Source organism: Daucus carota, chromosome 2 (genome assembly GCF_001625215.2).
Source record: "Daucus carota subsp. sativus chromosome 2, DH1 v3.0, whole genome shotgun sequence".
Taxonomy (NCBI): Eukaryota; Viridiplantae; Streptophyta; class Magnoliopsida; order Apiales; family Apiaceae; genus Daucus; species Daucus carota.
The window spans coordinates 35,149,417-35,218,796 of record NC_030382.2 but is presented as its reverse complement, the minus strand read 5'-3'; the positions used below and the strand labels follow the sequence as shown (position 1 = coordinate 35,218,796).

Genomic DNA, 69,380 nt, shown 5'->3' with positions numbered 1-69,380 from the left:
CGATTCTGTGGTATCTGCTAAAAACATCCATAAGGTTTAAGGTTATAACTTGTAGTAATTTGAAAATCTGAGTTTTTCTTTTACTGTAACTTGTGTTAATCTTCACACAAATCTATTTTAATTATTTCCCATTTATATTGCTGGTGAGGTGATTTCAGAAGAAGGGTTCATGGTCGGATGAAGAAGAGAGGGTGTTTGTCGAAGCTCATAAGATACATGGGAACAAATGGACAGAAATTGCAAAAAGACTTCCAGGACGGAGTGCAAACTCCGTTAAAAATCACTGGAATGTTGCGAAGAAAAAGGTCGAGAGGAAGGAAAAGGGTAAAGCCACCATGCTGGAAGACTACTTCAAGAGCACAATACTGAAAGGAACTGATCCTTAAAATTCCACCACAACTTCAACTACATTTACTTATGCCTTACAAGACAGTCAGGTATTCATGATATCCAAGGTTCCAGATGTAGGTTCTGAGTATATGTTAGTTAAACTATTGACTACCTTTTGAACTCCTTTCTTCTTTGCTGGTATGCTGGGACATAATATATGTCAATATTTTCTTTGTTTATGTAATTATAGCAATAATTTAGGGCATGATAGCTAGGTAATTAACCACATATATTCATATATACTAACAATCAACATAATTTATAATATCCGTAGGTGAAAAGATTTTCACAGTGAAAGGAGAAAATATATTTGAGTATGAAGAAGGTGCTTGAATCAATTTTTTATGTCTTGGCTCAATTATTTTACAAACTTAAAAATTTCATCCCAGCTCCACCCTTTTTTGGATATGAAGGTTTTAGTATAATAACTTTTAATTACCAAACTTCACATTATCTCATGAAACTAAAATTTTAGGCGAAATTATTTCATATTTTCTCCTTGTTTAACTTTTTCTTAAAAAACTCGAAAACATTTAACATAAGATTCATAAATCATTCATCTTTATAAATCTTTTGCTCCTAAACAAAAATACATAGTATAAATTTTGGTGGTAAGATAGAAAAATCAATTTATCAATCCCATTACTTTCTAAAACCTCTTAACTTGAATTTTCCCCGACCGTCATCAGATTGAAGAAATATACCTTTAAGAGGTTTTTCTTTTAAATGAATCATAACATATAAATTTATCAAATTATGGACATTTTCATTTGATATGATTATTTTATAATTTATTATTTGAAATATTTGTTGAAGTTTAATGTTTTAAGCTCATCATTCACCTATTAATTTCGGACAATTATATTTTTTATGTTTAATACGCAACTCAAATATTCTATATAAAAGTAGGAGAACTTTTGTTCTATCTTTATTTACTAATATTTGAACAATTTTGGTAATTTTTCTATCATAGTACGAGTTCTAAGCAATGAATATATGCTTAATTCTCCTACACACTCACTTAGTGTTGATAAAATGGTCAAACGAAGAGTTTTATCTTTTTACAAAAGTTATAGCTTATTTTCATAATTATTTATCTGTTCGAAGAGGATGGTTTTTTTATATTACATTTTTGGTCATTTTTCTTCCATGATCGGGGTCGTAATCAATGAATTTATGTTTAATTTTCCTCACACACTAACTTAGTAGTTAGTGTCAAAAAGCAACTAGTTTTTGTATTTTCATAAAAGGTATATATAGTTTTTTTTTCTATGTGTCCAAAGAAGATAATTTTTCTTTTATATATGCAATTTTAGTGGCTTTTCTACCATTACACCGATTATAAGCCATCAATATACATCACAAGTAAACTAACTTCCACTTGTTTATCTTGGTTCATGAATTAAAGCTATGCTTTTGTAACTTTTTTCTCTCCTTTCTTGTACTCAACTTCATAGAAAGTTAAATAAAACAAGTGACAATTATTTAAATCATTGTACATTAAGAGCTACATGTCAAATAAATTAGAGGGTGTCTTCAATGGAGGTGCTAGTTACCCATCACAAGATGTGAAGGTAAGGTGCTTTATTTCACGGCCGTCTCCACACAACTTCAAGTATTAAAGTGTTGGAATGGCCTTGAATGAGGCTGACTTTGTTATTAGGGCATAAAGGAAATGCACGTATATTCTACACTCGTACAAGATGTTAAATAAGTCATGCCCTAGTACAATAAATCAACAAGAAGGAGGTTAAACTTGTGATGAATTTTTAATTATTATATAGAGCAATGAGGAGCTTCTTCTTCAAATGACAAATTAGAAGTTTTCATACTTTTAAAGACACATTTTAGATTTGGTCATGCACATACACAACGGTATGATTCATTTAACATATAAAGCAAAAATTAGAAAGAATATTTACCTTACTAATTTTTTAATACTTCATAATAATTTGAGTTTCACATGCTTGCGTGAAAACATCATTCATATGACATCGTACCCCATACCTAATGGACATGAAATAAAGGAAAAATATGATGTAAAGGTGTTGTTTTCAACCTAAATTAATAATAACCCCAACATAGCGGATCTAATAATTTTCTCGTGTGATATGTGACTAGTTGAGTTGCCTCAAACATATATGTGTCAAACATATATGTCTCATTGGACTTTTGAAGAGATATGTAATTTGGTCTAAATTTGACTTCAATGTGCTTTTATGGTTTGAGATTTAGTCGATTAGCTATGCATAACTTATAGGTATTGATCATAGAAATATTTATTATTTTCAATAGGACATAAAGCAAACTTAGTTATAAATATTCAATAGATAGATGAACATCATATAATCATTTCATAGTAATGGATGTTGATTAAATAGAAGATTAATTTATTATATATATTGATACTTTAAGTTGGTGTAATACTTCGTCGTTGTCTTGTCACACTATAGATTAAGAAATATAGGTGTCCTTGAGTTATAGCCTCTTTGATGTGAAAAGTTATACATTTCCATCCTAAAACACGTGAATATTTTTTATATCAAAATTCGAAAATTCTTAAATTTTGAACAAAATAAAATTTTTGATTAATAATAATATACAAAAGGCAGCTTGGAGCTACCTAGCTAGTTTTTCTTCTGTGATCCAACTGTACGGATGTTCACACATTAGTCATATAAAAAAATAATCAAAATTTTTTAAATTTATCTTGGATGAATTTATAAGTAAAATAAGTCATGAAAATTTAAATTTTTAGCAATAATGAATTTTGAAAAATGATTTAAAAAATTATCATGTGTTAACTTACGAATTCCGCGGTAGGTTATTGGACACAGAAAGTTTGAAAAAATGAAATTACTACCAAAATATTTTAAAAGTTGAATTTACCGCCCTACTAACTGAATTACGGCGGATTTTACTTTCCGTCATAAGTTCAATTTTAGTTCCAAGAATTTATTATTAAAATAATATACTACGACAAAATTATTTACTATCGTCAATACTTAGGGTGGATTTTTTTTTAAAGTAATTTACACTTTGCACCCCAGAAGTTTAGGCGCTTTTTCGATTTGGTCTCAAATAATTATTTTTTTCAATACGCACCCGATGTTTAAAAAGCGGTTCGATATGCATCATTTGACCATCTTCTGTCAAGTTGACCGTTAAAGTTACACTTTGCACGTCGTAAGTTTAATTTTTTTTCATGAATATTCTGTAAAACGGGTAACAATCTAGGTGGAATCAAAGCAAAAGAAGAAAAACTTTTTGACATATTGACAAGCCAGCAGCACTTCTTGCCACCAGCAGTAGTTTTTGTAAGTTCAAGAATTGGTGCGGATCTCCTTTCTGAAGCAATAACAGCCACTACTGGAGTGAAAGCTTTATCAATACATGGAGAGAAGCCGAAGAAGGATAGAAGACAAATTGTAAAGTCATTTCTGATGGGTGAGGTACCTGTGCTTGTGGCCACCAGCATTAATTTGGGTCGAGGAGGGAATCTCTTCGGTGTAAGACAGGTTGCATGTTTGATATGCCAAATTCCATTAAGGAGTATATTCACCAGATTGGAAGGGCGTCACGGATGGGGGAGGAGGGTACACATCAATAGTTTTCATAAATGAGGACAAAAAGAAATTTCCTGAGTTGGTTGAATTCTTAAAATCTTCCGGGGCTCCTATCCCAAGAGAGATAGCTAATTCTCGGTACATGGTGAGATCTTTTTCATCTAATTCGGGAAACAAGAAGAGGAAGCATGGTCTCTGAGGTTTACAACATCTGATTGTTGTATACATTAAAGATGTCATAGAAAGGAATATATAGTATCTGATGCAAGTTTTAGCTTGGTAACTTTAGCTTTATGTTTCAATCTTGCATTGGGTAATGGAAACGTTACGGATCGCTGACTATTTTTTTCATTTCAAATTTTAACTTCGAATATGTCTTTTAGGTCTTCAGGAAATGCAAATATTTGTCGGTCCTGCTGTCATGGAGGCAGTCAGGTAGTTAAAAATATTATATAGTAGCTCTTTTTTTCCTTCATATTTCAGATATTTGGCTTAGGGAGATTCTGTAATTGTATTAATTTGTATGTGACTTTCTCCTACCATTTAATTTCCAGGAATATGCCTTTATTAGAGCTACAACGCAATAGCAGGATATTATCATTTTTGGTAAAATAGAAATAGGATTACTAGTTCTGCCACCTTCATGAAAAAAAATTAAACTTGTGGGGCGTAGAGTGTAAACCCTACATCTGTTAATTTTAACGATCAACTTGACGGCAGATGGTCAAAGGGGTGCATATCGAATTGCTTTTTAAACATTCGGGTGCGTATTGAAAAAAATTGTTTGAGACCAAATCGAAAAAGCGCCTAAATTTATCGGGTGAAAAGTGTAAATTACTCCTTTTTTAATTTCCGTCATAAGTTCGATCGTAAGTTTGGCAAAATTAAACATACTATATATCAGTGTTTTGAAAAGCGCATTAAGCGGGCGATTAAGCGCCCGCTTAAGCAGAAGCGGGATAGAAACGCTTCGATTAAAGCTAAATCGGGTTATTAAACGTTTTGGGAGATTAAGCGGGTCAAAATCCGCTTTAGCGGGATTTTGACCGATTAACCGTCTAAGTTGAACACATGACTGTATTTGTAAGGAAAGCGAGGAAAGTGCGATTGAATATGCTGGAGTCGATGTTGAAGCCGGAGATCAGGTAAGAGGACGGGGAGGGAGAGGCGGAGGGGAGAGGGAAGGGCTGAAATTTGGATTCGATGAAGACGGCGGAAGAAGAGAGAGATGGGGTGGAGAGAGAGAAAGTGAAAGGCAGGGGAGGAGGAGGAGAGAGATGAGAGAATATTTGTATTTTCAAGACTGACTTTTTGAGTTGCAGCTCAGATGGGAGAGGCGTGTGTTTCTCTGTCTCGCTCGAATTTTCGAATTATTATTATTATTTATTAATTTTTGTTATAAGGATGTGCAGTGTTAATATATGCATGTAAGTTCGATTATAACATATGAATGTATTTTTTATATAAAAATTTAATATTTATATAAATATAAATATATTATATATTTTATTATTTATTTATTTATAATCCGATTAATGGTCCGCTTTAAAAACCGCTTAAGCGGCCGCTTTAACGCTTAAGCGCTAGAAGGTAATCTCACCGCTTAGGTCCGATTTGCGCTTTTCACAACACTGCCATATATATAATGTAACTTATGATGGAATACATATTCTGTCATAACAAGTTAAAAATGGTTGGATGAGCAAAAAATCAATGGCTAGTAATTTAGGTTCTAAGTAGAGTTGCACCCAAGAAGTTGCGTACCCATCTCATACACCATCTTCACCATATAACCATACAATAATTAGATTAACCAAAAGCTCTACATAATCTCTTTTTGTCCAAATTCTTGATTTCACAAACACACGCCCGTATATATAAACACATTAAAAGTTTTCTCTCGTCACTTTAATTCATATCTTACCCATGGAAAAACAAGGTGATGGAGGTGGATTTTTTCTTGACGGAGTTAATTCTCCGAAAAATCATTATCAACCTACTTTGTCCCCATCCTTCAGAAGATCAGATCTGGGAAATACCCCCTTTTCCGACTTTCCTTCTGAGCATCAAACTCCAATTGATTACACTGACTTTAACTTGGAGGACTTTGCTAATTGGCTCAATGACAGGGGTCCTCGTGACATTTATGAAAATACAAATAATGTTTTGATTGTTGTAAGTGAAAATCAGAACATGACAAATATTCAAATCTTAAATGATTGTTAACGGAATGAAGAAATCAAGGAGTCTGCAATATGCAAAGTATAGTCGTGATAGAGCACATTGCAGTTATAGATGGAGTCACCATCTATGCCCTAATGTCAATGTTTCTCATCTATATATTATATAGAAACATATATCTTAGTTCATTTACGTTGTTTAATTTGTATATTAATGGGATTTTAATTTTAATCAGTGTATGCTGTGTTTTCTCTCCTACTATATTTTTTGTTTCTGTATGTTTTCCCCATTTAGTAAGTAGACCGATGTAGGGTTTATGCATGTTCACCCATTTAAATACAGCATACAAATCATTCTGATGAAATATACATATTAATATCATGCTCCTAGTTGCTTCTTTGCTCAGTGCTTGTTCAATTCTGTGATACCTGCTAAAAACATCCATACGGTCATAACTTGTTGTAACTTGTGCTTAATCCTCACACAAATCTATTTTAATTATTTCCCATCTATTAATATTGCTGGTGAGGTGATTTTAGAAGCATATTATACTTGAGACATGCTAGTTCATCCATCCATATCGTATCATAGAGGAGGGACCAATATCAATTCTTTTAGTGCTCAGAGTTCAATTTTGTGAGTACACTATGTTCTTTCTTTTAATTGTTTATTTAATTGTATATTGTTTAGTGTGAGTAAGATTTTCTCAAAAACATTTCTCCCAAATTTCTTTATTTAATTAGATGATTGTTTTGAAAAGAAAATATTATTTTACTTGCTGAGAATAAAATATTATTTTGTATAGAGTGCCGAGCAGCACCAAGCACCAAGATATATATATATATATATATATATATATATATATATATATATATATATACACTATAGTATAATTACTTAAATTTAATAGAGTATCAACATTGACATTTTTTTTATTGTCTTTGTATGTGTAGATGTGATCTTTTAGAATGCTGGAAATTGATCTCCTACCCAATTATATGGCCCTTATTCATCCCATTATATGGATTTGAGTACAAATGATAATAGTGATCCCTCAAATTGTAAATATTTAATCAAATATTTAATATAACTTATTTTGTAACATGTTTACATATAGAATTAATTTTATTGGGATATGAAGGAAAAAGCTAAAGAGCTAGAAAGATGCGTGGTACTGCTTAATCATGGAAGATATATTAAATAATATATAATCCGACACACACACCCACATATATATATTAATATTTGAGGACACAATACATTTTTGAAATCCTAAAAAGAACAATTTTTCTATATCCTTAACAAACAAAATATAATAGAAAAATTATATATAAATTTTGTATTGAGGAGAGCTAGTTGAAGGTGGAAAGATTATCTAATAACTAGTGATGGGTTATTCACACTGACCAACATATTCAAAAGAAACCATGACATTTGGTTAAAGTCGATTTAGATTCATTGAAATGATTTTTCGACATGAACATAAATAAAAATGAATTCACAATAAAATTAAAAACAGACACATAATTATAAATTGATTATATAAAATTAAAAAAATCTTTTGTAACTATATTTTGGACAACACCATGTTATATATTAGTTTACAATACATATTTATATGATGAATAAAGCGAAAAATTTTCTGACACGATTCTCGCATGATTAGCGGGCCATATTTCTTTGTAAATTCTAAGCACACATATATAACTATATAATAGTAATTTATTAGTCATATATGTTTTCCTAATATTTAAAAATTTATTTAATTAAAATTTATATACATAGTCAAAAGGTTCAGGACTATTAGAAAATAATATCAAGTGTTTAAATATGAAATAATATCAAGTGTTTAAATATGAATAATGACAGACATTACTAAAGGATCTATATCTATTTAAAAAAAATAAAAGAAAAACTCATTCAACAAGTTGGTGGCTAATCAGGTTTTCATTCATCAGAAGTATTACACTGACGTAAGATATCATCTTATCTTAAGACATGAGGAGCATTACACGAGAAAAGATTAGATCTTAAGATATGGATTGTTAGATGAAAAAAAAATCAATGGCTAGTAATTTATTAGGTTCAACTTTACAAGTAGCGTTACACTCGAGGAGCTACCCATCTCATATCCATCTCCTTCATTTCATATACACTCTCATATCCATCTCCTTCATTTCATATACACACCCCCCATATACACACACATTAACAAGTTTTCTCTCTTATTACTTTGATTCAAATCTTGCCCATGGAAAAACAAGGTGCTGGAGGTGAAGTCCTTCCTGGCGGAGTTAATTCTCCAAAAAATCATTATCAATCTTCTTTGTCCCCTAACCATAAATCAGAAGATCAGATCAGGGAAATACCCTTTTCTGAGTTTCCTTCTGAGCATCAACCTCCAATTGATGATTACACTGACTTTGAATTGGAAGATTTTTCTAGTTGGCTCAATGATACGGGTCCTGGTGACAATTATGAAATTACAAATAATGTTTTGATTGCTGGAAGTGAAAATCAGAACATGACAAATATTCCAATCTTAGGTGATGGTGAACAAAATGAAGAAATTAATGAGTCTGCACAAGGGAAAGTGATGAATGAGGCTCCAAGTCGTAAAAGACGATACTGGACTACTGAAGAGGACAGGTAGTACTCCTCTTTCTCTCTTAATTTAGCTATACTTTAATAGGCACTAATTGTAGTTCCGAAGCGTGAAATATTCTTTTATATATGTTCTAGTTCCGAAGAATAATTGTAGATTTTTGTAATGTTGAAGGATGTTGCTGAGCTTAGTGAGTAAACATGGAGCAGGGAAATGGTCTCAGATTTCCCAGGAGATGGATGGTCGTGATAGCGTCCAGTGTAGTTATAGATGGAGTCACCATCTATGCCCTAATGTCAAGGTTGCTCATCTATATATGGTGCAATGTTTATATGGAAACATATATCTTAATGTCTAGGCAATGTCTGCTATGCTTTCCCCATCTAGTAAATGAACGGATGTAGGGTTTATGAATGTTCATCTATTTATTTTAAACACAATCAGCACAAATTATTCTGATATGCATATTAATTTCAAGCTCCTAGTTGCTTCTTTGCTCAGTGCAATTGTTCGATTCTGTTGTACCTTCTAGAAATATCCATAAAGTCATAACTTGTACTCCCTCTGTCCCATTCAATTGTATACGTTTGTTTTTCACGGCTCGGCACCATTTTAAGGCTCTTATAAAATATAATTCTTTAAATTATTTTTAACATTTTCTTTTTCTCTATAAAAATATAAATTGTTGCAGAACTATACATTATTAAAGCATTAAAATCCGTGCCGCGCGTCCCCTTCCCCCAATGTATATTATTGGCTGGGCCGGAGGGAGTAGCAATTTGAAAATCTGAGTTCCTTTTTTTACTATGACTTGTGCTTAATCTTCACACAAATCTATTTTAATTATTTCCTCTTTATATTGCTGGTGAGGTGATTTCAGAAGAAGGATTCATGGACGGATGAAGAAGAGAGGGTGTTTGTTGAAGCTCATAAAATACATGGGAACAAATGGGTAGAAATTGCAAAAAGACTTCCAGGACGGAGTGCAAACTCCGTCAAAAATCACTGGAATGCAGCAAAGCGAAAGCTCCAGAAGAAGGAAAAGGGTGGAATGCTGGAAAACTACGTCAACAGCACAATACTGAAAGGAACTGATACTTAAAATTCCGCCACAACTTCAACTACATTTACTTGTTCCGCCTTACATATAAGTCAGTCAGGTATCAATCATGATATCCAGGGTTTCCAGATGTAGGTTCTGAGTAATGTTAGTTAAACTATTTACTACTTTTTGAACTCCATTGTTCTTTGCTGGTATGCTGGGACATAATATATGTCATTAAATATTTTCTGTCTTTGTTTTTGTAATTGTAGCAATAATTTAGGACATGAATAGGCAACCACATAATTCATATATAACAATTAACATAATCTTTGACATCCTGATGAGGTGAAAAGATTTTTGTGGTGAATTAAAGGGAAATTTTTTTCTAGTATAAAGAAGGTGCTTGAACCATAAAAATTGGGTATGTCTTGGCCCAGATATATTAAAAATTTTAAAAATTCATCCCAGCTCCATTTGTTAGGAGATGACGTGTGTGTATTGTATATAATAATTTTGTGTACCAAACTTCACATTATCCCTCAAACTAAGATTTTAGGGGAAATTAATTCATATTTCTTCCATTTTTTAATAGTTCTCTTAAATACTAGGAAATAGTTAATATAAGATACATAAATCATTCATTTTTGAGTAAGTTACACTTTGCGCCACATAAGTTTAAGTGCTTTTTCAATTTGGTCTCAATATGAATTTCTTGTCAATACGCACTCTAATGTTTAAAAAGCGGTTTGACATGCACCCCTTTGACCAAATTGAATAAGGGGTCATTTGATAAATCTGAACAATTAATATATGAATGAATAATATATCTGACCGGTCTGATCAACGAATAAAAAATCTGAATGTTGAACGAATAATATTATTTGATAATTTTTAAAATATCTGAATGACGAATTTTTCATGAAAATACAAATAAGTTAAAAAAAAAATCTTTTGATTAAATTTATATTTAAGAGCTATAGAAGTCTTATAAGTGTTTAATATAATATATATTTAAAATTCTTAAATATGATATAATGGTTGATTTCAAGGTAGTATATACATGTATGAATAGTTTATACAGTATTTGGAATGTACGAGTCAGAATTTAACATTCAGTCAGCTGCAATAACTGCATACCAAACAAGTTAAATGTGAAGTTTCGGTTTGCTAGACCTTCTTCAGCTCTATTCAAAAGTAAACAAATGGGCTCTAAGGCAGAGATAACTCCATCAGTATGAGATCTTTTGAGAGGTGCCCAAAAATAAATTTAGATGGGCAATCACTACAAGAAAAGCGCAATCAAACAACACTTATCAGACAACTATCAGTAGAAAATCTGTTGTCCAAAAATAATATTCTACTATTATTTTTCGTCCCAAAAATAATATTCTACTATTATTTTTCGTCCTACAAAATGTTTTGTCTAAAGTTGTCTAAAAAATCTAATCAGACAATACTTTCTATATGTCGTGTTGTGCAACGCAATAGCTCTATTCACCGATTTAATAAAACCGTTGTTTAAATAGACTTCAAACAATATTGGGGAAAACCGCTGTTGAAATCAGACAAGTATTTTTGTGAGGTATTATGTAAAATCATTTTTGTGTAAAGAAATCATTATTTAATATAGAGATATAAAACACACTATTAAATATTTCATCTTGTCGTAGTTGTGTAAATAAAAGAAATACAACACATTAATGGAAAGAAAACCGTTCTCTATATATACAAAACTACAAAGACAATTTTTCGTATAAAAAACAATTGTTTGAAAGACCTTTATTTGTTGTATTTATTTCGAAAAACACTTATGGACTCGACTATTTAACAATATTATTGATTAAAAAAATAGTTGTGTAAAACTAGATTAAACAACTTTTTCTATAATTTGAAAAACCATTGTATTCACCCATGAACAACAACATGTGTTATTTATTAATCTCTTGACTCAATTGATTTTAGACAAGCATTTTTAAACTTCGTGTTGTTTCTAGGTGTCATATATACAACGGTTCTCATATAACATGGGGCATTGGCTTTCAATTCATTAGACAACAGTTAGCTTACCGTTGTCTGATTCGATTTTTCTTGTAGTGATATGGTATTTCTCCTAATACCTTTGTAGAGAAAAGAACTGGGACTTATGGTACAAATAAAAAAATTCAATTTATTAGGAACGTCATATCCAGCTATTACATGTGCAAAGGCATATTGGCAAGGCGAGCACATTCCTGCTACTGTTTTCCATAAAAGACCGTGCGTTTCACATCCACTAATGGTTGCACTGACAACGTAACCATTTTCATGGTAAGATGAAAAGGCTATTTATGAGATACTTTCGGAACAGGTGATTTCTTAAATCTTCATCATTGCTCTACTCCCTACTTTCACCTCGTCTCCTCTAATCGTAGGCACAAATATATGCGTGCGTGTATATATAAGAATCAACAAACTGAGTTAGAAATTTAGGTTCGGGTCTTTATAACAAATACTTAACCGAAATGATAAAGTAATTTATACTTTAAAGTTTGTTTAGTATTGTAATTTGCACAAAATTTTAAACTGCGAAGTCACTTTCAGAAAAGCCATCCTTGATATATCTTAATCCTTATTCTATAATTTTATTTCATTAATATTTGTGTAACTTATAATTGATTTCCAAATGTATTTTCAGTGTGTATATGGAATGAAATAAACTAATACATTGCAACAATAAAGTCGTGCCCATAAAGAATAGTGTATATGAGGGAAAACATAAGGAATAACTATTTAAAAATGATTTATTTGAACTGCATGCACTACAACAAACAAGGGTTTTTACGACAGATTTCTTATGACGGATTTTGTTCCGCGCCGAACTTACGACAGATAAGCTATATCCGTCGTAAGATATGGTCACTTTCAGGCGCACATATTTAGAATATAATATTTTTTTCCCGCGTTTAGTTCCGTCGTAAGTATTCCGTCATAAGATAAATTTTTCAGAGAAATATAAGTATTTTCAGAATGAAAAATAAATGAAAAATAAAATGTTTTTGAATTCCGTCGTAAGTTAAATAATACAGATAAATATAAGCATTTCAGAACGGAAAAAAAAGGAAAATAAATTTTTTTTATTTCCGTCATAAATTAAATTTTTCAGAGAAATGTATGTATTTTCATAATGAAAAATAAATGAAAAATAAAATGTGATATGAGTTCCGCCGTAAGTATTCCATCGTAAGTTTAATAAATATAGATAAATATATGCATTTAAAGGAAAAAAAGGAAAATAAATATAGATAAATAAATGAAAAATAAAATGTGATATGAGTGAAAGAACTAATAATATGTATAGAAGCAGCATTCAAACAACTATAAGTTCGAGAAAACGAAATTATCTGGAAGCTTGTAGAAACGCATGGAGGAGGGATTGCACCTAGTGGATACCCAACATCAACGGTAAAAATGAGTCCCTGGCCAGTAAGCACAGTTACAGAAAGTTCGAAATGCGGTGCAAATTGCACCACACAACTTATGACATCAAATCCTTTAGGGATTTCAAGGAAGACCGGTTCCATTATAGAATGTTTGCTGATGGCATTCATTGACACACCGTTGGTCGTTAAAGACCCATCAGAATTGAACGAATAATGAGGAGCTCACCCATGCCTCCAGGGAGCTGGAGATGAGGATCCACCCAAGTTTTTTGAATTACTCATCACTGCGAATGTTATTGTTGTGAACTAAACAATGAAAGATATAAATAAATATATATATATATATATATATATATATATATATATATATATATATATATATATATATATATATATAGCGTGTTGAACTAAACCTCTCTGATGCGGGTTGAGCATTATATGAGCTGTAATTTGTGATTTTTATTGTTTATATGAATATGAGTTTAAAAAGATAATAAGGTATATGAGATTTCATAGTTATTGAATAAAACAGCCGTGTTCATGAAATTTATAGCTAGAGACAATATTTTGCATATTCTTTCATACATATAATCTTTCACTTTCATACATATAATCTTTCACTGATTGATAAAAGAGATATTGGCCAAGGGCCGGTCCAAAACGTAAAAGGGCCCTAATTTTGATATATTTTGTAATATTTTTTTGCTAAGCATATATTTTGCAATCTTAATAGTGAAAAAAAATTAAGAAAAAAATTCTTTATTATTCATGCATTTCACACTTTACAAATCACAATACCAATATCATTCGGGTTCTCTATTTTCACACCAAGATGGCTAGATTAAAGACATTTTTAAATGGTTTATAATAATTATCTGCATACTCACTAAACTCATAAGTTTTTTCAGTATTTCTAAAAATAAATTGTTAACATTAAATCTTCTTAAAATCTTGACTTTCTCATAACTTTGACCATGAGAGCTTTTATCTCTTTACTATATATTGTTATATATCGGTTTACAAATGGTAGCTAAAATAACATATGATATTTGAGATTGATGTCATAATTTGCTTGTTATCATATTTTCGAACTCCATTCTTAACCCATGCTACTTGTGTGCTATCTTGTACTTTCTTTGTCAAAAATTAGTGTCACAAATTAGTAGTTACTTTCTTCTTATTCAAAAGAAATTTTAAAAATCATTTACGTGATTATCTTTTCTATACATCTGTGTAAAAAATGAAAATGACTACTATGTTGATACTGATAAATATACATTTATCGGAGAAAATTTGATCTTTATAAATTTTTTGTTGAAAGGGCCCTAATTTAATATTTTGCCTACGGCCCCAAAAATATAAGGATCAGGACTGCTCAAGTTAAGCTATTTGACAATGAATTGTCTGGTGATCTCATTCTTAACCCTACTGTTTACAAGGCTTTGGTGGGAAAATTATTGTACTTGACATCATCTAGGCCTGATATTTTAATTTCAGTATAAATTCTTAGCCAATTCCTTCATGCACCCAAAATTAAACACTTTGCAGCAGTAGAGAGGGTACTGAGATATCTTAAATGTACAATGCATCATGGCTTGTTCTTACCTGCAGTCAACAATTAACAGTTGCAAGGTCTCAGTGACAGTGACTAGGGTGGAGATCCCAATGAAAGAAGGTCTATTGGTGGCTATAGTTTTTTACTTGGTCCAGTAGTTGCTATTTCTTGGAGACCAAAGAAACAGTCAGTTACCCCTAGGAGTAGGCCTGTAAATGGATCGGATATCCGATCCGACCCGATCTGATCCGTGGTTAAATAAATGGATATGGATCCTTATTAAAAAAATCCGATCTGCTAATAATCCGATCCGATAATAATCCGGTCCGATAAAGAATGGATATGGATATGGTCAAATCCGATCTGTTAACGATCCGATCCGATTCATGCTTAACTATATTATATATTTTATATTATATTGTATTATAATATAATATATTATTATTAATATATTACATACAAAATAAAATTTTCTAAAGATACAAAACAAAACCCTAAATCATATTTTCTTATAATCGATCAGCTGCTCTTAATTCTTGACATGGCTCTCACTCTTGTTATTCGGTTAATCTAATAATCACTCTTTTTTTTTTATGTAGAGTGAGTATAAACACAGGAGCTAACTCTTCCACTTAAAACCTCCTCAATCACTTGGTTCCGTATTTAAGACATATTTATCGATTTTAATCCTTATTAATAGAGGAGCAAATCATAATTTGCTTCCTCCAAACTATTAAGCAACTTATTTATTATTTTTCTATTTACTTGATAAATTATGTGTTGAAGTTTTTACAGGAACAACCAACAAAGTTTTTATTAAATACTGTTTTATTAGTTTTTTTTACCTATTACGCTAAAGTTTATGAATTAATATAGTTAGAAAATATCACTTTTTTTTTGTATGAAAGTTAAAACATTGTTCACGATTAAAAAATATATTTCATAATTTTTAGTGGATCGGGGCTCCGATCCGATTATCCATGATCCTAGTGGACCGGATATGGATTGAATTGTAAAATATCCGACTCCTGATCCGATTCGATCCGAATCCGATAAATTTAAATGGATTAGGATATGGATTTAGCTAGATCCGATCCAAATCCGATCCGTTTACAGGCCTACCTAGGAGCACAGCTGAAGCTGAATATTGGGCATTGGCTGATGCATCTTGTGAAGTTAAATGGCTCAAGGATCTTTTACAAGATTTAGGCTTACATGTGTCAGGTCATCATATATATGTCTCTCTACACTTTACATTTTTCTAGGGAAGGTTTTGGGGGGCCAATGCCACCCTATACCCCCTGAATCCGTCAATGACAGCCTACAATTCAGACTGAATGACCGAAAGTTTTTATATGTATCAATTTTAGTGATTGCCGGTAAACCTCCTAATTTCAGTTATCTCACAGAGAGTCAATTAGACACAAAAATACCAATTTCCAAACCGCTTAAACTAAGACTAGTTCTCCTTACCTTATGCATGCTATAAATTAACATATTAGTGTGCTGCAAAATTTACTGCTAAAAATTCAAGCCAGACTAAAATTACCAAATAACAGAAGTATATAGGAGCTCTGTTCTAATACTTCGGTGAGTATAAATCAACAAAAGTAGCATATGGAGAATCCTGCTCTCTACGTTAGTTATACCTTTTCTTTTCTCGGGGTGAGCCAGAGTCGAACCCGGGTGTCCCGGGACAACAGAGGATAAACCCACCACTGGGCTGTCCAATCGTGCTCATGTACAACTTTTTTATAATTTAGCGTTTCCCGTCAGTAGAAGAACGCTTGACATGCATAATCATTTTTCAGATTGATCTCGTACTTCTCTTATTGTATTACAGTTCCATAGTGCGCGCCTAGTAGAATTCAGGTTGAAATTTGTCGAAAGATAAAGGCCAGTTCTGTTCTTCCAACATCCAACAGCTAATATAATATAAAAACTCAGTAAGAAGTTACAGAGATCATTTAACTAATGCGCCTACAACACAACTCAGTCGTCTGCCACCACGTTTAAGGCAAGATCAGTGAAACAAGGGAACAATAATTTGTACTTGTGTATAGAGTAATGGACTTAAATATATTTGTAGTCACATATATAGTGCTCAGACAGAGCCTTATACGCTGAGTTCTACTAAATAATTTATTGTTACGACCTTTGATTTTACAACTTTGACTTCTTTTTTAATGCTACAACTAGAACTAGTATATGGTGCACCACATTCTCCTTCAGGTAATTCCTTATTTCAGGGAATCAATTTGTCCCTTCTCATATCATCTACCCAGTAGAGTATCGAATCTAAGGTTTCGTACATGTCCTTTAGGCCAAGCCTGTTGGCCTTGTCCCGTGTGGCGAGCATCTTAGTAGGGCAACGAAACAAAAGATCCATAAATTGGAAGTTGGCCAAATCCTCCATTTCTGTTCCAATTAATCCTTCTTTTGCAACTATTTCCTTCCAGACTGCGCCCTTATCAGCCATTGCTGTTGAGAACATGAAATCCTCAGAAAACATGTCATCTGGCACCACTGCTCCAAATTTGAGGCCGATTTTTTTCCATATCTGCTTCCACGTGAAACGAGGTCCGTTGATGGCATTAAAGGCCTGACCATCAGTTGACAGTAATGCATCATTTGTTGCAGACCATATCTGCTGTTCAGCCACTAACCGGACATCTGAGCCATCGATGCACATCTCTTCCCAGCATTCCCTTGTCCCTCCAAACATAAATGGGAGATTCAAATGCTTACAGATTGCCCCGTAAACACACAAACTCCCCATAAAATTGTACACTGCCCTCTGTGAACTTCCCAGTATCAGTCCAGGCCGATGGACAGACCAAGCAACTTTACCTCCTAATGTCTCTTTCAGCAAATCCTCAAGTGTGTAGTAGAAATTATTTTCAGAACTCAATCTCGGGCATTCTTCATCGTAGTAATGTCCTTCATTACCATTGGAAGCCCCTTTTAATGAAATGTAATGCTTAACACCAGTCTGAAGTGAGAAATGCTTTAGTGACTTGGCTATTGGGAGGAGAGCATTCAGTGCATTAGACATCATAGCTTTGTTCTGTTCACAGCATTCTCTGCTGTCCAAAGGAAACTGACTAGCCCAAGTGATCCAAAAAATATGAGTCACGTCGTGTAAAGAACACAGCTTATCCCTGGTATCCGTAGAATCAAGAAGGTCACAGCTGATAAACTGGTAGTTCGAGTCCTGGATGTTTGTCACATCCGCACTTCTGGCAACGCCATAAACCTTCCAGCCACCTCGCGAAAGTAGCCTTCTGGCTAGTTCCCTGCCTACAAGCCCTGTTGATCCGAAGATCAAAGCAACATTCCTGTTGGGATCTGTTAAATCTTTAAAGGCCATATTTAGTGCACAAGAAACTATGCTTTTCTGAGTATGGAATATGATATAAAACATTAAGATAAGCAAGGTTTATATAGAGAAACCTTGTGGCTAAACAAACTTTTAGGGGCTGTCACCTAACTAAAATATAATTCAGTCAGCATCCTAATTTCTAGGAACACTAGGAATATCATATGCTTGCTCATATTTTAAACATCTTTGTATAAAGAATAATACTTGCTTGGTTTATTAATCAAGTATTATTGATCCTACTTGGTCACTGCAGATCCTTGCCGTGTTGTAAGGCCCGCAGATACTGACAAGCGGTAACTTTAGTAGCATGGAAGCAAGCGAATGCAGTATCGATTTTGGAAGTTTTATCTTAAGAAAAAGGTATAAGGACCTCTATGCCGAATGGAATCTTGTACTCTTTCACTACAGGTAGTTAGTGAACACGTAAAAACAAAAATTAAATAAAAAAATTTACTCAAGTGTATTAATAGAATGGATGTTTTGGGAAAAACTGTAACAATTCAGAATGTTAATCCCTATTATCACATAATTTAATGATGCATGTATGTGAGTTCAGGTGCCAACTTTCTTGAGGACTGGTCTCCCTAGCTACTATACCTTCTGAAGGAACAGATGAACATGTACATATTATATGACTCGAAACTCAGAATTCAATTCGTCCTTCAAACTATGTCGTTAAGTACGAAACAAGATTCGTTTTACACAAGTAGGCAGTACTCTCCCTGGCAAATGCCTATTTTTATACGAACAAGAAATTAGGACGAAGGAACCATACCACTAATATATTGTCAAATGGATATGGTGGTACTTATATTCTTACATTTCCGAAACAAAGAATTACATGTAGTACTGGTTTTACCTATAAATTTTGATGCTCATGACCTAGATGGAAACAGTATGAATTCTGGTGTTTTAATTGAGGATAATCTGGTAAAATTTTGATTGCGGCTGTTAAAAACCTTAAGGTATCAAAGGAAGGCCCAAATAGATCTTAGTGGATCTTATCCTATATTTCAACACTCTCCCTTATTCGAAATCCTATTTTTTGGGTTGAAGAGTGGATAAAGGACGTCCATCTTTGAGGCAATTAACGCCTTCGTATCCATATTATATTGTGAGAATATTGAGGGTGACAGATAGTCTTCAGACCTCCGCTAAAAATAGAGCTCTGATACCATGTTGAGAACCAGTCCACTTAAATTAAAACCTTAGGATATTAAAAAAATGCCTCAAATGAATCTTAAGCTATATTTCAACAACGGTCAAAGACGGATCTAGGATTGGTTTCTTCTGAGGACACCAAGCAAATTTTCGGAAAACAAATATATTTTCCAATTTTCTGGATCAGTTTTATAATTTTGTAAAATTTAAGATGGTGAAAGATTATCAACAAGACACATGTCCTCCGTGGCCCCTCCTAGTTCCGGCCTGATTGCAGCAGTTAAGAGAACTGAAGTAAATCAGACCTGCGGTTTAGCCAAGGCTGGTGCAGCTAGACATGGGCCTTGTTTGTTTCGTCAATTCCATAGTTCCTTAGGGGAACACCAACTACATGAATCACTGAATCATCAATGTCATTCAAGTTGCTCAGATAATCTTCAAAATGTTTGATTTCAGCTATAGCGTGGAGCAGATGCACGATTGTAGTGGCTAAAATTATATATTAATTATCTGCAGTTGTGTCATTGAAAATGAAGCAACACCAATGATTAATTAATTATGGTTTATAAAGTGATTCAACTTCATTATCTTAATACAACATGAATTCAAGGAGACATAGTGTGATCTTAAAGTAATTCTGGAGCATTGTTGGCATCACTTTGACCTTGAGATTTTTGAAAATGGTCAATGTTTCGTGTAGCACACAAGTTTAGCTGATCATTAGCATCTTGTCAAGGGAACATAACTTCTTCAATAATCAAAGCCACATTTGGCAGGGATATCATTTATTTTTTTCGCCCTGATAGTCGTGCATTAAATTTTTTTGATAATGTTATTTTTCACGTCCGACTGAATTGCAGATTTTAAAATTATACATAATATGGCCGGAAATAACCTTTATTCGTATAGTATTTATTTGTGATGAAAGGTATTGAGTTTGGCTCTCGTATCCTAGATTGTGAGAGGTTATCAGGCAAACAATCTCGAGAATAAGTAAGATTTCATTCATTTTATCATCCTCAAGATCTTTTCTTCGAGTGAAATGAGTGAATACTTACATTTTCTTGTTGATCATATGCATTTTTGACATGGTAGTTGATGAATCAACATTCAACACAGATACACATATGTGTATTAAAAGCATGTATGCGTTTTCCATGTGCGCAGTTTTATCAACTATCAGGAATTCAACATATTGCTATCAAAGTTAGACAAACAAAAAGCAAGGTGTGAACATGCTAACATGCCTACACAAAAACTATGATTAATCATGGCGAGGAGAATTTACAAAAGATTTGTTCATGATAATGGATCTAAAATCATTCAGGTTGATGTGACTCAATGAAGCACTAAAGTTTCTATAAGAATTTAAAGATTCATATCTCATCACAGGTCGAATCAAGAACCTATACTTTTAGATCTATTTTAATAGAATATGATCTTGCTAAACCTCCTCCTTTCATGTTCATGATAAATTAGGAGAACATTAGGTATCATCTGTAGTGAGTCTTCTGCGAGCCAATTCTCCTGTATTGGAAGGAGAGCTTACTAGGAACATATTGTATTCTAACAAGATCATCTACCGAAAAAGATATGACACAAATTATTAAGTATTAGTTAAGTTGCTTTGAAATCCATAGCAACATAGTTTGAGGATTTTATTCCAAATTTGATGATCATTACATGGAACAATCCAGACTCTAGTTTCCAGAGTAATTAAACAGGGACAACATAGTACAAAGAAAAAGAAGAGAACAAATTGTAGAGACAATTGAGTACTTTCAACTGACAATCTTGATCTCAATAGACATTGTTCCGATTCCAACTCTTGATCTTCCACTCTGTCAAATGCATAAGAAAACAAGTTTATGAGTTGGGTTTCAAGTTTCTGATCATGATACTATGTATTGAGCTCTCTACTCACTGATAACATTTATATCCTGAAGGCGATGTTGAACTTCCACAGCGATGTGATCTACACGGATGTATTGTTAGTAAAATGTTTGCATGATAATAGTATTAGATGGTAGCTAGCAAAAATTATTGATCAACTGTAGGCACTCACTATCTGAAGGAAGTTTTTGAAAAAAGAAACAGGCAGCAATCACTACATAGGCAAGACACAGTACCACTCCTTTTAAGTAATGCGAAGTCCCATCCTGTTTATATCAGAGACATATATTATGAGGTGAAGTTTCGTATGAGCTAGCCTTTTTGCATTAGTAAATGGCTGAATTCTGAATTATGCAGTATAAGACTCGTTCGATTAACTTAACATATATGCAGAGTAAGACTCATGTTGTTGATTGAAGCTTGATTACTACCTGTAACGTCAAGGATGTCAGAACAATTGCAAAAGCAAGGGAAGCAGTTTGGAGGCGTCCGAAATCAAGATCCATGGGGACTCCCATGATCCACCCGACAAGCACACATAGGGGAATCTAAAAAGAAAAAAATATCATCTTTAAAGAAAAGAAAACTGTGAAGTAATTTAAAAGTTTCTGACTAAAACTGCAACAACCGATAAATGCTAGAATAGTACTAACCACAAACACTGAAATTTGTGTAGCAGACCCGAGAGAAACACCCAAAGATATATCCTGTTTAATCCCAAAATTGTCAGGATTATGATGAGGTGGTTATTAACAAAGTGGTTATCAGGAATGTATGTGCATGTACCAGCTTGTTTTTCAATGCAAATATGACTGATCCAGCATGTTCTGCTGCATTCCCGACTATTGGCAGCAATATGATGCTGATAAAGCCTACAGAAATACCCCAAGAATCTGATGCATCCTGATTGAGAAAGCATAGTACATCTCCATAAATGAATAGCATATATACGTATAATGTTGAACTTATGATTAACAGTAAATTTATTAAGCTTATGATCAATAGTAAATTTATCCTTTATACCTCAATTGTACCAACAACATACTCTGATAGTAGAGCAATTGTTATAGTCATACCAATCAACCAAATTATTCCACTTGCAATTCCTATCACAGGCTTCTCGTCTGTTTCCTCGCTTCTTTCACCTTCCTAGAATTAATCACCGTTATACAGTATTAGAACATTAAATTTTTGATAATCCACATTTTTTTGTTACAGTTGAGTCAGTACATTTATGGAAATAACAGGGTATATTAGTCACAGTGAGTAAACATTAAGTTTTTGTTAGCACTTTAATAAGTTTATATCATCACCTCTTGTTCTTCAACCAACTGTTGATGAGTCCTTAACTGGAAAAAAAGATATGCAACATATGCTATAAGCAAAACAATGCTGCTAACTCTGGAAAACAGAAGAATGTATCCTTGCACAAGTGGGTGCACTCGATGACTAGCCGGCTGTACAGAACTCTTAAACATCAATGGCAATGCATGGCAAAGCAATCCAAGAAGTAGCAGTAATGTATTCAAATCAGCCTGCTTCTGTCAAATTTTATAGAGTTCATGTATAATAAGAACAGTAAAAAATAAATAAATGCATAACAACTAGAATATATCTATCTTACTCTGTCATATTTCTGCTCTTTGTTTAGGTTTGCCAATCCACAACATAAAAGGGAGCTTCCAAGAACAAGTAGAAGGTTTGATAGAACAGAACCCAAAAGAGAATACTTGAGCACGTCTATCTTCCCTTGGTGTAGTGCTAATAATGCTATTATTAGCTCTGTTGCATTACCACAGGTTGCATTAAGAAGTCCTCCCACTGCAATTTTCTTCTGAGATTAGGCCTCTTTTATTTCTATGATTTCATAATTCAGTTTCTTCTGCTAAATTATGTACTTGTTGAGTATGAACATACCTGTTGGGCCAGTGTAGAACGAAATTTGCCTACAAGTTATCGGAAAAGAGGAAAAATGTTAAATACATTAAATATGCGTGTACTTGTTTAAGACACCTCTCATTCGAAAGAGTAATGCTAGAGAACCCAAATTGGGTACCCAAAATTCTTCCCAAATGACGTGGTGTTGATGATATGTCAGTTTAGGATTTTTAATTGGTGAAATTACTGTGTATACATGGGGTTTATTATATGTGATAGAGTTATAGTAAATCATGACACGTGTCATTTGGGATTCATTTTGGAAATGAATTTGGGTGCTCTAGCATTTTCCGATTCAAAAATCAATGCAAGAGTGGTGTCTTGTTTACCAAATCAAATTTAAAAAACACTATTGGGGTTTTCATTTTCAGAAGCTATCCTGAAACATTGCTACAAATATTATATCATGTTAATATCTTAATTGATGAAATTCAATCGAACTTACTCTGTCACAAAGCTAATACGTTCAGCAAGGGGAGTGAGTCCTAATAAACTCAGAGCAAATATCCATGGCTGCCAATTATTTGTTAATTACACAAAAATATCAACAAACATTGCCCAATTAACCCAATTTCAAGAACAAATCAAAAGCAGCAACTATCAAATATGTAACAAAATATTTTATAAAATCACATAATCTGTTCTTTCGATATAGATACTCACTCTGCCAAGATTGTAAGATTTAGCAAAAATTGCAGATGGGATAGCTGGAAACAGCACAAACAGCTTGGTACCAAAAATCACTTCCTGCAAATTAGCTAGAAAAACACTGAACAATCGAAACCGGGCTTTGGTAACAGGTTCCAGGTCGGACCTTCTCCGGTGATGCTCCTTCACTAAAGCCTTGTCTTCACCTTGTTCAACATCCCAGTTATTCCCCTGAGAACCCATTTTTCACTTAATTGATTTAAACTACTTTAATGTATATCCTTTTGTGAACAAAATAAAAGGCAAATAGGCACAAGCACTAAATATTGTGTCAATATTCGAATGTTGGTATTTATTACATCACAATGAATATAAAGATAGAGATAAGCATGAGTTAATGCAAGTTCTGGGTATTTTCCTAAGTTTTGTTTGGTTTTGCATGAGGCATAGCACGTAGCTAGCTGGATGATTCAGAGAGTTTAGAGCTGTGTGCATGGAGGTGCAGCTTACGAAATAGCGGAGATCATCATTTCTGAATTTAGATTATCGGTTACTATGAATGTGGCTTGGATCCAGTTCTAGTAGTAGTCTAGTGCATTTTGTGAAGCACATGTTGTTCTGGGTTGCCGTGTTTTACTTGCATTTTGCACCTCCTGCTCTCATCCCACCCTCAGTTCTTAACTGAAACCAAGTATAGTTTTTTTTTTTTTTTTTGTCAGGAGAAACCAAGTATAGTTCATCATTATTTATTTCGGCTTTTTTCAACGGGTTGTAAACATTTTTTTATAAGAAAAATAGGATAACTTATAATTTTTGTTTAACCATATTTTTGAAAACATGAATATATTTTTTTGATATAATAAACATGAGTAATTTTTATAATAAATTTGAATTGTTGTATCAAGATACGAGTATTTTACCGATTAATGACTTTGTGCGAATGAGCATAATTTGAAAAAGAAATTATATAACAAATTTACTCATATTAAATTTATATGATAAGTTATGGGCTTTTTTCAAAAATATCCAAGTTATAAAAAAATATTTTCAAAAAAACTTTTAATAAAGAAAATATTTCAAAAATATCGACTTTTAAAAGGTATTTTAAAAATACGGTTTGCAACTGTTGCAACCATATTTGCAACTGATCGACCAAAATCAAAATACGGTATAACTGCTACAATCATATTTGCAACTGATCAACCAAAATCAACCACAAACAGTGGCGGACCCAGAAATTTTTCTCACTGGATTCCTTATTTTATTTTATTAATATAAATAATATATATTTAAATAAATATTAATATTTAAATTTTTGATATTAATATTAAATGTTAATTTAAAGAACATCAGAAACCAAAAATTATATATTTATACAAATATCTTAATAAATACAAGATTTTAAATTATTTCGAACACCAGTCACCCAATAGTCAATAAGATTTCTAAATTATTGAGGTAAATTATGAGTTCGGTAAATATTTTAGTGAGTTCCTGCTAAATTTTAAATTAATTTTTAACTGAAATTTATCTTATAATTACACTTCGACAGGAAGTTGAGTGGGTGCCCGGGAACCCATAATCAAGGCTATGGGTCCGCCCCTGACCACAAATATAATTTTAAAAAATTATATTTTGAAATCATATTTAGTTACAAAATGTGTTGCATAACAAGTTGCACTGCGTGAGCGTCCTTAAATACCAAAACAAATACAACATATACGATCTAATTATATTAATCATTCATCAAAACAAACAATTCAATCAATTCACGACTCGCCGCAACTAACACCCTGTTAAAATCGAAAACACTCTAAGTCAAATTGACATCATCTACACGCACTTGTATGCTGAATCATTACTTTCGAATCAGATGGCTTAGTGCGAAGTTGGCGGAGTAAAAGAGCAGATAAGTTTGTTTGGCTAGGGAGAGAGGCGTCTTCTCTGGCTCTGAGTGAAGATGAAAGAGACGTCTTTCTCCGACGACGAGTGAAGATGGAGAATAAAACAATTCACATGAGTCCATTTCCGAGATCGAGCATAAATTGTTGAGTTGAGTGAGCGCGCGACTGAAGTTTGGGGTTGAAATGGTAGCGAGTCGCCGGTTGATGTAGTTGGGAGAGATTCGGCGTCTGTTGGAATTGCAAAGGAGCAGAGGTGGAGTTGCAGGATAGATGGCCTCCATTTTTTGCTTTTCAAATGAAATCAACCAAAAAAAAAAAAAACCCACCTAGAATCAACTAATAAATCATCATTTTTCAAAACTTAAATCGAAGTTGCAAATATGGTTTCAAAAATTGCAAACCGTATTTTTGAAAATAAAATCTAAAAAATATTAATTTTGAAAATAAGTTTCAAAGTGATAGTATTTCTCATAATACCGATATATTAAAAAAAATACTAATTCAAAACATTATTTTATTATAATAATTTTATTCTGATTTAATTAAAAATTCTAATAAATTTCAAATTTGGTAGATTGATTTTTTTTTTTTGAGGAAATTTGGTAGATTGATAAATCAAAACTGATAAATCTTAGCCATCGTCCAAGGTTCCATCGATTTTCATCGATAAAAAACTCCGAATCAATTAATTTCTCTTAATTTGTTCTTATTTCTCAATATTACTCCCCAACGGATCTGTACTTCAATATTATATCTACTCGATTTTCAAGATTTTAATTTGGTGATGAATCGATTGGGATAAGTCAATGACGAGTTAGCGACTGCGATTCAGTTTTAGCCATTTCTGGAATCTACAAATATTTATATTCGGTAAGGTAAGGATCGTGTGAATTGACCCCACGACAATGGTATGAGCTCAAAATCTTCGTTCTTATTGTTTTTAAATGTATTTGTCTTATGTCTTTTGTTATTGGTTATATTTTCGTAATTGAATTTTGTGTCTCGTTCATTTTGTATGCCAAATTGTTATAAATTGGTTATAAATTTTGTATGCCAAATTCTTGTGGGGCTTTTTGACATGCCCTTTGCTTAGATGAAAGTTTTTATGTATGAAAAAAGCTCTTCCGATTCTTTCGGTATTGTATTTCGGTACAATTCACTACTGACGTGAAAGTCTTATGAAAAAAAAACTGATAAATCTTAAATAAATAGATTAATTTAAAGTAACAAACTGTATTTTACCGGGAAAGAATAGTGGATATGCACGAAGAGTGGAAGTAGTTACGATAGCAAGTGTGAAGAAGTGGCCAACAGTCCCTCCACGTGCAGTAAAAAAGACGTGAAGTGAGTTGTTGAGTTGGTAAAACCAAAGAGAGAGTCTAGAGGAAGAATTCTACTAGCAAGAGTAGTGTACGTAATACTAGTGCCGCCAGTGCCGACACAAGTATGCTAATTATGCTGCTGCATATGAGCCAGAGATCAAAGTTTTACTATCATGGGTTTGCTTTCTAAATCCAAACCCAGATCTCTCTTCCTCTACCCTCGTTATGTTTACCCTTTTGCTGCCTTCCTCTCTCTCTCCCTCTTCCTCCTCTTTCAGGTCTCTCTCTGCACTCCACTTCTCCCTGCCTATGTAGTATATATTAGTGTTTTTTTATACATTATTTGTTAAAATAGTGATTTTGTATGCCAAATTGTTGTCGGTGCTAACATAGACTACAGTCCAGACGACTAAGATCTAGTGTAAATTTTCGAAACTGGTTCCGCCACTGAATTTTTCGGAATACTGGTTCCGCCACTAGAAGAGGCATTTGACTAATAAAAGATTTTCTTAATTATTGTGTATGGTAAGCTTGTGTTAAGGAAATACACAATCTGTAAATCTCTGCAGACAAATAGTTTTTTTTAAATTTTCGAAATATTATAGCTGTTAGCTATGAGTCACTTTTGTTTATATATTGGTAAATCTTATTTGGATGATCAGGCCTTTCCCAAGTAGTAATTGCGCTCTTAGGTTTGTACTACATAAGTTATATTGTAATGTTCAATTATATGATAATCTTGTTTGTATATAGGTAATGGTGTGTATATATTTTGTGAATATTGGAGCATTGTTAAGTTTGCAACTTAAGATGGTTTAGTGTGCAACATAAACTTTATGTACATGAGCTGTAACCAGTATTAACTGAGAATTATGACAACTGATAAACCAGGTGCATAATTATGTATCTCGGACCAAAACAGTTGCAGGTCACAACTTAGAGCCAACCCCGTGGCAAATATTTCCTGATACAGAAAAGAGCAATTTTGAAACTGGATTCACAAAAGCTTCTAAGGTGATACAATGTTCTTATTTCACATGTGGAAGCGGCAACAATGTTCCAGTTCAAAGTAAACTGTCTATGTCAAGTAAATATGGTGAGAATTGCCCTGAATTCTATAGATGGATACACCATGACCTGGAGCCATGGCACAAGTCACGAATATCGTTGGCTCATCTGATGGCAGCTAAAGAGACTGCTGCTGCATTTCGTGTTGTGATTATTGACGGAAGACTCTATGTTGATTCCTTCTATGGATGCGTGCAAAGCCGTGCTCTTTTCACTGTTTGGGGTTTTGTGCAGCTCCTGAGGAGGTATCCTGGGCAGATTCGGGACGTGGATTTAATGTTTGATTGTATGGACAAACCTATTATCAATCGGACCGAGCATGCGTTATGGCCTTTCCCTCTATTTCGCTATTGCACTTCAGCTCAACACTTTGATATCCCATTTCCCGATTGGTCCTTCTGGGGCTGGTGCGAATTGTGAACTTCAAATTCCTTTTAATTGATTAGAATTGATCTTCACTATGTGTGTCTGATGTTATTAATTTCTTACAGGGAGGAGGTGAATGTATCACCCTGGGACGAAGAATTTAAAAGTATCAAAAAAGGTGCAAATTCTAAAAGTTGGAAAAAGAAGATTCCTTATGCCTACTGGAAGGGTAATCCAGATGTTGTCTCTCCTATTCGTCTAGCATTGCTGGAATGTAATGACACAGAGCTGTGGGGTGCGAGAATTATGCGACAGGTTAACAATCCCAGCTTTGTGACTAGACTTTTTCTAAACAAAGATAAATTTAGTATTACATTTAGTTTCTTTATTCTTGACCTTCGATTTATGCTGAATAACAGAACTGGACGGAAGAAGCAGAACATGGGTTTTCCAAGTCTAAACTATCAAATCAATGCAAAAATCGGTAAGATATGTACTGATGCATTCGAATAATGTATAGCTTTGATGAGCTGTGATTGTTAATCTTAATGTTTAAGTTTTGCAGGTATAAGATCTATGCAGAAGGTTATGCGTGGTCCGTAAGCCTGAAATATATTCTAGCATGCGGTTCTGTCCCTCTTATAATACATCCTGAATATGAAGACTTCTTTAGTCGTGGTCTTTTTCCAAAGAAGAACTACTGGCCTATATCTCCTACAAATTTATGCCCTGCGATAAAGTATGCTGTTGAATATGGTAACAAACATGCTCGTCAGGTATTATCAGTTACTTTCTTCATGTGCATTTAGGCCTTGTTTTGTTTCTAGTTATATGCTTTTAGCAAGTTTTAATTTTTGTGTTGTGTTTTTTGGATAGGCGGAGGCAATGGGAAAAGCAGCACAAAATCTCATGGAAAGTATAAGCATGGATGGGGTATATGATTATATGTATCATTTGTTAAATGAATACTCAAAACTGCTGGACTTTAAGCCTGTTCGACCTTCAACTGCTATAGAAGTATGCTATCAATCTCTTCTTTGTTACGCTGACGAAAAAAAGAGAAAGTTTTTGGAAAGATCCACTGCATTTCCATCTCTAAATCCTCCGTGCAAACTACCACCTCGAGACGATAATTATATCAAAAGTTGGATGGAAAAGAAGAGCAAAGCTATTGAGGAGGCTGAGATTATACCCCCTTAATTCTGAAAAAACGCAGACTACAGGAAAAATATTCGAAATTCCATAAATACTTTGATGTATATATATGCTTGAGCAGTTGAGCTGGCCATGTACTTGCCAATACTTTTGCATTTGAGATTTTTCATGTTTCTTCAGACAAAGGCCAAACTGACCTCTTCATAAAAAGCATTTCTACAATTTAGGCCAGTAACTGTTGGGCACCATAGTTACAGTTGCATTAGAAGGATGAAGCACACTTGCTTGAGTTTTTACCGGAGTCCAGCTCATTGAACTTCGAAGAGAGGATTCTGAATATATCTGGCAGAATCTGGATGGGCAACCTCCTACGAAGTCTCTTTGCAATCTGAGGTTAAATGATTAAGAATATGGATTAGTTTTTTTAGATGCAAGTGATATTTAGTTTATTTGGAAGGTGATCACTAGTTGGATCATAAGTTTCAGTTGCCAAGCCTCTTTGTTATTGTGTCGTCAACATGATATTGTAGTGAATGGGCATCATTTTATGTTTTTGAGCGCAACTGATAAAATGAACACACAAGGTTTATAAAATAATTTCTTTTAATAAGTGAGTCAATTGCGGTCAAATTCGTTATATCAAGCTGTACTGTATTATTTTCAGAACTTAATGTTTGCTATATCTGAACGAATATGAGTCAGTTTCAGATATTGTCAGATGTTGTAACTCCCTGTCCTTCAGAATTCAGGATATGAAGGCAGTATTCACCGCGTTAGTTCATCTCTGTAGTTGCCTGTTACCCTTGCTTGCTAGGACAAAGCTTCATAACTCAGGTTGAAAGAAGTAGCTACTGGTGTTCAACTCAGGCTTAACTTTCACATTTATCATATAATCCTATCATGTAAACATGTCTAATTCTGATATGGTTATGCACACAAATCTAATGTTTCTGTTTGATTACAAACTTTAAAAAAATTTAAGAACTGTAAAGTTTGTCGAACCAAATGTTTTTGTTTTACAGAACTATCACACAAATCTAAAGTTTTTCTGCAGTTCTGTAGTTCAGACCCATTTTTCTCACCTCAATTGTTTTTCTAGGTGCATGTTCTTCTCTATTCATGTGTGAACCTTCTTAATACAGATTTGAAAAGTGAAGAAAAATTCAATGGTATATTTATTCTTATAAGCCCGTATTGACTCATTTAATTGCAACTACCGGAAATGAATTAATGGATAGTGAAGTCTTGTTATCAACAGGGCACACATTATGCAACTTGATATTGACAAATTTATGATAGGCCTAACATGGATAGAAATCATATTTGCAGATTTTATTGGTCGAGTTTGATAGTTAATTTCAATCCTTCGCAGCATTAATATTTGGAAGATGGCTGCTTAGTGAAGAGATCAACCTAATCTGTTTGATTGGTTTTCAGTTTGTTGCTGTGTCACTGTTATTTACTTACTGTACTGTTTTTGTGCTGTTATTGTACTGTTGAATTTGTGGATCACTGCAAAACTCCCCATCACCCCACTTCTTAAATGGTCTCAACTACTAAGGTTCCTCTGCTGTGAGGTTTGATTGCCAACTTTATAACTCAACTACTAGTCCTAATCTATCCGCGTATGTGTAAGATTATTCTTAGCCATGTATATATCCACTTTGTAGGAAGATATGATCTTTTGCCTGACATAAGGGATGGGGAGTTACAGTGTGTGCATATGCTTCACAAGAAGATTCCGAGTCACAGAAGCAGCAGCACCGCCTGATGTTGTCGAAATATTTGAGAAATATTCAGAAGGTGGGACTCACTTGACACCAGAACAACTCTGGAGATTCTTGGTAGACATGCAAGGTGATACTGGAGCTACAATTTATGATGCTGAGAATATTGTGCAGCAAGTGGTTCACAGAAGGCATCATATTACAAAGTACACGAGACATTCTCTTAATCTTGATGATTTTTATCATTACCTTTTTTCAACAGATCTTAATCCCCCAATGTCATCTCAGGTATGTAATCTATATATGTTGATGTATTGATTTATACAGTACAATGGAAATACTCTGGAGATCACTATTTTATTGCTAACTGACTAACTGCATATCAAAAACATATCTGTATTCTGTAGTACAGCAGGTAATGCTAAGTTAAAACTTTATAGATGACAAGAACACTTGTTATATTACAGGTTAGTCAAGACATGACTGAACCACTGTCACATTATTTCATATACACCGGACACAATTCCTACTTGACTGGAAATCAGCTCAATAGTGCTTCGTGTGATGTCCCAATCATCAAGGCGCTAAAAAGGGGTGTACGAGTTATAGAACTTGATATATGGCCAGATTCAAACTCAGGAAAGGATGCTATATGTGTTAAACACGGATGGTATGCAAGTTAGATTAATACTTTTTAGTGAAATTGTACATGTATTTCTTTTGCATTAAGGTCATATCAGCTGAATCAGATTATAGTACTGTATTAGCCCTTTTTAGCCTAAGCACTCTAAAAAGGCTTTTTAGGAAGCATATAATGAGATAACAGAGTTTCGCTAGCTTGATTTCCTTGTTTTCCTGACTCATTCTTGATTTGTGCAGACGCTTATATTTGTTTATATTGTGTATTACTGGCTTTAGGACCCTCACAACTCCAGTGGACTTTTTGACATGTTTGAGATCAATAAAAGAGCACGCCTTTGCTACCTCACCGTACCCTGTCGTAATAACTCTAGAAGACCACCTTACATCAGATCTTCAGGCTAAAGCAGCTCAGGTAAGTGTGAATGCTTATACATATGTCATCCAGCATTCTTTAGTTTCTAAATCTTGAAGATTCGCAATAATTTCATCTTTTCTTCAAATTTTCACATGGCAGATGCTCACCGAAACATTTGGAGAGGTGCTGTATTGCTCTGATATAGGTATGATGAAAAAGTTGCCATCTCCAGAAAAATTGAAACATCGAGTAATTATTTCAACAAAACCTCCAAAGGAGTACCTTGAAGATAAAGCTGCAAACATTCAAAAATACCCGTCCATTAGAAAGGATTATGATGACGGTCCATGGGATGATGAGCCGATATATGATACAGATGATCATGAAGATGACGATAAGGTGTATGTGACTGGTGACAAAGATGCCTTAACACTTAACATAATTCTAAAAAATCAGATTCTTTTAAACTTTATTAATGACATTTTTGGTTTTCTGCCTATTAGAGCTTTGACATCGAAATGCCCATTCAGAGTGCTGTTAATTCTGATGAGCTTGAACAAAAGATCATTACACCACCAGAATACAAGCATCTTATCGGCATATATGCTGGGAAACCAAAAGGAGGCCTAGAGGAAGCTTTAAAAGTTGAAGATGACAAAGTTAGACGCCTTAGTTTGAGCGAGCAAGGACTTGAGAAGGCCGCTAAATCTCATGGAGTGGATGTTGTGAGGTACTTCTGATTGAAATCATGTGCAACATAAAACGGTTCAGGTTTACATTCAAACCGTGGCTACATGAAGCATCTGCTTCTGGTTTCAATTTAATAGCGTTTGACTGATGACTTGTTCTTTATTGATAACTAGGTTCACTCAAAAGAATATTTTGAGAATATACCCTAAAGGTATTCGGTTTAACTCCTCAAATTACAATCCATTAATAGGTTGGATGCATGGAGCTCAGATGGTAGCATTCAATATGCAGGTTTGTTTTGTGCTCTTGTTCTAATTGTAGTTCCATACTTGACTAAAGTTTTATATATGTTTCACTCAGCATCCATATCTTAGGTCCATACATTTGTCTTTGCTTTGAGAAATCTATGTTTTCATCCCAAATATATAGACATGGACTAAATAGCTTTGGAACTGGTGTATTGCTTTTGTTTTGTTTTAGTATTTGTTTTGATAAAATGTATTGTAATGTTTCCCTTATCAAAAAAAATGCAGGGATATGGTAAACATCTCTGGTTAATGCATGGGATGTTCAGAGCAAATGGAGGGTGTGGCTATGTTAAAAAGCCTGAATTCTTACTGAAGTCTAGTCCAGATAATCACGTATTTGATCCCAAAGTAAAGCTTCCAGTGAAGAAAACTATGAAGGTAAGCAAGCATATTAAGCCAACTTCACCCCCCTTTAATTTTCTAAAAACAAGTAAACACTTTTTAATGATCATAACAGGTGAAAATATATATCGGTGATGGTTGGCATTTGGATTTTAAGAAAACTCACTTTGATGCATATTCCCCGCCAGATTTTTACACTAAGGTAATTCCTTACTCTCTGTTAGGCTTGGCTGCAAAAGGTCCTGAGAGCATAAATGCTACTCATACCTTTCGTTTAAAAGATTATTGCTGAAGGCATTATAGATGTATACTCAAAGCCATTGGATACATTATTTGCAAACTCATTAGTTTATCTACAAACTTATGCATTTGAACTTAGGACCCTTTCCCCAGCTATCTAGAAAAAGTTGCAGGATAAAATCTTATTAAAAAAATTCTGCTTTTGCTTGGGGCCAAATATAAGTAAACCAAACTATATCTGTATAGATGTTTTTTTTAATATCACAACCAGCATTTGCTCCTATTTATGACATCATACAGAAGATATCCTCAGGAAGAGGTTCAGATCTTCTCAGGGAAATTGGCATATGAAATATTTTCACAGAATTGCTAAATATTAACGACTCTGAATTAAGCTCAGAACAGATATTGATGCTGAATTGAATACTCCCCAAACAGGTTAGAATAGCTGGAGTGCCTGCTGATATAAAAAAGCATAAAACGGTAGTTAAGTATGACAAATGGACTCCGTTTTGGAATGAAGAATTTGAGTTCCCAATGTCTGCTCCAGAACTGGCCATACTTTGCATTGAAGTACATGATGCAGATAATGGGCCGGAAAAAGATGATTTTGGTGGCCAGAATTGTATTCCTGTTTCTCAAATAAGGCCAGGAATTAGGGCTGTCTCTCTCTATGACCGCAAAGGAGTGAAATATACCTCAGTGAAATTGCTTATGCGCTTCAAATTTGTCTAAAAAGTTACATATGCCACCTAATTTAGTATTTTTATTGTTAGATGAAATATATAAGTGTAGGGGAGGAGAGCATCAAATGCTAGACCTCTCCTTGTACCAGACCACCTCTGTCAGACAGTTTGCTACACCGCTACCAAAAGGTGTAGATTGAATTGGATAGTTCGGTGTATGGCCTGTAATTTTCAACCTCATTAAGGTTTGTTTCCTAGTAATCTTGTCCATAGATGAGGCTGTGAAGATCATTCAATTGTCAGTAATCTTGTCTATGTTCCATATATTCGACCTCATTTAGGTTTTTTAGTAATCTTGTCCGTAGTTGAGGCTGTGGAGATCATTCGTAATCTTGGCTGTGGTCTGTTGAGATCATTCAGGTTTTCAATGTTAGCAATTTGGTGCTCAACAGGTTTCATGCTGCCGTTACTTGTTAGCATAGTGCATGTTTGACTATTGCCACTTCGGACTTCTTTTAATAAGAAGTTTGCTTCTACTTTTGTTGATCCGTTTCGTGCTGCTGTTACTTGTTAGCATAGTGCATGTTTCGCTATTGCCACTTCGGCCTTCTTTCGATAAGAAGTTAGCTTCTATTTTTCCTAACCCGTTTGTGTAAAAAGTTAGAAGTACTTATAAGAAGCTAACACTATTTTTTTTTGGACTTCTACTTCTTTCTCAAACGGTTTATTCACTTATAAGTCCTAATTTACTTCTCATTTCTAGTGCACTTCTTTACTTTAAGCAAAAAACTCTTTTTTAAGTTTACCCAAATGGTCCCTGCGAGACGAAGATTCAGAAATGATGTCTACTAGCCATTATACGAAGAGATCATCTTATGAAGAACAGTAGTTAAACTGTCAAGTAGTGTTGAGTCGTTGAGACATGTTTATCGTAGTGTCATAAGGTTAAATGGTTGAGTTTCATGCAGAGTTACCCTCGTTACATTGCTAAATATCTTCTCATTCTTTCTTTTTTCTGTTTCGAGCAGATTAAATGTAAATTTATGGTATAAATATAGAAGCTTGGAAGATTACGGTCTTAAATAATTTCTGGTTGAGACCATCTTTTCTTCTGATTTTAAATAATTTTACCGAAAGATATGTGATTAATCATTTTATTCAAAAAAGAAATAGAAAACGAACGAGCGGTTTGGTTTAGTTTAAAATAAAAGACTTATTATTGAAAATAAAGAAATTGATCATTAATGAAAAGTGAACTTGACTTATAAATTATTAAAAGTGTAAGGGTAAATTTTACTTATAAGTCAATTAAATGTTTGGTAACTTAAATTTATAAATAAAAAAATTCAAATTATTAAAATAAAAGAAAATTTATTACATATTAGAAATTTTAAAATTTCATAATAAAATATAAATCACTAAAAAGTCAAAAAAACTAGTATTCCTGGTTTTCAGTTTTTTGCTTAAAACACAAATTCTGCTTTTTTTTGTCAACACCGCATAAAAAATAAAAACAGCTTAAATTGCTAAAAAAATCCAAAAATATTTATTTTAAACTTGATCAAACACCCACCAAATACTAGTTCATTGTATGTGTGAGTTAATTGGAAACTACAACAAAGTTACGGTGAATTCTTCACCGGACTAGTTAGTATGTCTGTAGAAATATTGACGTGAAATGTTTATCACGTAAAGTAATAATTTGAAAACATCCCAACAATATTAAATTAAAAAGTTGAACTTTCTTTTAACTACCCTGCCCACTCTACCGGAACTTTAATATACCACAAGTACTCTTTTGGAATTGGCGTGTATTTTGTGAAGTGTGAAGCTCATTCCGTTCACACTGGCAGGATACAACATGAAGACTTCTTCTCCAAACCGTTAAATTTATTGTATATAGGATCCAATTCAGTTTTTCTTTATACTCCCTCCGTCCCAGCCATTTGTATACAAATGGTTGGGACACGGAGACCAAGAAATAATGTAAGAAATGAGTAAGTTAGATGAAAAGTGGGTATAGTGGTGGGACCCATTTATATTTAATAATAGATTTGAGATAGTGGAGGAAAGTAGTAGGTGTAATAGTGTTTTTATTATTATAGAATGGAGATAGTGGAAGAAAGTAGTTGGTGTAATGATGTTTTATATTATAAATGTTTACTATTTTTGGTATATATACAATTGGTGGGACGTCCCAAAAAGGAAACTGTATACAATTCACTGGGACGGAGGGAGTAATAGTTTAATTTAATGAATGAATTTCGAGATTTCAAAATTTAAAGAAAACAGAAAATCTGATTTTTATGTAAATTATTTTATATTTTTTCAAATCAAATATACTTTAATATTTTTTAAATTAGTCCCGTTGAGTTTTACGTCGGGCTTCATCCGACATCCGAGCATGCGTATATTTCCACATGGTAATTGTGGAATATTAAAATCCAACATATTTTCCCGTTCGAACATATAATTATTACTCTACTTAGGTCAACTAAAAAATATAAAATATATTAACACATACTGGCCTGCAACAAAGGTGACCCCTTTGTTGTGATACACATGCAATTACAATTAACAGACTGCAACTTTTAAAATATAAAATCTGACTTTATCGATTTGTAACCGAGTTCAGGTCGGCACAATATGAGACATGACTTACCGGTCTTGCCCTGCTACCGATAGTCCTAGTCGTGAATAATTTGACAACGACATTTATTTGATTGATGCGCTGGTAGGGTCTCAAAAGGCATGCAGCATGCTTCATGTTATTCGTTACAGTAGATTTCCTTTTTCTTTTTTTAAATTAAAATTTGTAGATATACTGGATTTCAAATAATTAAAGAAACCGACAAAAAAAAAAAAAAAAACCGTACTCTAAAGACAATAACTATATTGAAAGAACATATGATTTAAAGTAAGATACCAACTGAGCTTTTTCGGAATTGAAAGTAATTATTTTATATGTATTTATGTATTAAAAAGAACTAATTTATATCTTATGTAATTCATGATTGTTTCTAATATTTATTATTTTATTATTATTATCCTAATTTATTTTTTATGTATAATTTCTTAAAATTATAATATAATTCATGTTTAGAATAAATATGACATGTGTTGAATTCAGTTTTAATAAGATTATATAATATATAGTAGAGACATGTAAGAAGAAATATAACTCTTCTATTTATTATATTTTGTTACATATAATTTTCCGATAAATTATTTTTAAAAAATTCCAATGTCGATAATAATCAGTTTCACCTGTTGCCAGAGCATATTCTCCGCTACTAGCTAGTGCCTGTAGCTAGCTATATTCGAAAAAAATTCCACCAACACATAACATATTGGCCCTGTTTGTTTATCAGAAGCAGAAGCTGCTTCTGTCTTCTGCTTTTCTTGACCTGTTTGTGTAAAGAAGGAGAAGCACTTTTAAGAAGCTGAGAATCCTAACTTTTCTCTCACAGTTTCTGCATCTTTTCCAAACACTTTATTCACTTATTTACTTCTCATTTCTGCTCCACTTCTCTAATTTAAACAAGAAGTCACTTATTTTAAATTTGCCCAAACGGCCCCATTCTCTAGCAAGGGTAGTTAGTCGGTCTAGCCCATCCATCTCTTTCAGGAATCGAATGAAAAATTTGAAAAACAAAATAAAAATGGCTAATAATTATTTTTATAAGTGGTAATCTTGATCGGGAGATATTATCGTCAATTATTAGACGACTGTTGAGTGTTGGAGCACGTAGACACTTCCTGCATTCGAGTTTAAAAACTCACTAGAAATAATTTCTCAGATGGTATATTTGATATGAGTTCTGTTTCTATCACTATTTAAAATTATATTAATTTGGATTTGTTTCGTAAATAAATCCTCAGCTTTCCGTAAAAAAAAAAAACTCACTGAGAAAACTTGTCAAACTTGCTCCAATAAATAATACAAATCCATATAAATGAAATTTTTGATCAGTTAATAATTCATAAATTAATAATCATAGTAGTAATATTTTATTTCAGATCTTAATCACAACACAATCCGACAATGATGAAATGTAGTGATCGCTTGTAGAAGTTTTACTGTATTCGTTATTCTTTTAAGTATTCACTAATATATTTTGTTATTTTACTTATATATTATCAGTTCGATTTATCTTATTTCTATAAAATAAATCACTTATTTCTGAATATAATACGTAAAAATAGTACTCCCTCCGTCTCTTGATTTTCCTATTTACCTTTGTCCCTATAAACCGCATAAACGCGTATTTACAGTCTTCTTTAATATTATCATAGTCATATAAAATGTTAATATTTGTTTATAATTTATTTAGATTTTAACAATATTATGTATTATTTATATTAAATATTTATTTTATCAAACAGATATTTACTTTTTATAATAATATTTTTTACCAACAAAACATCTTTAAACAGAAATCCATCCAAAGCCCCCAAAGGAGCTTAATTTTACATTGAAAAAGAGGATTAATTCAGATTTAAGCGGAACCCCATAGTGTTTTACATCGTAATATAAAACTTCTAAAATCTAATAGGGGTGTATTGAATTGAGATTTTAAAGCATTTTTTTGCATTTATGAAATCCGAGGGTATTCGATTGAGATTGTTTGAAATTTATTAAAATTTTGAGGTATTTAATTGAGATTTTAAATATATTATAAAATTCGGTGGTATTCAATTGGGATTTTAAATTATGCTTTAAAATCTGATGATATTCAATTGTGATTGTTTAAAATTCATTGAAATCTGATGGTATTCAAATATTGATGGATTTTATTGCATTTTATAAAATGATGGATTTTGTGACATTTTTCAGTGTATTTTAAGTTTTTTGAATCCCACCAAAATCAATGATATTTTGAATCATTGTGCTTAAATCTTATAAACTCTGCGGCATTTTATCAAGAATCCGCACAAAATCAAAATCACACACAATCCATTAAAATTCATAAACTAAAAATAATCTATTAAAATCCCAGTTGAATACCCATGAATCTTTTATTTTCATCGATTGCCGGTAATTACAATTAGTCGAAGTTTTCTCCGACAATTTAATACGAATATAAAAGACGGAATGACGAAGATTGCACGTACCACCTTCGCTCACAACTGGAAGTTGCATCGCTCACTCCGTTTCAACGACTTTTGCTCTTGCCCCCTCTTTCTTTATTACACACAATACACGCAGACACACATATAAATACACACAAATGCTTTGCAAATGATCCATCACTTGTGCTGAAACATGGGCAGTTACAGCGTGTGCATATGTTTCAGACGAAGATTTCGTGTCCTGGAGGAGGCCCCACCACCGGACGTTGTCCGAACATTCAACAAGTTCTCGGGAGATGGGACCCACTTGAGCCCTGAACAGCTCCTGAGATTCTTGGTTGAAGAGCAAGGGGAGCAAGGAGTAACACTGAGTGAGTGTGAGAGTATAGTTCAGCAAGTTCTTGATAGGAGGCATCACATTGCTAGGTTCACAAGACATTCTCTGAGTCTTGATGACTTTCATCATTTTCTGTTTTCGACTGATCTTAATCCACCCATGTTGTCTAAGGTATGATTTAAGTACTTTGATTTCAATTTGTTTGGTTTTTGAGTTAGGATCTTTCTAAGTTGACCTTTTCCACTGTTTTGGGATTTTTTTTTCATTTGTTTGTTTTTGATCCTGGATTCTTGATTGGAATTGAGTTGGGGATAAGTGGTAGTGAGGAAATTGAATTTGATAAATCTTGGTGTGTGGTGAAATGGACAGACAGAAAATATTAGGAGTTAATTAGGACTAAATTGTATTGATGGTATCTGTTTATCTGATTGATTAGACATCAAGATTGTTATTGCACTTAGCGGGATACATGGGGTATGTTTGCTGTGATTTAACTTATATTTTCGAGAAATTTTCTGGAATAGTTTAAGATTTTCCGCGAATCTGGTTTTTCTCGCATTAGGCTAATAAGATTCAACTGTTTCCCCAAGGGGGTTGGTTTAGATATTAATCTTTTAACAATGATTAATGGAAATCTGAGGGCAGCATCACTTTGTTAGTACTCAAATTGTGTATATCTTGATTTAACAATACTGAATAGTAATTAGGTAAAATATTTAGCAAAAGAAAATTAGTAATTAGGCTGGCTCAGTTTTGAAATGAAGATATTCCATAATGATTGTAACCTTGAATGTAACTATTTGATTTTTGTTTTTGTTAAGCCTTTTCTATATGCATTTGGTAGATAATATTAAAAGAAAAAGGAGACAGAGAGAGAAATAGTTTCATGTTTTTTCAGCAGGTATGCTTTATCACAAACTTTACAGCTAACATGGACACTTGTTCTATTTTTAGGTCAATCACGACATGACTGCACCACTGTCACATTATTTCATATACACCGGACACAATTCGTACTTGACCGGGAATCAGCTCAATAGTGATTGCAGTAATGTTCCAATCATAGAAGCACTTAAAAGAGGTGTGCGAGTTATAGAACTTGATTTATGGCCAGACTCAAACTCACGCAAGGGTGCTATACATGTTAAACATGGAGGGTGGGTAACCTAGATTAAGATTTTGCTTTATAGTTCTTTTGCAGCTTGATATGTATGTTTGAGTAAAATTGGCAGCTTTCCTGCTATTTTTCGTTGAATCTGTGAATTTACTTAGAAGTTAGTTATTTAGACAAGGCTAGAACTTCAGATACATTGAACAATATGTCAATTACTGATATGGCTTGTCCCTATGCCCTTCGATTGTGTAGGGATATGCAGATGAAAAAGTTTTACTAGCCGAATTCCTTATCCTATTTTATTTTTTAAATACTGTGTATTACTGACTTTTAGGACCCTTACGCCTCCGGTGGACCTCTTGAAATGTTTGAAGTCAATTAAAGAGCATGCCTTTGAGACCTCACCTTACCCTGTTGTAATAACACTAGAAGACCATCTTACATCAGATCTCCAAGCTAAAGTAGCACAGGTTAGTACAAATTTTGTACATAAATAATGAAAATTTTGTTTCATTAACTTATTTCCTTTGTTCTTTAATTTTCTTAACCTAAAAGGTCCTCAGGTGATTTTTTTTTCCCTATCTTAATCTAATATTATAGATGCTCAGCGAAACATTTGGAGAGGTATTATATTGCCCTGAAGAAGATGGTATAAAAGAATTACCATCCCCAGAAAAATTGATGAAGCGGGTCATTATTTCAACTAAACCGCCAAAAGAATATCTTGAAGATAAATGTCCTGAGGATGACCAAAATAACCTGTCGAACAGAAAGGATTCTGATGATAGTTCATGGGACGATGAACCAGTAAACGATACAGCTGATATTTTAAATAATGATAAGGTGTATATGACGGGTGTAAAAGATGTCTTTTATTTTACTTACAGTTACCTTGATTTTTAAAGGTCAGATTTTTACATAGAAGTTTCTAGTGACATGCCTGTTCTTTTGCCTCACAGAGCTTTGACATCGGCGAGCAGAGTCATAATGCTGCAGATTATGATGAACCTGACCTAAAGACGAATGTAGCACCTGAATACAAGCGTCTTATCGGACTTCATGCTGGAAAACCTAAAGGAGGTCTGAAAGAAGCATTAAAAGTTGAAGCTGACAAAATTAGACGCCTTAGTTTGAGTGAACAAGGTCTTGAAAAAGCAGCTAAATCTCATGGAGTGGATGTTGTGAGGTAGTAATTAATACTTAAAAATCATGTGTAACATACATTGTGCAGGTTTTCATTTTGAAACCACTGATACAGTTATATAGCATTTGCTTCTGGTTTTAAAATTTTAAGCATATGACTAATGACAGTGTTCTTCCTCTCTATAACAAGGTTCACACAAAAGAATATTTTGAGAATATATCCTAAAGGTATGCGGGTCAACTCTTCAAATTACAATCCACTGATAGGATGGATGCATGGAGCTCAAATGGTTGCATTTAATATGCAGGTTTGTTTCCTGTTCTTGTTTTAGTCCCTACTTTAGCTGAAGGTGCACATCATGCTCAACATTTGTATTTTAGGTCAATAAATATCTGTGTTCACTTCGGGAACTAAACAAAATTAGCTTTGGTACTTCTATATTGCTTTTGTTTTTCTAGTGCTTAATTTCATGATATTCAATGGCAATGTTTTAATATATCATTAATATTATTGCAGGGACATGGTAAAAACCTCAGCTTGATGCATGGGATGTTCAGAGCCAATGGAGGGTGTGGCTATGTCAAGAAGCCTGATTTGTTACTCAAGGCTAGTCCAGATAATCATGTATTTGATCCTAAAGTAAAGCTTCTAGCAAAGAAAATTTTAAGGGTAAGCATGCAAACAAAGCACATAGTGCCACTTATTTCATTTGTACAACTGGAATTGTAACACTTCCCAATGTAACTTCACAGGTGAAAGTTTATATGGGTGATGGTTGGCATTTGGATTTTAAGAAAACTCACTTTGATTCGTATTCCCCACCAGATTTTTACACAAAGGTACTACATTACTTGCTTTTGGATGTGGCTGCAGCCTGCTGTAAATCCAAATTGCATAACAGCTACATTGGGATGCTTAAGTTCAAACTAAAAAGTTATTTGATTTCAGCTAACATATCAGTCTACCTTCTTAATCGTTTATCTTATTTTTCCTGAAATTTATTTTAAAAGGCGACTACAATAAAAGAATAATTACAATTTTTACGCTAACTATTTAAAAATGTTTACAGTTATAGAATTTTGTCAAACAGTGCTTTCTGCTTTAGCTTAGGTTAACATAGGAAAAGAACAAAGAAGACTTTATTTTTTCAGGGAAAATAACGAAGACTTATTTATGTAATTACTTTTCAAAAATTGTTCATAACAGCATCCAGTTTATGACAGTCTGACAAATCAATACTGAATATTTTCAAGAAAGGATTCAAAATCTTGATACAGAAATTAACTGTTGAAATATTTTCATATGTTTTTGTAATGAACAATTACAGTAGATTGACATGTATCCATTCTAAAATTGTTAATCTCCAAACAGGTTAGAATAGCTGGTGTGCCTGCTGACGCAACAAAGAAGAAAACAGCAGTCAAGGATAACAAATGGACTCCATTCTGGAATGAAGAGTTTGAATTCTCATTGTCTGTTCCGGAACTGGCTATACTTTGCATAGAAGTACGCGATAAGGATGATGCACCAAAGAAAAAAGATGGTTTTGGTGGCCAAAATTGTCTTCCTGTTTCCGAGATAAGACCTGGAATTCGAGCAGTTCCTCTCTACAGCCGCAAAGGAGTGAAATATCCCTCTGTGAAACTACTTATGCGCTTTGAGTTTGTCTAAAATTTTCATTTCAATTGCACCTCTATAATAATCTTCAGTTTTCAGAGAAAAATACATGTACAATCCAATCAACATTTTGTAAATGATGAGCCAGTTTCTCCGTTCTTAATACCTTCCAAAGATTTGCAGTTACTTTTCAATTGCTTATATTGTTAAATCTTTTGTTCGATTGTGTTAGCTTGTACCAGTTAGATAATTTATAAGTTTAGAGCTTTGTTATTTGTTGCTAAGGACCCTGTGTCTGTATGTTCATGTTTATATCCAGTTTATTTAACCAGAATCTTCTGTATGTATGTTGAGTTAATATCCTCCAGAGTCCACGATATGTGATTAATTGTTTTATGTTAAAGTGTAGACAGAAATTGGATAGCTCAATTTATACCCTGTAATTTTTGAGCTCTTTTAAACACTTCGTTATCTGTTTCATATTCATAAATTTGTACTTTTCCTTCTGGATTGGGCGTCCGCAGGATCTTATGCTGGTAGCAGTCTTATGTATTGTGCAGAAGGTCTGATGTCTGCTAGCCATGGGAGGGAAAGTGGAAGTGTTGAGATATGTTTTGCATACACGGTTTCAAGATATTCCTGGTCATTCGGGCATACAGGTGCACACATTAGACTCTGCAAGTATGTCACATTGGTGATGTCTTGTTTATCTTTTTCCACTTTTGTCTGGATTTTATTGTGAAATTATTGAATAAATTTGAGGCTTAAATTATAGCCAGCATGATTTATAATGTTAGCTTATACAAGTATTACTGCTCGCTTGCATATATATATACAATGCTCTACTAGCCAATGGGGAATCATATTTCTAGCTGTTGTATCTCAGATTTTAATGACCATAAATAGAATTCACCTTCAATTTGAGTGTGCGCTTATATATATAGAATGTCATTATTTATCTGTAAAATTAAAACATACTATAATCGAAGTTTTTTTATCAGCTTATAAACACCTAAAATAGGAAAAAATATCTTGGATATTTCTACAATACAAGGACAACCTCATGTGTTAAAACATTTTATGTCTTGCTATGCCTAATATTAGCATGTCATGGATAAATTTAATAACAACTATTATATATAGTTTGCTGGCTGTACTAATGTACAATTAAACAATATGTAGATGGATGAGTTGTACATGCTATAATTAACAATATGAAGCCAATACAAACCTATATCTTTGATCAAATCATTGGACAAAGACAAAATTAATTAAACTTCTCCAATCCCCATCGACTTGATTAAACCATATGGGGAGGCTTGTGGTCATCCTTGTGGTGATCACAAGTTTAATTATGGTTGTTAATATAAATGGTGTGGTGGCAAATGATGTTGGGGTTAACTGGGGAAGACAATCTCGACTGAGATTGCTCCCATCCAATGTGGTTGATATGCTTTTGTCAGACGGTGTGCGGAAGGTGAAGCTTCACAGTTTTTATGAAAATGTAGCAAAAGCTTTTACTGGCTCTAATTTGGAATTGATGGTCACACTACCCATTCCTGAAGTGATTATGGTCAATAACCAAAGTAACGCTATAGCTTTCGTTAAGAAAAATGTCACTCAGTTGTATAAAGATCATGATGTCAACGTTAAGTAAGTATATTTACCGTCTCCCTTCTTTTGTATGTTGTTCTTATGCCTCTGTTTTATTACCGTTAGTGTGCTATTTATGTTTCTAAAGTTTAGATGAAGAGCCTCTCTGTTTACATCTTACATCTTAATTTCCTCCTCACTTCTGCTTGCACACTGAATATGTTTTTATTTTGGTTCAGATTATGATTTGTTAGAATTACTGGTTGTATGATAAATGCAAGCTGCGGAATGCACATGTGCATTGGTAATTATAATGAGTACATTTTATCTTTTGCAGGTATTTCATGATTGGAAATGAACCTTACACCATTACATCAAACGTTACAGCGTCATTTCAGAATGATTTTGACACGGCACTCCACCATGTTACTGAATGTATTCGGTATCAGCCAAGCCCTTATAACCAAATAAAAGTAAGCATTCCTCATGCTCCAGATGTTCTCATATCCGGTATAAAAAGACCATCCCAAGCTGATTTCAATGGCGTCGTGAGGCAACGAATGCTCAACATACTAAAAATCCTAAATTCATCAGGTTCCCCTTATGCAGTGAACATATATCCACACACAAGTATATTGCAGAATGGTTTTCCTCTTGAATTTGCTTTCTTCGACAACAATAGCACTTTCAGAATTCAAGACGGACCGAATGTCTATACCAATGTATTTGATTTCGTATACGACTCATTCGTTTCGGCTCTAAGAAAATATGGATTCGGCAACTTGAGGCTGATTGTGACTCAAGTGGGGTGGCCAACAGATGGACATGTCTATGCTAATGTCTCCACTGCACAAAGATTCTATGTCGGTTTCCTCAAGAAAATTGCCAACAACGAAGGGACACCACTTCATCGTGGAGTACCCATAGAAGCCTACATTTACAATCTAAACGACGAAAACGCCAAAGATATGAGCGCATATGGTCCCTCCATTCGACATTATGGAATCTACGATTACAAAGGTCAGCCCAAGTTCTCTCTAGATTTGACAATGAAAGGTCGTCCAGATGCAAAGCTAGTACCTGCAGAAGGTGTGGTGTCCATGCCTAGAAGATGGTGCGTTCTCAACACAGATGCAAAGCTGAACGCAAGAAACCGCACATCCCTCATCCTGAAACAATTTGAGCGAGCCTGTGAAAAGAACGATTGTTCAAAATTATATTACGGAGCATCCTACAGCAATCTGACATTCGAAGGTAATGTGTCGTATGCATTCAACGTTTACTATCAAAGCAAAAGTCAGGTTGACGGTGCATGCTATTTTAATGGATTCGGGAAAATAACCATGGAAGATCCGTCGGAAACATATGGATGCCATTTTCAGCTGGAAATATTATCAACATTGTTCATCTGGGGTCAAGGGGAGATGGGGAATGTGTTGGCCAAAACAGGAGCAAATGCGGTTATGTATGCTAATAATTCACCTGATGATGTTCAAGTGGTGCCTTCGGTTTCTCCGGTTTTAATTCTTGCTACACCATTTGTTTTATCATCCATTTTGATGTTATGGATCTGGTTCATCCAAATGAGGAATCAGAACTAATTGAGAATCGGTGATTAGTCGTCGGTTTTTTGTTATACGGAGATGGGGAAAGTATAAGAGGATGGTGTAGTGAAGGGTTCTCATTCTTGTTATTGTAACAGTTGGATTGATGGCGAAGGTGTAACAGTTGGATTGATGGCGAAGGTGCAAGGGGATGGTGTCGGTGAAGGGTTCTCATCCTTGTTATTGTAAGAGCTGGATTGAAGTTTCAATACATTTTTCAATACATTCATTTGTGTCAGTGAAGAGTTCTCATTCTAACTAAACCACCTTTGTCATCGTAACCTTTGGATGAAATTTTTAAGTAACCACTTTTGTCATTGTAATATTTGGATGGAAGTTTCAATACATTCATTTGTTGCTTATGGGACATTTTTTTTGAGTGAATTGGGTTTCTATTCCAAACAAATCAATTTTTTTTATATATAAGCACACGATTTTATTCATATTGAAATAGGAATCAATTTTTTTAGATTCATTAGATAGATCAATATCAATTTCATAGATATCATATCGATCACGTGCATAATACAATAAATTTGTACATATTCTTTCAAATATATTTAAGAAGAATATGAGCATCAAGTTTATAGTTTCATCGTATCATCATATACATGATACAAACAAATTAAAAAACAATGTGTTAGATTTTCTTCAACAAACTGATTTTCTTCTACTGTCAATTATCTTCTACAGACTTTTCTTTCCTTGAATATTTTTCAATTAGAAACTCAAAATTGGAATTTCGATCGCACTTAATTTGATTGCCACTAAAAATGGAAACATGAGGCTCCTGATAGTGTTTTTTGACTCGAAAAAACAGAACAGAGGGAGCGCAAACAAAAAGTGTCACTTTTCAAAGCTTACTTAAAACCCCGGGACCTGCATTTCAAGTAGAGCAAAAAAGTATTAAATTTTGCATTTCATCAAAGAGTTTCCAACTAGTTTAAACTATCAAGGTATGCATGCTCACACATTTGTTGAATTTTTCAATGTAATACACACAGAGAAACACACTCTTTGTGATATTCTTGAAGGGTTTTTTTTTTTTTTTTTTAAATTTTTATGTTTGAGTATATTCAAGAAACTATCAAAGATCATCAAAGATTTTGACTTATGGTGGTTGCATTCATGGGTTGTGTTATCTGTATGTTACATATACTTTCTTGATGGTTCTTGATCAACTCTAAGCTGGGCATTGATCAAACAGTTTGTTCTGAGTTGTCATTTTGAGCTTCTATGACTAGTTGTGAATTGTGATTAGTGATTACTCTTGAGAGTTAAGTGTTTTTTCTTTTTTTATGTTTTTGTTGTGTTAATTTGTATATTAGAGAGGACAGTTTGCAGGGAGATAGGTTGGCTTGTGGTTCAATCATGGGGGTTGGTAAATTTCCGGGACAGGAGAGGAGTGTGGCTGAATCTTCGGTTTTGCTTGAATTAGCTGCGTCAGATGACTTGATTGGTTTTAGGACGGTGGTGGAAGAAGGTGTTGATGTTGATGGGGGTGGACTTTGGTATGGAAGAAGGTTAGGCTCGAAGAAAATAGGGCTGGAGGAGAGGACACCGCTTATGGTTGCTTCCATGTTTGGCAGCAAACAGGTCTTAATATATATACTTGAAACAGGCAATGTTAATGTTAATAGAGCTTGTGGTTCTGATGCTGCGACTGCCCTTCATTGTGCTGTTGTTGGTGGATCTGCTAATGTGGTTGAGGTTGTCAGCCTCTTGCTTGATGCATCTGCCAATGTAAACTGTTTTGATGTTGGGGGAAATAGGCCTTTCGACCTGATTATACCCTTTGTCAGCTCTTTGTATGATTCGAGAAAGAAGGTGTTGCAGCTCATGCTAAATGGCTACCCTGGTTTTGATAAGGCTTGTAATTTGAGTAATAAGATTACTGAAGACATCAGAGAGGGAAGAGATTATTTTGTTGATTTTTCGCTTCCAGGCATAAATAATAAGATGTACGTGTCGGATGAGTTTAGAATGTATACGTTCAAGATAAAGCCTTGTTTGAGAGCTTACTCTCATGACTGGACAGAGTGTCCATTTGCCCACCCTGGTGAATATGCAAAGAGGCGTGATCCACGCACGTTCCATTATAGTTGTGTTCCTTGTCCTGAGTTCCGAAAGGGGACTTGTCCCCAGAGAGACACTTGTATGTATGCACATGGAATTTTTGAGTGCTGGCTTCATCCTGCCCAGTATCGTACCCGTCTGTGCAAGGATAAGATTGGTTGTAACCGTAAAGTCTGCTTCTTTGCACATAAACATGAAGAGCTTCGTCCTTCATATACATCCACAGGGTCTGGTGTGCCTTCACGTAGATCATTTAGGGCCAATTCCTCAGATTTTTCGACAATGAGCCCACTTACCATTGGTTCGCCATCTGTTATGATTCCCCCTTCTGGTCAATCTACTCCAATGGATGGATCAATGGGGCCAATCCAGTGTAACTTTGCCTCCCCAAACCTCGGTCTCTCTGGCAGCAGACTGAGAACTACTTTAAGTGCTAAGGATATGAAATTGGAAGCTAAACGTTTTGGTAAAGAGGGTCATCGTCGCCACCAACAGCAACTCCTGGATGAACTATTCGGTCTCTGTTCTCTAGCCTCTTGGAACAATCCCTTCTCTAGTTGTGCAACTGAGGAGCCTAGCAGATTTTTGGGATTGAAGCTGACTAAGATGGATGATGTTTTTAAGTCTCATGATCCTGCAATTATGTCTTACTCAAAGGGACACTCCGTTGATGCAGGGACACCCCAGTTACATTGTTTTGATGGGATATCATTGCCCTCCTTTAATAGTGACCGTGATTCTTGGTCTAACTTCAAGAATTTCCCAGCAACAAAAACTGATCACTAGGGCATTGAGGAGTAGCAGTGTCATTATAAGACTGGAGGTTCAGAGATGCTTCCACAATGGGTAGAGCACTTTTATATGGAGCAAGAGCAGTCAGTGACGCGACGCAACTTTGAGCCTTTTTATGTTACAGAGGTCTCCTCCGATTTTATCAATATTTTTCCATCAGATTTTGCTTATAAATTTTAAGAGTGCAGATTATATACTTATGGTTATGATTCTCATATTTTGTTGCATGATGGTGGTAAGGTGGGTACTTATGTGTGTATGTATGTGAATTTTTCGATTGCTTAGACAATGAAGACAAGGAAGCTGGTTGGTGAAACTTGCTTTCATGTTACTAATACTATCAACAAGATAAGGATCTTAGTTTTTTGTTTTTCTTCTTTTCTGTCAGAAGATAAGGTTCTTGGTTACTATCTGGATATGTGTGTTTGGATTGCATAAGACCATTATTTCACAAGTTTTCATGATTACCATTGATGACAAAAGAGGAGATTCTATTCTATGGTCATCAAGAATTAATTTTTTCGATTCATTAAATATTTCTATATAAAACTTATGAGCACATGCTGTTGACTATAATATTTCATTACACAAGTTTAGTCTTTCATCACTCCATCCTAGCATCTTATCAATTGGAGTTGACCCTTGACAATCGATTTCCGGCAACAAAATTTCCACACCTTTTTATAGCTGATAAATAGAAATCTTTGAGTGTGTGTATATAGCACGAATAAGTTATGTGGTCCCCTGCATTCACATAAACCGCGGATAAATTGTTGTAGAAAGCGATTGTCAGGGACCAGATCCTTTATCTGCAGCCTATCAAGTTTGGTTTCTCTGCTTAATTAAGTTTTCAATACCAGGTTCCAACTGCAAATCACATGGATTCTCCAGATGAGATACTCTACGACTTCTCCCCTCTGTTTCGTGTTTTCAAAGATGGCCGGACTGAGCGATTGTCAGGAAACGATATTGTCCCCGCATCACTAGATCCAACCACAGGCGTCGAGTCCAAGGATGTCACTGTAAATTCAATCTCCGGCGTTTCCGCAAGAATCTACCTGCCAAATTCCGCTGACAAGGCTCACAAGCTTCCACTTCTAGTTTATTTTCACGGAGGATGTTTCGTAGTTGACACCGCTTTCTCACCTCTCTATCACACTCACCTCAACAACCTTGCAGCGCAAGCTAATATAGTTATTGTCTCAGTAGACTATCGAAGAGTTCCAGAGCATCCCCTGCCAATCGCGTATGAAGACTCATGGGCTGCGGTACAATGGATTGCATCTCATGCCTCAAGAAACGGTCAGGAGCCGTGGATAAATATTTACGCTGATTTTCAGAGTTTTTTCCTCGGTGGTGACAGTGCGGGTGCTAATATAGCACACAACATGGCTGTTCGGGCTGGCTCGGAGAGTCCAGCTGGTTTGAATTTCACGGGGATTGTTTTGGTGCATTCGTTTTTTTGGGGTAAAGAAGCAGGGCCTGGCCAGGTTATTCTCCCGGGAACCAGAGCTTTTGCGGAGAAGTTGTGGCTTTGTGTCAATCCGTCTAGTAGCGGGTTAGATGACCCTTTGATAAGCCCGGATCCGAGGACTTATACGTTTGGCTGCAGGAGAATGATAATTTTGGTGGCTGAGAGAGAGGCTTTGAAGCACTGGGGACTGTATTATAAAGAGTTGCTGGAAAGAATTGGTTGGGGCGGAGAAGTTGAAGTTGTAGAGACTAAAGATGAGGATCATCTTTTTCATATCTATGATCCTACGACTGACAAAGCTAAGTCCTTAGTTAAGTCCATCGCATCTTTTGTGAATGAGGGTAAAAGAATTTGAGTTTGTATCTCAGCATTTGTAATGAGTTTACTTAATCCTTGATTTGAAATTTTTATCCAAGACATCATAAGCTTACTCTTATCTTGCATTTCATTTGTTACATCTCGTGTTGAAGAATTTCAGAAGTTCGAAGGTAAAAGATTTGTTATGTAGCTTTCACCCGATATATTAATTATTGCGTGCCTGCCATTTGTGTGTACACAAAATTTGAATCTAACTCATCTGTACCAAATTTACACCAACTGATGTTATAGACGTAGGCGGAGCCAAGGAAAGGGGGTGTGAGGTGGGAATAGCTATGCCGTGACAAGGCCACAGGTTGTGGCAAGGCCATGCCGATCCAAGAAACCAATTCTAGCAGGATCCCAAGGCCAAGCAAAAGGAAAGATAATCTTTGGTCAGTGATGTGCTTCTATGTTTTTATTATATGAAGTTGGGATTGTTCCTTATTTAAGTTCCCATATTATAATGTTCATAAGAGCCTGAATTTACTTATTTCATAGAGCAGAAGATGATCTCTTAGGGCATCTCCAACCATCACTCTAAACTTTATATTTCTTCACTTTTAACTTTATAAATAGAGTAATCCATCTCCAATCATCCATTACTTTATCTTTATATATAAAGTCATGCACTATCCTACTCTATATATGAAGTTGAACTTGAAGATAAAGCACAAATTGCTTTATTTATAAAATGAAGTAATGGTTGGAGATGGAATAAAAATATAAAGTGAAAAAGGTGAAAATGAAGATGAAGTTGCTTTATTTATAAAATTATGATCAGAGATGGTCTTATATCAGTATAGTTAAACTTAATAAACAAAAAATAATAATTAGGATTCATCTCATTCATACTCAAAAATGGAGACTGCTAGGAAAAAAACCCTTGGCCATCACTTCTAGGAAAAAAATAGTGGGTTCTGCACTTTATCGGTTTTCTTGGAAGGGCCTCAATTGAATTAAGCAATTTAGGTATGTTCAAATAGATTCTTGAGTTTCAAAGCAACATACATACACAATCACTCTTTGTGATAAGTAAGTCTTGAAGTTGAGTCTTTATTAAGTGTCTTGTTATAATTGTGACAATTCTTGAGTTTTGTTTTTGTGTTTATAGGGGGGTTTTCTTGTTCCTTTTTTTTGTGATGTTTTTGTTATTTTAATTTGTGGAATCAGAGAGTAAGTTTGTAAGGAGATAGGTCTGCTTGTGGTTAATCATGTAGATTGGTGGATTTCTTGGACAGGAAAGGGGTGTGGGTGAATCTTTAAAATTGCTCGAGTTAGCTGCCACAGATGACTTGATTGGTTTAGTTCCGCGGTAGAATTAGAAACTCTTGATGTTGATGGGTTTGAGCTTTGGTATGGAAGCAGGGTAGGCTTGAGGAGAAGACATGTCTTATGATTGTTTCTATGTATGTAATTGAATCGGATGACGTTGATATATATATAGAGAGAGCGCTTGTGGTTCTGATGCTGCTACCGACCTTCACTTTGATGTTGTTGGTGGATCTGCTAATGTGGTTGAGGTTGTAAACGTCTTGCTCGATGCATCTGCAGACACAAACTGTATCGATGTTGAGGGGATTAAGCCATTGGACTTGATTATACTCTTTGTGAGCAGTTTGTTTGTAAAAATCGAAAAAGACAATGCTGGAGCTCATTCTAAGTGGCTTCCCTGGTTTTGATGAATATTGCAATTGATTAATAAGATTGCTGAAGATATTAAAGATGAAAAAGAGGTTTCGCTGCCACATGCCTCAAAAGATTGTAGTTAGGGAAAAAGATTATCTTGTTGATTTTTCACTTCCAGACCTAAAGAATGGGATGTCCGCAGCTTCATTTGGGCTGCGGAGAAGTGGCAGATCCCCTGCTTTACTAGTGAGCGCGAGATGCTTCCCCAATGGGTAGAGCAGTTATATGTGGAGCAAGAGTAGTTGGTGGCGTAATTTGACATTTTCATATTTCCCCTAAATTCGATGGACTCTTGGCAGGAAAACCGTTAACACAGAGCATCAGTGATGACGGCTTTCTTAATGTCTAAGTTCATCTACACTGCTTATTCCGATTCTTAAGGTGCGATTAGTCATTTCTTTTCTTCTTTTTTTTTTCTGCAAAGCAATTAGTCATTTCTTTTTGCTTGTCTCTAGTAGCTTAGTTTTCACCCCATAAGGTGCCAATTGATCAAATTTTTTCTCCTGTTCCTGATTTTTGTTTCAGTTCTACTTAAAGTCGATTCTACTCTAATAACTAATCAGTCCTCTTATATGTGTATCTGTATTGGGTTCTGCGGGGTGAAATGAAATACTGATGTTGAGTTTGATGAAATAAAATGCTAATTCTTTTCTTTAGCTCATTTTCTTCGCATCTGCAACACACATTTTAATTCATTACAAGCCAATTATAGGCAAAAAGTCATATTCAATAGTTTGATGACCGATAAGAATGCAATATGTCTAAACATAGAATCTGCAATGCCGAGAGGTCGTACCCAGTGCACACCCGCATCAACAGGGTCTAAAACAGTTTCTGATGTGTGTTCTCTTGCCTTTATTTTTACCCCTGATTTCATGAAGAACCTGTTTTCACGGTGCAAAGCATTGTAGTAGATACTTGACCATTGCACGCTAAACACCACTATATGAAATTATACGAAAACGAAAATAACATACCAGAAGTTTTTTGAGTTATGCTCTATGCTTTAGTATCTTTATTCACTAGTGATTATGCACTTAAGCACTGATCAGTTGACAATAAAGAAGGGGAAGTGGCACTGCTGAGCAGATTCACTAGCAAGGCAGTATGTGTCAGTGTACTGGATGGTCCATATCTTCTTCCACCTACTGTCTCTTCATTCCATATTTAAAATTTTCATTGTTCTGGTACAGACACTAAACCTCCCTCCATTATTCATCAAAAATAGAGTACAAATTACAACTGTATATTGTAATTGCAAATTAATATTCATATGTTTTTGGCAAACTGTTGCTGATGGCTGCAATATTACAAGTTGATATCATGTTCGTAGAAATCGGAAATCAGAATAATCGGTTGACCTAACGATTCAGGATTTATCGAAAATTTATCGGAGATTTTTTTGATAAATCAGGAATTTTTAGTCAAACTGAAATGTAAGCAGTAAATCATTAAAATAATTTTTAGAAATTACACGGGAATTTTTCAATAAATCGGGAATCTTTGTAATACTGTGTTACTGTACTTGGTAGTTGGTATCAATAAAATGGTACTTTAAATCACTTTGTTTTTCTTGGTCCAGGACATCAACTATGAATCCCAGTGCTAGTAGTTGATGAAAAAGTTACTTCTGGGATTTTGAAAGAGGACTTGCATTTATCTATAAAACAGTGTACAATGTGAAGAAAAGTCTTGTTGATTTGACAATTGAGCTGCAGGTTTTTAATAGAGTTTGAAATTTATGTGGGTCTGAAGAAAAAGTAGGCACTTATCAGCTGTACCATTTTGCCATTTAAACAGGAACAAGTTGAATTTTAGCTCTTATTCACACAATTGTAACTTCATCTGGATTCTGGACTCTGGAGTCATATAAATAGTTATATACTACTGCAAAACTGTGTTGAATTTACTTCAACAATTTAGCAAAATAAATACATGTATTTAAGTCAACATAAAGTATAAATTATTATATAATATAATCATATATAGATAATTTACAAGGAAAAGACCTGATCTACCAGCTCTTGTAGCAATTGATCAAGAATTTCAAACTCAAAAGTTGCAGTGATCTCATCAGATTCTTCATTGTCCAGTACTCCTCTGTACATCCATTTGCTTTGTTTCATATCTGTTTCAGCAAATTTGCGTTCTTCTTCCCAAATTTCGGCATAATTGTGACTATGCTTGATTAACCTCTTCCAAATCTCAGGACACGTGTCTCTTTGCTTCTTCGCTTCCTGGTCATCGATGATAACTGATGGATTCGACTTGTAATTTTTTAGCTCCTCGAATAATATCCTTCTTGAATTTGAACTTGTCAACTTTGCTTTGTGTACTGTTTCATATGGAAAACAAATTAGATGTGAAGATGATAAGCTACATTAGCAATTTGCTAATGAATCATATCACAAATATTGGGCATGTTTGGCCCGCCTTAATTATAAAATTAAGCAACTTATTTTTGAAAAATAAGATAAACCAAGCGGGGTCGTTAAAGTAGTGATAGACATTGATACGAAATGGAAGGTTAACGAGGAACAAACTGCACCGCTTGCTTAACTATTATCAGAAGCTAATATATTATTAGAATTGTTGAAACTCACCTGCTGAAGGGACTCCGAATTCAATAGGTAGCTCAGAAAATTCAAGAACTGAGACTGGACTTGAATTTTCAGAATCACATTCTGTTTCCACATTCTTCACTTGAGAACATTTCTGATCTTTCTTTTTCTTTCTTAATCTACCGCCTTTGGGTTCTTCATTGTTAATCGCCTTCTTGATCTGCTGCTTTACAGTCTCCGGGGACCTTAAATTTTCATGACAATTCTTTATTGCACAAAGAACTGATCTTGGATGTCTAGAATTTTTATCTGAAACCTGATTGGTCCCCTGATTTTCTTTGTCACAATTCTCAGCCCTTTGTCTGCTCCTGTTCTTGTCTCCATGCTTGATCTCTGATCTTTTAGTCCTCATTTCTGAAAAACCCAAGTCAGATTTTCTAGAATTTGATCTCAAATCCTTGTTTTTACCTCCACTCTCGAAGCTAAGAATGAAGAACTCTTCATCCTCTAGCTCAAGGAAACTCGGGCCATCGCGAAATGACAATGTACTCTTCACATGCCTATGCTTACTCTGCACCAACTCAACATCCCTCAAAGAATCCATTGATTTTGTGCGCCTGACCGAATTAAAATCCCTGTGATCACTCATCGGCATTGAGTCCAATCCCATTAGCCTCGCTACAAGTCCCGGGGTAGCAGCCGAGGCCTCTCCAATACCAGAACTTGCATCATCCAGGGATCGACACGCAGTAGCAGCCTCTGCATTAAAATGATCAGAAGGGTGAGTGGGAATGCTGGTATTAAAGCATAAAAACCGTCGTATAATGCCGTGAATGCAGCCAGCAGTTGCGGGCTTGGATTGACAACCACTCTCGTCGTAATTAGTAGTGGTGTAAGAGGCCGAAGATGGGGAGGAATTATACGAGAATTTCATAGTAAATGTTAAGCAGAAGATGTGTTTTTTTTGTTTTTTGTTTATGGAAACCAACTTGTTAGTACAAGCATAAAAGGAATAGTAAGGGAAAGAAAAGGACTAGTTGGAGAAATTTGAAATGGGAAAGGGGGGAATAGAAATAGAAAGAAAAGGGATAAAAAGATGGCGGGCTTTAGATTTGAATGAAGAGGTGGGCACATTGCGAGGAAAACATGGTGTTTGCTAGGACAAAAAGTGTAGAATTGTATGGGGATGTGGGGAAATGAGACTCTATAAAGGAGGCTGGAGATGTTCCGATGGGCCGTGAAGTGTCTATTTGTTTAAGGGACTTGTCCCCAAGCACAGTGACTGTATCATAACAAGGTGGTCACACGTTTTAAAAGAGAATAACACCGGTAATTTGGCGGTTATGCTACTTCTAAATATGAGCAATGAGCTACCTGTTAGATTAATGATTCACCGGGATTCCGACTCACCCTTCTAAATTTAACAGTGACGGTAAAGGGTGAGTCGGAATGCTGGTAGTAAACATTTAAATTTTAAAAAATGAATTATAAAATAATATTCTCTAAAAGCAATAAAATAATGTCGATAAGTGAAAAAAAGGATAGAAATGAGTGGACATAAGCAGTATTTGTGAGATAACTTCTGTTATGTGATTAGGGATAGCAATGGAGTCGGATGAAGTCAGGTATAGCCAAAATCATATCCAAACCTAAATTTTTCGTTCATACTCGAATCCGATCCGAACCCAATCTAATGGATTTCAGATCCGGATACGGATATGGACATATTCGTATCCGAATTATCTAATGTTAAATTTGTCTTTTTAGAAAAAAAATATTTTAAATTTGTCTTTTTAGATCTAATGTTAAATCTTTTATGTGTAAATATTTGATCATATTTTAAATTTGTCTTTTTAGAAAAAAAAAATTATTCTCAAATACATGTTATAATATAAATTTATTTTAGAATAACATATTTTATTTTAGTAAAATTATTATTTTATGATTTTTTAAGGAGATAGAAAAGATATTCAACACCAACAAATATAAGTTGGTTTACATTATCTTTAATTTTTAGTAAAATTTAAGATAAAAAATTTAGAATAGACGTTTAATATTAAATACCCTGTGTAGTTGGTTTACATAATCTTTAATTTTTAGTAAAATTTAAAATATAAAATTTATAATAGACGTCTAATATTATACCCTGTGTGGCCTCTTGGAGTTCCTGTAAATCTAGTAGTGGTATTTGGTTTGATAATTATTTAAAAATATCTTTTAAGTAAATAAGTTTAATTCAAAACTAATTTATTATCGATATTTTTTCCAATGTTCAGCACCTCCAAATCTAAGGAATTCTTAGCTAAAATTGGATAAATGATATCATAAATGAAAATTAATAAGAATATGTATCAAATTTTCACTGTAACTACCCATTCTCCTTGCCAAAAAAATTTGCTAATACCGTGATATTTTCCAAACCTCTAAAACCTTGTAAAAAGATTTCATATCTTATATTATCATAATAAGATAATATACTCTACTTGTAACAATTTGAATTAATTGAAATATTGTATTCTTAAAATATAGTCAATTATTGTAGCAAGTAGGATCTGAGTAAATCCTTATCGGTTCAATAAATTTTACATAATCATTATTTTATATCAATTGAACCAACCACGTCAAACAACACCTTGGACATACTCTTTAATATATGGGATAACATGATCATATGTTCTAATGATATGTGTTGTGGTGATTTCATTTTGTATTTGTAATAGCAATGTTACCATTACTATATGCGGCAACATGAACATCTGTGCTAATGGTAGTTGTAACGGTAGCTTCACTCTTGGCGAAGTTCGTGTTTATGTGTTTGTTATTGGAGTTTACTGTCATTTTTTATCTTTATCACAATCTTGTGAATAGTTAACAGGCCTAACAGAGAATGACCTATTTGAAAATTTCTAGTTAGTTAGTGATTAGTTTAAAAACTTTTTTCACTCGATAAGCTATTTGAAAGTTATTCATCACTACACTGATGAATTTGTCATTTAACCCAAATGAGATGCGGAGCACTTGTCCTGGAGATATAAGAACTAAGTTTTTGAGTTGTGCATGGAGGATCACACCTTGTAGATGGCATGAAAATTCGGGTCTTTATATTGGAGGTGATAAACATTTGAGTGGATGACAGAAATGAATTTCAAATCACAACGTACTTCATGTTTTGTCATGATATAATTTTTATAGATGGCGTTATATATTATAAAAATCTAGTTCGTCTTAATGCTAGAATTTATTAGCTTCATCAATATCATGATAATTCAGGTCTTTACATGGAGGTGATGAACATTTGAGTGGATGATAAAAATGAATTTCAGAGCACAACGTACTTCATGTTTTGTCATGATAGCATTCTTAGACCATCTCCAACCCATGACACCATTTTGGTGTGAAAACTACACCAATCTGGTGTAAAAATTATAGCATATCAAAACTTCACTCCAACCCGTCAACACCATATCCTACACCAAAAAGAATCTTTTACACATTAAATGGAATATTCTCCCTTTATTAAGTTATTTATATCAATATTGAATTTGTACTTAAATTTTAACATGTTCAATAAACAAGGACCTAAAATAATTATAAATTCATCAACCAATTCAAGAGGACAACTTAATTATATGAATTCCCGTGCTCTTCCTATATGTGCTCGATCAAGGCGTTGCGAAATTCAAAATGAGCTTCCTTATCTTTGATTTGTCGATATCTACTAAGAAATCTTGAAATTCATCATCTCCATTTCTTTCCATTTCGATAGCAGGAGAAGATGTTTACACGTAATCATGTACAAGCATATTCAAGTCTCGTTCATCCTCAACTATCATGTTATGCATGATAATACAAGCTGACATTATATCTTTTAGTACATTTCTTTTTCAAAATCGAGCAGGTTCAGTAACAATTGCAAATCTTGATTGTAGAACTCTGAATGCATGTTCCACATCTTTTCTGCAAGATTCTTGTTTCATCGCAAATAGTTTTTGTTTCAATCCTTGTGCATTGTGAATACTTTGTACTAGAGTAGACCATTTTGAATAAATGATGTCTGCTAAGTAATATCCCATACTATACTCTTTATTTTGAATAACGAAATTAGCATGCAATAGGGGCAATACCTTTAGCAAGATCGGAAAAAAGATGTGACCCATCCATCCAAGACATTAATATCATTATTCGAACCTGACATTTCAAGATACACATGCCATATCCATAAATCATAGTCAGCAACAGCCTCGAGAATGATAGTAACACTCCATTGTCACAAATCCAACCACTGAAGGTTTTGACTCCCCGGCATCTGAGACTCATAACTCGTCACCATTGTCTCTTACTTTAAGTGAAGAAGAGGTTGATAAAGGTTCAAATGAACGACCTACTGGTGTGAAAAAAAAGCAAAATTAAAAAGAGAGGTTGAAGATGAAAGTCTGAAATTCATATAGTACATTAGAAAAGATAATCGTGAGTTTGTTGAAGTCTTCAAACAAGGGTCGACTGATAGATAAAAACTTTATGAACTACAGATGATAAGAGCTCAAAATGAGTCGAGAAAGTTGGTACTGCAGGAACTTCGTGAAGAAAACAAGATCATGGCTAAATATTTAAGTTCAATGATGGACCCATTTCAGCTTCAGGATTATCAAAATGAAAGAGCGAGAATATGGGGAAAATGAAATGCACAAGTTTGTCAAGAATCTACGGCCTCCGCATCTGTAGATGAATATTTAAAAAAAATTGGTGGTTTCCTATATGATTTTCCACACAACTAGTCAACGTTAAAGTGTTAATTTAAGCATGTTTATAAATTCTAAATTGCCAGTTTGTAATTTATTATCATGCTGCTATTGTACTTGACATGCTGCAATGTGTAACCCATAGATGGTGTAGTGCATATTTCGCAAGCTGTTCATGTATTTGTGGTTTCTTTAGATGGAGAAGGAATGTTTTCATATTTACAACTTTTTATTTTTATTAGGTTTATGTTTTTAATCATTGTGTATTTTATTCTTGAATCAATTTATTTAAAAATATAAGAATATACATTCTTATAAGAAACAAATTAATAGAAATTTATTATAAGAATGTATATATTAAATAGAATATATATTCTGTTAAGAATATAAATTTTGCTTAAAAACGAATTTTCTATACAAGAATATAAATTTATTGATATTTTGAATAAATAAAAAATGTGAATTAAATAGTAAAGAAAGAAAATTTAAAATGATTATGATTGAAGAATAAAAAATATAAGATAAAACGACTTCAACAGGACATAGAAGGAATAAATTTGTTTTTTAATAAGTGTGAGGGTATAGTGGGTATTTTAAAAAACTCTAAATTTAGTGTAAAAATTATACCAAATCAATATTGTACCAATTCATTTGGTATAATTTTTATACCATTTTGGTGTTGGATTGAAGCAATTTTTTACACCAAATGCGACACTAGTTTGATGTTTTGGTGTTGTATCGGATATGCTCCTATGAACCGCGTTATATATTATACAAATCTAGTTTGTCTTAATGCTAGAATTTATTAGCGTCGATATTGTATGTTTGGTTTTAATGCCTTTTTCGAAACTTTTACTCACTCCGTCCCATTTTAACTGCTTTTGATTTTTTTACACGTATTTTAAAGTGTTAAAAAAATCATATCTAAACATAATCATTCTTTATGAAATTTATATCAAATAAAAATTTAGATACTAAACTTTTATTTAATATAAGAATTGACTTTTTTTATTGAGTGTAGATATTACTACCTCCATCCCAAATTAGATGTCCCCTTTGACTTTGGGCACGCAACTTTAGGTGCATTGACCGTCTACTTCCAAAATTTATTTTTTTATTTTTTCTTTTATAAATGAAAATTTCATATTTAAATTTTTATTTGCAAAAATAAAATTTTGAAAATAAGTCACGTATCTATGCGGTCAATGAACCTTAAATTGTGTGCCCAAAGTCAACGGGGCCATCTAATTTGGGATGGAGGGAGTATTTTTTTACATCTCAATATACGTGTCAAAAAGTCAAATATAAGTTAAAATAAGACAGCAGGAGTATAAAAATTTCCTCGCCCACCCGATTCTCCCCGAGTCTCTGCTACTCATTTGAATCCTCAACAGAAAGACAGCAGTTTAAGACTTGTATCTAACCGGCAACACTTTGTTGTGTTCCTCTTAAATTTACACGTAACCCGTACAAAAGCCTTTCAAGGCACGCCAGACATTTACTTCATAATCAGCTACTCATGTGATACGGTTCCAGAACTCCTTAGATTTCACCTTTAAAGCTGGAGGCCCTCTGCATAATTTGCATGTACCATTTCACTATGTCAGTGCTTTCTGTTGCTTGCTTTTATTTTGTTTTCTGCAATTATTTTACCGAAACTGTTTCGCAACCTTACTATAGATATTGTTTCAAGAGAGATTTCAATATCGAATGGTGGAGAAATATCATATTTGCAACTCAAAGGGGACCCCCAAATTTAAAAGCTGTAAATTATTGCATTCAAAACTTCTAAGTTGTAGCTTACACAGTAAAACAACACATACAAGTGCAACATAACAACAGTTTAATTTCCTCCTTACTTCCTAGGAGAAATAATTGCAACTTTAAGAACAGGATAACTTCTTCATAAATCTAAAGAACAATAAACCACAATACCAGACCAACATCGCCATGGAGAATCACTCCGACTTGTGAAAAAATACGTTAAGTTGAGGGTCTTTCTGATAGAACACAACTTCCCCAGCATCACTAACATAATGGTCTTGTTGTATGCTTTTTAGCATATCTTTAACCAGGTGAAATGGAAATAGCCCTGATTTTCTCGGCTCCCTGTAATACTTCCCCAGCACTGGCTTAGCTGCTCTCGTCTGAGATCATTATATTAACAGACATATTAGATTTATAAAGCCTTCAACGACAACAGGATATAAGGTAAAGACTGATGAAACTTGTTTACAGTCTACATAAAAATATGTAATCCGGTGCATCAATTTATCAGATATCCGTCTTTTATTAATAACAATAAGTTAAGTGCACTAAAAAACTCGGTTTGCCTTCTAACAAAAACGAAAAAAGAAAAGAAATTGTACCGCTTCTATAAGGTGGTAATGTGGGATTTGAGGGAAGAGATGATGTATAACATGAGTTCCAATGTCGTGGTGGATATTGTTAATCCATCCGTAATCACGATCAATAGTAGTTAATCCTCCTCTCAAGTAACTCCATTCCTGGTAATACATTAGTTAGGATCTTACATTCTTTTCCCTCATGAAAAGTACTGTTTTAAGAAAAACAAAAAGAGGAACGAGATTCAAAACAAAATTTCAAATTTTAGTACCTTGCCACGGTACCACGGAAGCTTCTTGTCATAGCCATGGTGATGCAAATAAGTAACACAATCGATCCACATCACAAAAATCTGTATAGACCAGTATTAATATTTAGTCATAAGCAACATAAACATTTATACACTTTTATTTCTTATGATTTTGGAAAAAATAAAAGATGGATCACTGACAATGTAGGGAACCCCATATAGTTTGAGCAGCTGAATTGAACCAATTGTATTAGCCAGATAGCCAAGTAAAGCAAGCATTGCAGTCCAGCACAATGTCGAAGTTACAACCAAATTCCTCTCACTGGGGTGAAATATATCACTATATGGATTGAAATGTGAACCTGTTTTCCCCGGGCTTCTGCTGATCTGTTATTTATGGAAATTATATGCAAAAACATACGAGCTTTTAGATTCCAAGAACTTGGAGCTAAATGGTTGTTATTTGATTAAAACAGAGATGGTTTCTCACCAGATATAGGGGATAAGCAAATATGGGAAAAGGAATTTTAAATCTCAAAAATTTGATGTGGACCGGCAGACTCTTATATATCTTCTCTGGTATCTGAAACGGCAAAAAGAAAAGTGATGCACACTTTATTATAAAGAACTGTGAAACAAAACCTTCCAATAAAGTGGCGGGTAACTTAAGTCATAAGTACGAAAATGAAGAGGCATTACAGGAACCCAAGATTCATCCTTCTCGATATTCCCATGGTTCTGATGGTGAGTTCTGTGGCTAATTCTCCTGCAGCAACTCATACTTGTGAAATTCTAGACATCGACGTGAAATAGGCAGTTTAAGGTTTACAAGTAAAGGGTATTTAACATACCATCCATGGTATGGCACAAGAATTGAAGAATGCAATATATGTCCAAATATGCTATTCAATCTTGGGTTATCAGAAAAGCTTCCATGTCCACTGTAACATCAAGACCAGATACAACTCAATTCACAAACTAATTCACAGAATACGTAGAAAAACAGCATGTACATGTACTGTTCCTTTTAATCCGATGACCTTAATTTATTCATACTCGTAAAATAAATAACAAGAAAGCCACCTATCTTGATATCCAAGCTATAGAAGTGTGTGTGTGTGTGAAAAACTAATCATCAAATGCAAAGAGAGGAGCAAATATACCAATCATGGCCAAGAACAAAGAGTGCCCAGAACATGGTCCCCTGAGCTACCCAATAAATAGGCCAGAAAGCCCAATTGTTGAAGTGCATGGCCAATATGAGCAGTAGAAAAATAACAGCAAAATCCCTGATGACATAACTCAGAGACCTCCAAGGATTCTTCACCCAACAATGCTTGGGAATGGCAGCTCTGATCTCCGCTAGCTTGAACGGAGGAGGGGCAGTCGGATCAAACTCCTCACTGCCCACATTATCGCAATCAAGTCCATTTTTCATGGTCTGATCTCCTTCAACCTTCTCTCGATGCACCGAGTGAACTGCCATTTCAACTTGTTACACTGAGAAAAAACATGGAAGGCCTAGTGATATATATAGAAACACTTAAGCACTGTAATTCAGTAATAAACATTGCAGTGAATTACTTGGCCATGCCAGGTAGTAATACAGAGAGGCTCAGTTTCCCTTTAATTTGGAATTACTTTCAAACATTTTTGCTAGCTACTCGTCAGAGCAGTAATTAGCTTCTTTAATGACCTGTTTTAAGGACCACCGGTATTACCGTACGCTTTGTCATATTGTCAATCATCATCATATTTTTTCTTTTCGTGATAATTTTCAACAAGCCTTGCTAATTTGCATCACAATGTCATGATCAATAGGAAAGGTCACAGATATTAGATTCAGATATTATGTTCTTTCGAGTTACTATATTCACACAACAAAAACAAAACAAAAATCCGAAAATGCACGTAAACTATATCTCTGTTTCTTGAAAGGAATGTTTTTCGTAAAAATAATCAAATCAACACATTTCATCACAACATTCTTAAAACGAGAGGGTATTTTTACGATAATCAAATCAACACATATCATCGTCACAGAACAGAGTGACATCAATGTTACAGATTGACATAACATCTTCTCATCCAAAATGCACATTTGGAATATGTATACATATAGGATTGTGATACCTTTAAAGCCGATCTCTCGATTGCTTAGGTTTCCTGGATCATCATCAAAAGTGTTGCGTGGGATACATATATATCGGAATACAAATTCGAGACGTTTAATAATATACTTAAGCACTAATGACCATACATATTTAACATGCGTGCACTAAAACTAGGACTTATAGAACGAGGTTGGATTCGCATGTACCTGCTTTCTTCACCGTGACACTCACAATTAAGCACACCCGTTTAACTTTTTTTAATATATTTCCAAAATAATTCTTTCTTGAGTAATTATATTCAAGATGTAATTAATCCGAACAGAAAATTTGTCTAGTTGGAAGTTGGAACCACTTATATTTACTAGTTGAGAATCCGCGCGTTGCGGCGGGCTATAAAAATTATATTAATGATTTAATATTAATATTTATAAAGTAAAATAAATTTGAGGCGGTTTATAAAAATTATATTAACGATTCAAAATTAATATTAATGGAATAAAATAATTTTATATTTTAAATATCTCGATGCAATATCAATATTAATATATAAAATTGAAAAATCGGACTATAATTCATGAGTGAAAAAATAAAAATAAAAATCTGCATGTAATTAATAATTTAAAACACGACAAATCTTAATTTTGATTGTGTTTAACATAGGTGCATAAAAGTCTAAAAGATATTGCGATAAAACTCTGAAACCATCCTCTCTTTTTTTTTTTTCCACTAAAAACCATCCTTAATTATAACAGGGATAAACATTATGTTCTAGTTGTACGAACATTAATCATCTCGGTACGTATGAACTCTAATCAATGCACAGGTTTATTAGTGATTCCTTTCTTTTTTGGACTGATTGTCTGCAAAAACATCAATTTAAATCCATGAGATCCCGATCTATAACTACCCTTGCAACAACCATTATTTATAGTGTATAAACAGTTTCACTTAAAAGGTGCTTGAACTGAACAAACAGATATTGTGAAAGTGTTGCATGAATATTCTTTTCATGTATACAAAGTAAACCATATAAAAATTAACAATAACAAACATATCTGATGAACAAAATCAATATTATAAAAAAATAAAGAACAAACATATATCCCTCACAGTTAATCTATTAACTTTTTCATCCATCAATATCATGTCAAGACTATATTGTTCTTTTGTGTTTGGATTTGTCGACTACCATATCCGACAAACTCTTACTCTTGTTAGCCAATCATCTCTATCGTATCTCTATCGTCATTCAAAACATCTGGTATAGTGTAACTCATTATTGTATTAGATGGAGAAGACAAATAAGCTCAAGAAAAATTGTGTGTTAAATTTTATGAAGTCTGACCTGAATTTATAGAGGTTGATTTGAGAAAAGACCGGCTTATCAAAAATACTTTCTGTTTTCGATATACATCTTTTTCAAAAATATGATGATTGTTTCAGATTCTGATTTGATTTTGATATTTTGAAAAAGGTAGGTTTGAAACTTTCTTCCAATATATCCGAAACTAAAAAAGACAGTTTTTATTTTTGATATTTTTACATCCGAAAATTCCAGAAAATTAGAAAAATAGAACGGAGCTCTCTAAGGTAGGTTTGAAACTTTCTTCCAATATATCCGAAACTAAAAAAGACAGTTTTTATTTTTGATATTTTTACATCCGAAAATTCCAGAAAATTAGAAAAATAAAACGGAGCTCTCTAAGAAGCGCCACCTAAACGCCTCATGCTTCTCCTTTATATAAGTATATTGATTGTTAATTTTGTTGTTAGTGATTAATACATTCCTTAGTTGTTATATAAGTGTTGTATTCAACTGAAATTTTTATAATTTTTTTATTTATGAAATGCGAGGATATTCAAACCAGATTTTAAAAAGTATATCAGAATTTTAAGATATTTAATTGAGATTTTAAATTATACTATAAAATCGGGTGATATTCAATTAGGATTTTAAATTATGCTTTAAATTTCGATGATATTTAATTGGGATTATTTAAAATCTATTAAAATCTAATAGTATTCAAATGTTCGATGAAATTTTTTAGAGTTCATAAAATGATTGATTTGGTAGAAGCACTTTTAAGAAGTTGAGAATGCTATCTTCTTTCTCGGAGTTCTACTTCTTTTCCAAACACTTTATTAACTTATTTACTTCTCACTTCTAATCCACTTCTTTATTTTAATTAAGAAATCATTTTTTTTAAATTTGCCCAAACGGCCCGATTCTTCTTAGTTTCTCATTTTATTTTCGATTTTTATGAAAAATATATAGAAACGGAAATATTAATACCAATAAGATTATAAATCAAACTTAAATATTAAGAGCAACTCCATTCATGAATAACCGTTACCTAAAAAATGAGTTGACATACCAAAAATAAAAATATAGTCATGTCTTGAAAATTTTACACTCGACCCATCTACATCTATTGTGTATGATTTAGCTAACCTCCTATAGATGATTATATTTGTCAAACTTCTATAGATGATTATATTTGTCAAATTTCTACAGACTTGCAAGAAATCGGTGGGAATATTACACATCATCAACTAACATATTAAATTGATATAGTTCATTTATAACAATCTAAATATTAGTAACATATTATTTTCAAATTATAACCTATCAATATAGTCAATATCGTCAAACCACAATGTTTTACGGGGTTCACCAAATTTTATCTAATATCTTACATGTCTAACCTACCCAACGATTATAACCAGCACCTTGGAGATGCTATACCGAGTGGTCAAAATTCTTATACGTATGTAGGTCCCAAAAAAAAAAAAAATTTTAAACCATGGGCACGTGTACTTAGTGTGTGAGCAGGGCTATAAAAAGATTCGGGTTATGCCAGGTACCTCTGCTCAAGTATCAGATCATGTTATTTTTAGCTTGTTCAGATTTGGTCCGAAATCATTACCGATCACGGATATTTGAGCTTCTGATCTGAACCGAATATGATCCAGTATTGTATTTTCTATTTTTTAACTGGGTGGTTTATGATCTATCGAATATGAGTCGGATATGATCCACTAACATTAAATATCAGTATTATATCAATTATTCAAATAATTATCATTTAGTCTAAATAAACATAATATTATAAAATATAATAATTTAAATTAAAACTTACAATTATATGTAGGTTTATATAACTTATTGAATATATGTGAAGATAATAAACATTATCATTAAATAAATCATATTTTATGAAGATTTAGGCTTAAATTAGGTATTAAAATTTTATAAAATGATAATTATTTACTTACAAATTTGATGGATAAAAAATATAATATGTATATGAGTTTGAATCGGCTATGAACCATGGATCATATTCGGATATTCGGGTAGGAACATATTATGAAAAATCATATGAGATATAATCAGAGCGGGCATAGGAATGCTCATATCCGGGATCATATATTATACGGGCATAATTTCTCCGATCGTTTTCAAAACAAATATGAGACATATATATATATAATCGAGCCGGACATAAGCCGATACACCGGATAGTGCGTATCAATTGAGAGCCTTATGCGCGGGTAAAAATACAATAAAGATTTAAATTTGTTACAACTTATTAGATAACTTTGTAAAACTTTTTGCTATTCTATTTTATCTTTTAATTAAATTAATAGTTATGTAGATTTTAGTTTATGTATTATAAACGTATTTGGATATTAGTTTTGAATATATTTTTTACTTATATTTCTCTAATATTAATGTAATTTATTTAAATTATTTTATTTTATTGCTCAGTACTATTGTTAGATATGTGATTCAGTAAGTTTCCATTATCAATTATCTCTTACAGAATTACAGTACAAGTTACAAGTTACATCAAGTATACACACAGTATCATTACAAAAAGGGAAAGTATACACACAGTATTTATATTTTAA

At 33.7% G+C, this 69,380-nt stretch overlaps 11 protein-coding genes across 14 annotated transcripts; 7 read left to right on the top strand and 4 right to left on the bottom strand.

Annotated features, from left to right (window-relative positions):
• The first annotated feature begins 8,388 nt into the window (after positions 1-8,388).
• LOC108207448 (transcription factor MYB119-like) lies at positions 8,389-9,844 on the top strand. Its single transcript, XM_064086856.1, has 3 exons — positions 8,389-8,786; positions 8,917-9,043; positions 9,623-9,844. The coding sequence occupies exons 1-3, from the start codon at positions 8,389-8,391 to the stop codon at positions 9,842-9,844; spliced, it is 747 nt and encodes a 248-aa protein (XP_063942926.1).
• Positions 9,845-16,889: 7,045 nt separating this feature from the next.
• Positions 16,890-18,184, bottom strand: LOC108207447 ((S)-8-oxocitronellyl enol synthase CYC2-like). The gene has a single exon (XM_017377895.2). The coding sequence runs from the start codon at positions 18,129-18,131 to the stop codon at positions 17,007-17,009; it is 1,125 nt and encodes a 374-aa protein (XP_017233384.1). The 5' UTR covers positions 18,132-18,184; the 3' UTR covers positions 16,890-17,006.
• Positions 18,185-20,928: 2,744 nt separating this feature from the next.
• On the bottom strand, positions 20,929-24,599 carry LOC108208057 (vacuolar cation/proton exchanger 3). The gene is made up of 12 exons (XM_017378532.2): positions 23,799-24,599; positions 23,581-23,648; positions 23,115-23,143; positions 22,822-23,018; positions 22,511-22,738; positions 22,221-22,346; positions 21,984-22,100; positions 21,851-21,904; positions 21,629-21,745; positions 21,370-21,463; positions 21,229-21,279; positions 20,929-21,145 (listed from the first exon to the last, which is right to left on the bottom strand). Exons 1-12 carry the CDS (start codon positions 24,024-24,026, stop codon positions 21,105-21,107), a joined length of 1,350 nt encoding a protein of 449 aa, XP_017234021.1. The 5' UTR covers positions 24,027-24,599; the 3' UTR covers positions 20,929-21,104.
• A 2,445-nt stretch (positions 24,600-27,044) lies between these two features.
• On the top strand, positions 27,045-30,161 carry LOC108209322 (uncharacterized). The gene is made up of 6 exons (XM_017380162.2): positions 27,045-27,287; positions 27,901-28,484; positions 28,569-28,758; positions 28,863-28,927; positions 29,009-29,219; positions 29,320-30,161. The coding sequence occupies exons 1-6, from the start codon at positions 27,183-27,185 to the stop codon at positions 29,641-29,643; spliced, it is 1,479 nt and encodes a 492-aa protein (XP_017235651.1). The 5' UTR covers positions 27,045-27,182; the 3' UTR covers positions 29,644-30,161.
• Positions 30,162-31,042: 881 nt separating this feature from the next.
• On the top strand, positions 31,043-34,849 carry LOC108209321 (phosphoinositide phospholipase C 4). The gene is made up of 10 exons (XM_017380161.2): positions 31,043-31,175; positions 31,269-31,613; positions 31,793-31,995; positions 32,244-32,379; positions 32,482-32,721; positions 32,826-33,052; positions 33,186-33,303; positions 33,546-33,698; positions 33,778-33,864; positions 34,341-34,849. Exons 2-10 carry the CDS (start codon positions 31,299-31,301, stop codon positions 34,635-34,637), a joined length of 1,776 nt encoding a protein of 591 aa, XP_017235650.1. The 5' UTR covers positions 31,043-31,175; positions 31,269-31,298; the 3' UTR covers positions 34,638-34,849.
• Positions 34,850-39,670: 4,821 nt separating this feature from the next.
• LOC108209956 (phosphoinositide phospholipase C 6-like) lies at positions 39,671-44,038 on the top strand. 2 transcript variants are annotated; one of them, XM_017381174.2, is made up of 9 exons: positions 39,676-40,169; positions 40,953-41,155; positions 41,447-41,582; positions 41,713-41,955; positions 42,072-42,298; positions 42,446-42,563; positions 42,773-42,925; positions 43,009-43,095; positions 43,628-44,038. In XM_017381174.2, the coding sequence occupies exons 1-9, from the start codon at positions 39,855-39,857 to the stop codon at positions 43,925-43,927; spliced, it is 1,782 nt and encodes a 593-aa protein (XP_017236663.1). In that variant the 5' UTR covers positions 39,676-39,854; the 3' UTR covers positions 43,928-44,038. The 2 variants fall into 2 exon arrangements, with proteins under 2 accessions (XP_063943312.1, XP_017236663.1); XM_064087242.1 differs by lacking the exon at positions 41,713-41,955 and having other exon boundaries at positions 39,671-40,169.
• A 147-nt stretch (positions 44,039-44,185) lies between these two features.
• Positions 44,186-47,545, top strand: LOC108207446 (glucan endo-1,3-beta-glucosidase 6). Of its 2 annotated transcripts, none has more exons than XM_064087244.1 (2): positions 44,186-44,532; positions 45,804-47,545. In XM_064087244.1, the coding sequence occupies exons 1-2, from the start codon at positions 44,483-44,485 to the stop codon at positions 47,065-47,067; spliced, it is 1,314 nt and encodes a 437-aa protein (XP_063943314.1). In that variant the 5' UTR covers positions 44,186-44,482; the 3' UTR covers positions 47,068-47,545. The 2 variants fall into 2 exon arrangements, with proteins under 2 accessions (XP_063943314.1, XP_063943313.1); XM_064087243.1 differs by having other exon boundaries at positions 44,186-44,554.
• Positions 47,546-48,080: 535 nt separating this feature from the next.
• On the top strand, positions 48,081-50,232 carry LOC108210008 (zinc finger CCCH domain-containing protein 66-like). Its single transcript, XM_017381239.2, has one exon. The coding sequence runs from the start codon at positions 48,442-48,444 to the stop codon at positions 49,930-49,932; it is 1,491 nt and encodes a 496-aa protein (XP_017236728.1). The 5' UTR covers positions 48,081-48,441; the 3' UTR covers positions 49,933-50,232.
• Positions 50,233-50,523: 291 nt separating this feature from the next.
• On the top strand, positions 50,524-54,114 carry LOC108210009 (probable carboxylesterase 12). 2 transcript variants are annotated; one of them, XM_017381242.2, is made up of 3 exons: positions 50,525-51,900; positions 52,022-52,164; positions 53,011-54,114. In XM_017381242.2, exon 1 carries the CDS (start codon positions 50,817-50,819, stop codon positions 51,765-51,767), a length of 951 nt encoding a protein of 316 aa, XP_017236731.1. In that variant the 5' UTR covers positions 50,525-50,816; the 3' UTR covers positions 51,768-51,900; positions 52,022-52,164; positions 53,011-54,114. The 2 variants fall into 2 exon arrangements, with proteins under 2 accessions (XP_017236729.1, XP_017236731.1); XM_017381240.2 differs by having other exon boundaries at positions 50,524-52,164.
• Positions 54,115-55,024: 910 nt separating this feature from the next.
• LOC108207445 (uncharacterized) lies at positions 55,025-57,258 on the bottom strand. The gene is made up of 2 exons (XM_017377892.2): positions 56,062-57,258; positions 55,025-55,793 (listed from the first exon to the last, which is right to left on the bottom strand). The coding sequence occupies exons 1-2, from the start codon at positions 56,951-56,953 to the stop codon at positions 55,453-55,455; spliced, it is 1,233 nt and encodes a 410-aa protein (XP_017233381.1). The 5' UTR covers positions 56,954-57,258; the 3' UTR covers positions 55,025-55,452.
• A 5,255-nt stretch (positions 57,259-62,513) lies between these two features.
• On the bottom strand, positions 62,514-64,912 carry LOC108206807 (omega-3 fatty acid desaturase, endoplasmic reticulum). Its single transcript, XM_017377222.2, has 8 exons — positions 64,518-64,912; positions 64,206-64,295; positions 64,054-64,120; positions 63,845-63,937; positions 63,556-63,741; positions 63,376-63,456; positions 63,128-63,265; positions 62,514-62,905 (listed from the first exon to the last, which is right to left on the bottom strand). The coding sequence occupies exons 1-8, from the start codon at positions 64,838-64,840 to the stop codon at positions 62,717-62,719; spliced, it is 1,167 nt and encodes a 388-aa protein (XP_017232711.1). The 5' UTR covers positions 64,841-64,912; the 3' UTR covers positions 62,514-62,716.
• Positions 64,913-69,380: the final 4,468 nt, after the last annotated feature.

Excerpts from the sequence above, each read along its gene's own strand:
- LOC108207448 (XM_064086856.1), top strand. The coding sequence starts at position 8,389 with ATGGAAAAACAAGGTGCTGGAGGTGAAGTCCTTCCTGGCGGAGTTAAT. Across the intron at positions 8,787-8,916 it reads TGGACTACTGAAGAGGACAG|GATGTTGCTGAGCTTAGTGA; the intron begins GTAGTACTCCTC and ends GTAATGTTGAAG. Across the intron at positions 9,044-9,622 it reads ATCTATGCCCTAATGTCAAG|AAGAAGGATTCATGGACGGA; the intron begins GTTGCTCATCTA and ends AGGTGATTTCAG.
- LOC108207447 (XM_017377895.2), bottom strand. The coding sequence starts at position 18,131 with ATGGCCTTTAAAGATTTAACAGATCCCAACAGGAATGTTGCTTTGATC.
- LOC108208057 (XM_017378532.2), bottom strand. The coding sequence starts at position 24,026 with ATGGGTTCTCAGGGGAATAACTGGGATGTTGAACAAGGTGAAGACAAG. Across the intron at positions 22,347-22,510 it reads AGTTGGTTGAAGAACAAGAG|GAAGGTGAAAGAAGCGAGGA; the intron begins GTGATGATATAA and ends GATTAATTCTAG. Across the intron at positions 21,905-21,983 it reads TTGCATTGAAAAACAAGCTG|GATATATCTTTGGGTGTTTC; the intron begins GTACATGCACAT and ends GGGATTAAACAG.
- LOC108209322 (XM_017380162.2), top strand. The coding sequence starts at position 27,183 with ATGGGTTTGCTTTCTAAATCCAAACCCAGATCTCTCTTCCTCTACCCT. Across the intron at positions 28,928-29,008 it reads TCAAATCAATGCAAAAATCG|GTATAAGATCTATGCAGAAG; the intron begins GTAAGATATGTA and ends TAAGTTTTGCAG. Across the intron at positions 29,220-29,319 it reads GTAACAAACATGCTCGTCAG|GCGGAGGCAATGGGAAAAGC; the intron begins GTATTATCAGTT and ends TTTTTTGGATAG.
- LOC108209321 (XM_017380161.2), top strand. The coding sequence starts at position 31,299 with ATGGGGAGTTACAGTGTGTGCATATGCTTCACAAGAAGATTCCGAGTC. Across the intron at positions 31,996-32,243 it reads ATATGTGTTAAACACGGATG|GACCCTCACAACTCCAGTGG; the intron begins GTATGCAAGTTA and ends TACTGGCTTTAG. Across the intron at positions 32,722-32,825 it reads ATCATGAAGATGACGATAAG|AGCTTTGACATCGAAATGCC; the intron begins GTGTATGTGACT and ends TCTGCCTATTAG.
- LOC108209956 (XM_017381174.2), top strand. The coding sequence starts at position 39,855 with ATGGGCAGTTACAGCGTGTGCATATGTTTCAGACGAAGATTTCGTGTC. Across the intron at positions 42,299-42,445 it reads CATGGAGTGGATGTTGTGAG|GTTCACACAAAAGAATATTT; the intron begins GTAGTAATTAAT and ends CTCTATAACAAG. Across the intron at positions 42,564-42,772 it reads TGGTTGCATTTAATATGCAG|GGACATGGTAAAAACCTCAG; the intron begins GTTTGTTTCCTG and ends ATATTATTGCAG.
- LOC108207446 (XM_064087243.1), top strand. The coding sequence starts at position 44,421 with ATGTATTGTGCAGAAGGTCTGATGTCTGCTAGCCATGGGAGGGAAAGT. Across the intron at positions 44,555-45,803 it reads GCACACATTAGACTCTGCAA|GTATTTCATGATTGGAAATG; the intron begins GTATGTCACATT and ends TATCTTTTGCAG.
- LOC108210008 (XM_017381239.2), top strand. The coding sequence starts at position 48,442 with ATGGGGGTTGGTAAATTTCCGGGACAGGAGAGGAGTGTGGCTGAATCT.
- LOC108210009 (XM_017381240.2), top strand. The coding sequence starts at position 50,817 with ATGGATTCTCCAGATGAGATACTCTACGACTTCTCCCCTCTGTTTCGT.
- LOC108207445 (XM_017377892.2), bottom strand. The coding sequence starts at position 56,953 with ATGAAATTCTCGTATAATTCCTCCCCATCTTCGGCCTCTTACACCACT. Across the intron at positions 55,794-56,061 it reads ATTCGGAGTCCCTTCAGCAG|TACACAAAGCAAAGTTGACA; the intron begins GTGAGTTTCAAC and ends CATATGAAACAG.
- LOC108206807 (XM_017377222.2), bottom strand. The coding sequence starts at position 64,840 with ATGGCAGTTCACTCGGTGCATCGAGAGAAGGTTGAAGGAGATCAGACC. Across the intron at positions 63,742-63,844 it reads TTGCTTATCCCCTATATCTG|ATCAGCAGAAGCCCGGGGAA; the intron begins GTGAGAAACCAT and ends CATAAATAACAG. Across the intron at positions 62,906-63,127 it reads ATTACCACCTTATAGAAGCG|ACGAGAGCAGCTAAGCCAGT; the intron begins GTACAATTTCTT and ends TAATGATCTCAG.